Source organism: Electrona antarctica, assembly GCF_951216825.1.
Source record: "Electrona antarctica genome assembly, chromosome: 13".
Taxonomy (NCBI): domain Eukaryota; kingdom Metazoa; phylum Chordata; class Actinopteri; order Myctophiformes; family Myctophidae; genus Electrona; species Electrona antarctica.
This window is the reverse complement of record NC_136794.1, coordinates 49521285-49593373: the sequence shown is the minus strand read 5'-3', so window position 1 is coordinate 49593373 and position 72089 is coordinate 49521285.

Genomic DNA, 72089 nt, shown 5'->3' with positions numbered 1-72089 from the left:
AGTTTCTATAGTAGGCCGGTGGCCGACGGGCACGTACAGGTCTAGTTTCTATAGTAGGCCGGTGGCCGACGGGCACGTACAGGTCTAGTTTCTATAGTAGGCCGGTGGCCGACGGGCACGTACAGGTCTAGTTTCTATAGTAGGCCGGTGGCCGACGGGCACGTACAGGTCTAGTTTCTATAGGAGGCCGGTGGCCGACGGGCACGTACAGGTCTAGTTTCTATAGTAGGCCGGTGGCCGACGGGCACGTACAGGTCTAGTTTCTATAGTAGGCCGGTGGCCGACGGGCACGTACAGGTCTAGTTTCTATAGTAGACCGGTGGCTGACAGGCACGTACAGGTCTAGTTTCTATAGTAGGCCCGGTGGCCGACGGGCACGTACAGGTCTAGTTTCTATAGTAGGCCGGTGGCCGACGGGCACGTACAGGTCTAGTTTCTATAGTAGGCCGGTGGCCGACGGGCACGTACAGGTCTAGTTTCTATAGTAGGCCGGTGGCCGACGGGCACGTACAGGTCTAGTTTCTATAGTAGGCCGGTGGCCGACGGGCACGTACAGGTCTAGTTTCTATAGTAGGCCGGTGGCCGACGGGCACGTACAGGTCTAGTTTCTATAGTAGGCCGGTGGCCGACGGGCACGTACAGGTCTAGTTTCTATAGTAGGCCGACGGGCACGTACAGGTCTAGTTTCTATAGTAGGCCGGTGGCCGACGGGCACGTACAGGTCTAGTTTCTATAGTAGGCCGGTGGCCGACGGGCACGTACAGGTCTAGTTTCTATAGTAGGCCGGTGGCCGACGGGCACGTACAGGTCTAGTTTCTATAGTAGGCCGGTGGCCGACGGGCACGTACAGGTCTAGTTTCTATAGTAGGCCCGGTGGCCGACGGGCACGTACAGGTCTAGTTTCTATAGTAGGCCGGTGGCCGACGGGCACGTACAGGTCTAGTTTCTATAGTAGGCCGGTGGCCGACGGGCACGTACAGGTCTAGTTTCTATAGTAGGCCGGTGGCCGACGGGCACGTACAGGTCTAGTTTCTATAGTAGGCCGGTGGCCGACGGGCACGTACAGGTCTAGTTTCTATAGTAGGCCGACGGGCACATACAGGTCTAGTACTTTCTGAAAGGACAAAGCACAGCAGTGACATCCAGATAAAGGTGACCCACGGTCAGAGGTTCGAGGAGGTCAGAGGTTAGAGGAGGTCAGAGGTAAATGGTAAATGGTAAATGGTGCATTTATATAGCGCCTTTATCCAAGGCGCTTTACATAGATTGTGCATTACATTCACCCATTCACACACACATTCATACACCGATTGCGGCGGAAGCCATGCAAGGTACCAACCAGCACATCGGGAGCAATTTGGGGTTCAGTGTCTTGCCCAAGGACACTTCGACATGTAGACAGGAGGAGCCGGGATTCGAACCGCCGACCCATGGATCATTGGACGACCTGCTCTACCTCCTGAGCCACAGTCGCCCCTAACCGCTGATGCACCCCCCCCCCCCCCCCCCCAACGCTCAGTCTCGTTATATTTGGCCGAATCTTTTTGAATATGATTATGCCAAATAATCACGGAATGTCACTGCACTGAGAGACACATGACAACTGCTGCATACTCCCTCCTAACTGTGTTTACAGTTTGTGTCAACCCATTTTGACCTGAGATCAGATTCTATAAATGTCTTCTACATCCTGACAGTTTTCTGAAAAAGCTATGTTTCTATGTCAGTGGTTCTTCGATTTTTCAATAGCTAAAGCATAACATAATGCTAACACCAAAAGGGGTTCCTTAAATAACGCCATAAAACCGACATTACCCTTTTCATGTCATGCACTCCCTAGAGGGCGTCCGCGCTGCACCACAAGGGGTGCAACGCACCACGGTTTGGGAACCACTGCCCGCCTAGCGTACCTGCACCGGGACAGAGAAGACAGAGCTGCACCGGGACAGAGAAGACAGAGCTGCACCGGGACAGAGAAGACAGAGCTGCACCTGCACCGGGACAGAGAAGACAGAGCTGCACCTGCACCGGGACAGAGAAGACAGAGCTGTTCCACATCAGCAACATCCGTGCTGCACTTTCTTCAATCAAGTCAAGGCGGCGAGGAGTTTGAGTAATACAGAAAGAGGCATTTCATCTGAATGAGCGACGACATCTTCTGCACATCGATGTGTTCTGCATGATTAAACCCATTTTGGGCGGGAACCCCTTTTGGTGTTTTAAGCATTATGTTATAATTTAGCTATTGAAAAATAGCAGATCTACAAGTTCATAGCGCGGCACTCTGCTATTTTTGAAAAATCGTGAAAATGTGCCTCAAATCTTTGAATATATATTCTTTCATGCAGAGTTTCAGTTTTCAACTCAAATCTTTGCTTCTGGGTTGGGGTCCCTGGAACAACATATTTTCAGATGGGGGTCGGCGGCCAAATACAGATCATTTTTGGGGTCCTTGACATGAAATATTGAGAACCACTGATATGGAAACATGAGGTTTTTCTGGAAAAAAAAATACATTTTAAAAAGGCATTTTTAAAATTTCGACGTCAGGCCTAAATGGGTTAATAATGTCCCCCGCGAGACCAAATCTCCTCCTATATCCTTCTTCATTATAGCTATAATGGTTGGTGACAAAGACAAAAACGGTGGGGTGTCGTCTCGACCTCCTTGGTGTTAAGAGTGAATCCAAGATCCTGCTCTCGTCCACTGATGGCCTTCCTGAGTACATAGTCCAGGACTATGATGATGACGAGGAAGAGGGCTAGGGTAGGAGTTGTTTGACATCCGGGCTGCGGGGTACATTACCCCAGCCCGGATGTCAAACTCCTCGCTGTTGCCATCTTGGGTCACCAGCTTTGTCAGGTATCCATATACGTTGTAACCTTAAAATGAAGTGCTTCTGGGAGCTACAGAAATCAATGTGAGAACTGCCTTCCTTTCTTCACTAAGACGACATTATCTCACCGCTTACCAAGGTGGAAACTGGGTGTCGCTAATGATCACAATCTATTTGCTTTACAGGTTGGCGTGCGAGTGTGACTGGGCTGTGATCGCCCATGGTACGACTAATAATGGGCTGGGCACAGAACACATTCATCCTACTCTCCCGGGAGACAGGCGAGGTGCATGCACCCTCTGACGCCTGGCTGAGCACAACAGATTAAGGGCCGAGGTGTGCCGTGTGTCGTGTGTGTGTGTGTGTGTGTGTGTGTGTCGTGTGTGTGTGTGTCTTGGGTGATTATATTCCAGAATTGAATTGAATTGAAACGTGCCTTCGCTGTTGCAGCACACCCACTCTCTGGAATAGCCTCCCTTTTTATATTAAAAGTGCTCATATCAGTCCATTGAACTTTTTAAGTCTCTTCTTAAGACTCATCTCTTTTCTATGGCCTTTGATCCTTCCTGATTTTTTTATTTGATGATGAAAAACTAAATTATATATATATTCTTTCCTCGAAAGACTTTATGATTAAAACTAAATCAAAATGTTCTGTCAAAATCAACACTGGTGCTGAATGACAAAAGGAGGGGGCCAAGTAATAATAATAATAATGAATTGCATTTTTATAGCGCTTTTCTATGCACTACGTGCCTACTCAAAGCGCTTTACAATGATTCATTCATTCATACATTGGGAGGTGAAGCGGCGAACAGTCGACGCCAGCGTCCTCACTTCCCACATCCACACACCAACGGTGGCGAGCTCACACCGACCGACTCATTGGAGGCAGTGTAGGGTTCAGTGTCTTGCCCAAGGACACTTCGACATGTGGAAAGGAGGAGCCGGGATTCGAACCGCCGACCCAGGGATCATTGGACGACCTGCTCTACCTCCTGAGCCACAGCAAGTAGACCTAATCTCTGCAGGTGGGCTTTGTTCAGGTTGTTTATCACGATGGCCTTACACCCATCCTGCCTCATGGTGTTCATAATGCATTCCTCTCCAAACACCCTGAGATGCTCAACAGACTAATGACACGTCAGTCGCCTGGAGTCGTCGCTCTTCCTTGTTGCCTATTTACTTATTCAAGCACATTAGTTTTGTGACAAAGTGAATCAATCTTTTTTTGGACGGGGGGCCATGAAGGGGGCCATGACGGGGGCCATGAAGCTAGTGGACGGGGGCCATGACGAGGGCCATGAAGCTAGTGGACGGGGGCCATGAAGGGGGCCATGACGGGGGCCATGAAGCTAGTGATCCGTGAAGCCTTTTTGTCCTTCAACAATTCATCACAATTAGTGACAAGTACGGTAGATACAGTAGGCTACTCTAAAGGCCTATTCATATAGTCCAGTTTTTGGTGAAAAGGTTTTGGTAAAACCAGAGAGATGAGTTTGTGTGAGCGGTGACCACGGTGACCACCGCGGCATGTTGTATAGTTTTCGGTGGTCACCTCTTCACCGAAATCTGGACTATGACTAGGCCTTTAACCCATTTTTACCTATGTTTCTATGTCAGTCGTTCTTCGATTTTTCAAAAATAGCAGACCTACAAGCTCGTAGCGCGCCACTCCACTGGGGTTGAACCGGTTCTGTTCTTTTTTCCACGCCTAATGTTGAACCAGTTCAGTTTCCACTGAAAATGAATCGATTGATTGATTGATTGAAATATGTATTAACAGTTTGCAGAATTACATTAGTACATTAGCACAAACTCAATACAAAGACTGTTAACTGTGAGTGGATGACCCAATAAAGCATTACACTTGTTTACAAGATGGTCCACCTTGTTCAATTCATCAAAAGTCAAATTGCTTCAGAACCCCAAAAAGTTAGTTCGGAACAGGAACAAAAAATGTCCGCCAGGTTCCGTGAAAGCACCAAGGTTCTAAGAATCTAGAACGGAGCCGGTTCTAGAACCCAAACGTTATTTTGGTGTTAAAGTTTTTAAGCTTTAACACCGTTATTTTGGTGTTAAAGGGCCTTAAAGTGAGTGCCCGGAGGAGCAGTTAGTCTCGCTCAGGGACCTGGAGGAGCCATATGGATCAATCAATCAAGCTGCCCACGGCTTTTGACCTCTGGATTACCTCTGGTTTACGACCCTGTTCCATGTTGACGTGAAGTATATTTTGGAATGAACCACATTGATTTGCTGCAATTTCACATCACATTAATATAGCATAATAATGTAAAGGAAAGTGTAAACCAATATGACCAGAATCTGGAGGAGTAATATAAAAAAATGTTTTTCAAAAGTCGGCCTCCATGGTGGTGCTATAACAGGCCATTCTGGAATATCTTTGCAGAGGTTCATCGTTCATCACAAAATTTGGCATCGACCGGGTTAACGGTAACGGAGATTAGTTGTTCATAGACGGACGGACGGACACACGGACGGAGTGCAAAACATACTCTCTTCCTATGCCTTCGGCCTGGTGGAGACAACTAAACATACTCTCTTCCTATGCCTTCGGCCTGGTGGAGACAACTAAACATACTCTCTTCCTATGCCTTCGGCCTGGTGGAGACAACTAAACATACTCTCTTCCTATGCCTTCGGCCTGGTGGAGACAACTAAACATACTCTCTTCCTATGCCTTCGGCCTGGTGGAGACAACTAAACATACTCTCTTCCTATGCCTTCGGCCTGGTGGAGACAACTAAACATACTCTCTTCCTATGCCTTCGGCCTGGTGGAGACAACTAAACATACTCTCTTCCTATGCCTTCGGCCTGGTGGAGACAATAAAACATACTCTCTTCCTATGCCTTCGGCCTGGTGGAGACAACTAAACATACTCTCTTCCTATGCCTTCGGCCTGGTGGAGACAACTAAACATACTCTCTTCCTATGCCTTCGGCCTGGTGGAGACAATAAAACATACTCTCTTCCTATGCCTTCGGCCTGGTGGAGACAACTAAACATACTCTCTTCCTATGCCTTCGGCCTGGTGGAGACCAAAACATACTCTCTTCCTATGCCTTCGGCCTGGTGGAGACCAAAACATACTCTCTTCCTATGCCTTCGGCCTGGTGGAGACCAAAACATACTCTCTTCCTATGCCTTCGGCCTGGTGGAGACCAAAACATACTCTCTTCCTATGCCTTCGGCCTGGTGGAGACCAAAACATACTCTCTTCCTATGCCTTCGGCCTGGTGGAGACAACTAAACATACTCTCTTCCTATGCCTTCGGCCTGGTGGAGACCAAAACATACTCTCTTCCTATGCCTTCGGCCTGGTGGAGACCACTAAACATACTCTCTTCCTATGCCTTCGGCCTGGTGGAGACAACTAAACATACTCTCTTCCTATATGCCTTCGGCCTGGTGGAGACAACTAAACATACTCTCTTCCTATGCCTTCGGCCTGGTGGAGACAACTAAACATACTCTCTTCCTATATGCCTTCGGCCTGGTGGAGACAACTAAACATACTCTCTTCCTATATGCCTTCGGCCTGGTGGAGACAACTAAACATACTCTCTTCCTATGCCTTCGGCCTGGTGGAGACCAAACATACTCTCTTCCTATGCCTTCGGCCTGGTGGAGACTAAACATACTCTCTTCCTATGCCTTCGGCCTGGTGGAGACTAAACATACTCTCTTCCTATGCCTTCGGCCTGGTGGAGACTAAACATACTCTCTTCCTATGCCTTCGTCCTGGTGGAGACCAAAATGCAGGGGGACAAACCTGCACAATATGGTAGGATGATCATGATGATCATTATTATAAAAGGAGTAGGCTATAGTTCACCCAAACACTGACTTATTTTCTATCATTTACAAAAAAAACTAAAGAATCTCCATGAATTCAAAGCTTCATGGGGTGAGTAATTAATAGAAAATAAGTCATTTGTGATGTGGTGTATGACTCCTTGGGTTAGCTAGCTGTTTCTATATATAGCCAGGGCCAAAGGTTTGTGTACTTGCTTGTTTGCTTACTGAAAATCGCTCTGAATTAAGCACCTACATTCTAAATGGATACACACAGGTCCATAATCCAACATTGATTGTAAAGAGCTTCTGGCAATAGACCTGCTACCGGGAGGCATACTATGGTCCGACGGAGCATTGGTTCGACATGCGTCCGCACCTCGGACTAGCGCCTGCTCCCGTGCTTGCGGTTATGGTTAGGTTAGGGTTTGAGGTGGGTTGTCGTGTTTCGGACCAATGACTAGTCGGACCAAACACATGCACTCCCTGCTACTGTCAGTCCTAAGAAAGACTGTGATGTTTATGTCCTTCCTTTATGTGTTAGGCCTCATTCACACGTACCAAACACCAATCAAGCAATGTTTGGTATGGGAGTCACATGGTTTGACCAAACATTTGTGTTTGATCGCTGATTGCTGATTGCCCCCCCCCCCCCTCATCAAACACAAATGTTTGGTCAAACCATGTGACTCCCATTGAAAATGAATTGGAGCAGCAATCAAACAGCAATCAGACATCACACACGGACCGAACCTTTGTTGTGTAGGTGTGTAGTACGAAGCCTAAAAGTTGGAAACAGGAGGAAAGTAATTAGTACCGCATTGATTGCTCTGCATTGATCGTATACTGGCTCAGCAGGCAGAGCCATCTGTGATACGAAAGGATCACAGTTTGATCCCTGGCTCCTACTGAGCCAATGTGTACGGTGTGTACGGTGTGTACGGTGTGTACAGTGTGTACGGTGTGTACAGTGTGTACGGTGTGTACGGTGTGTACAGTGTGTACGGTGTGTACAGTGTGTACGGTGTGTACAGTGTGTACGGTGTGTACGGTGTGTACGGTGTGTACAGTGTGTACAGTGTGTACGGTGTGTACAGTGTGTACGGTGTGTACAGTGTGTACGGTGTGTACGGTGTGTACAGTGTGTACGGTGTGTACGGTGTGTACAGTGTGTACGGTGTGTACAGTGTGTACGGTGTGTGCGGTGTGTACAGTGTGTACGGTGTGTACGGTGTGTACAGTGTGTGCGGTGTGTACGGTGTGTACGGTGTGTACGGTGTGTACGGTGTGTGCGGTGTGTACGGTGTGTACGGTGTGTACGGTGTGTACGGTGTGTACGGTGTGTACGGTGTGTGCGGTGTGTGCGGTGTGTACGGTGTGTACGGTGTGTACGGTGTGTACGGTGTGTACGGTGTGTACGGTGTGTGCGGTGTGTGCGGTGTGTACGGTGTGTACGGTGTGTACGGTGTGTGCGGTGTGTACAGTGTGTACGGTGTGTACAGTGTGTACGGTGTGTACAGTGTGTACGGTGTGTACGGTGTGTGCGGTGTGTACAGTGTGTACAGTGTGTACAGTGTGTACGGTGTGTACAGTGTGTACAGTGTGTACGGTGTGTACAGTGTGTACGGTGTGTACGGTGTGTACGGTGTGTACAGTGTGTACGGTGTGTACAGTGTGTACAGTGTGTACGGTGTGTACGGTGTGTGCGGTGTGTACAGTGTGTACAGTGTGTACAGTGTGTACGGTGTGTACGGTGTGTACGGTGTGTACGGTGTGTACAGTGTGTACAGTGTGTACGGTGTGTACGGTGTGTGCGGTGTGTACAGTGTGTACGGTGTGTACAGTGTGTACGGTGTGTACGGTGTGTACGGTGTGTACAGTGTGTACGGTGTGTACGGTGTGTACAGTGTGTACAGTGTGTACGGTGTGTACGGTGTGTACAGTGTGTACAGTGTGTACGGTGTGTACGGTGTGTGCGGTGTGTGCAGTGTGTACGGTGTGTACAGTGTGTACAGTGTGTACAGTGTGTACAGTGTGTACAGTGTGTACAGTGTGTACGGTGTGTACGGTGTGTACGGTGTGTACAGTGTGTACAGTGTGTACAGTGTGTACGGTGTGTACGGTGTGTGCGGTGTGTATCCAATCCAATCCAATCCACTTTATTTATAAAGCACATTTTTATACAACAAAGTTGAAACAAAGTGCTGTACACAAAGAAATACTAAAAATTTCAGGGAAAAAAGCAACAACAACAACAACAGTACATAAACAGGGCAACATAAGGGCGGACAATGCAGTGGAAGCAGCAACTCTTAATCGGTATGTTCAAAAGCCAAGGAGTACAAGTGAGTTTTCAGACGTGATTTAAACACAGATAAGGATTGCGACGCTCTGACATGAGGTGGAAGTTCATTCCACAGTGTGGGTGCTACAACGGAAAATGACCTATCCCCCCGGGATTTCAGCTTTGATTTTGGGATCTTGAGAAGTGACTGGTCAGTCGACCTCAGGGCCCTTGTCGATGCTTTGGGAGCTACAAGTTCCGATATGTAGAGTGGTTCCAACCCATTTACAGACTTAAAAGCAAATATTAAAATCTTAAACTGGATCCTGTAACGCACAGGAAGCCAGTGTAGGGAGGCAAGGATCGGGGAGATGTGGTCATACTTCCGTGCCCCTGTTAAGAGGCGAGCGGCCGCGTTTTGGACTAACTGTAGTCGTGACAGACAGGCTTGGGTAACACCAACATACAGTGCATTACAGTAGTCAAGTCGGGTAGAAATAAAAGCATGAATAAGACGTTCGAAATCATTAAAAGTTACAGCAGACATGACTTTCGCTAAAAGCCTCAACTGATAAAAACTGGATTTTTCCACCGAATTGATTTGTTTGTCCAACTTAAAATCACTGTCCAATTTGACACCAAGGTTTGTGACCACCGGTTTTAAAAACGGTTGCAGGGGGCCCAAATCCAGAGAGGAGGTGTCACAGGCAGTGCTGGGTCTGAACACCATGACCTCTGTTTTACTTTCATTAAAATTAAGAAAGTTCAGGGCCATCCAAGCTTTTATGTCCTTAAGACATTCCAGCAGAGTGTTCAGGGAGGTGGTGGGATCTTTTTTTATTCAGGGGCAAGTATATTTGCGAGTCGTCCGCGTAAAAATGGTAGGGGATGCCATGCTTTTTAAAAATCAAACCCAGAGGGAGTAGGTAAAGAGAAAAAAGGATGGGTCCCAAAATTGAGCCCTGTGGAACTCCACATGGGAGAGGGGCAGAGGATGATGTGGAGACACCTAGGGCCACGGAGAAGGATCTGTTTGACAGATAGGATCGGAACCAATTTAACGCTGTGCCTCCTATACCCACACAACACTCTAGTCGGGAGAGAAGAATGTTGTGTTGTAAGGTGTCGAATGCAGCTGTGAGGTCTAAAAGCACAAGGATGGCAGGGTCACCAGAGTCAGTGGTTCTTAAAAGGTCATTAAAAACTCTTAAAAGCGCAGACTCTGTGCTGTGAAATGCTTTAAAACCAGATTGGAAGACCTCAAGGAGATTATGTGCAATTAAAAACGACTGGAGTTGCAAAAGTACAGCTTTTTCTAAAATTTTGGAGATAAACGGAAGTTTAGAAATGGGCCTAAAATTTGACAAAACAGAGGAGTCAAGGTTTGTTTTTTTAATCAGGGGTTCCACCACCGCCTGTTTAAAATAAGTCGGAACCACACCTGAAGTAAAACTGTGATTTATTATCAGTTGGACATTACGTCCAATAGTCTGCCAAACTTCCTTGAATAGGCGTGGTGGGACAATGTCAGTAGGACAAGATGCAGGTTTTAATTGAGAAACAATTTTTTCAAGGCAGGTAAGTGACACAGGCGCGAACTCATTGAAGGTAGCAGGGCAGGTGACAGTTATGGAAGGATCATAGCAGGGCATAACAATCTGGGCTCTAATAGAGGCAACCTTGTCAACAAAGAAGTGAAGAAATTTCTCACACATTTCTGGTGAGGCATCCAGGCTGGTGGACTGTGGAGTTACCAGGATGGAGTTGATAGTTTTAAACAGAACACGGGGTTTGTGGCAGTTGTTTGAAATTATATCAGAAAAATGTTTCATCCTTTCGGCTTTTACAGTATTCTGATAAGCTTTCCAGGCTTCCCTCAAAATCTCAAATGAGACCTGCAATCTATCTTTCCTCCACTTGCGCTCTGCTCTCCTGCATTCTCGCCTGGCAGCACGAGTAATGTCATTTAGCCATGGTTCACAGTGTTGTTTAGGACGCATGACTTTGAGTGGAGCTACGGTGTTAAGAGCGCTGGTGCAAGTGGACAGAAATGATGAGGTTAAATCCTCTGTGGTCAAAGAAAGTGTCAGAGTTACAACTCTGAAACGCAGTCGAGAACCGCGCAGCAGTGGAGGGGTTAATCATACGGCGCAGTCGGGCGGGGGCGAGAGGTTTAGCGCTCTGATAGGGGAGCGAGATGTCAAAAAATAATGGCATGTGGTCAGAACAGTGTATCGTATCACCAACTCGCACATTAAAATCAGGTAGACCGAAGGATAACACCAGATCTAGTGTGTGCCCACGCTCGTGGGTGGGGCCCGTAACATGCAGTACAAGATTAAAAGCATCAACAATGTTCAGAAAGTCTCTGGGCAGGGGATTAGAAGGGCAGTCCACGGTGTGTACGGTGTGTACGCTTTAGCTGTGGATAGTGGAAAGGAACTGGTCTCTAAACTGCCTCCCCCTGGCCAGCCGGGGCGCCTGATGGAGGGGAAAGGAACTGGTCTCTAAACTGCCTCCCCCTGGCCAGCCGGGGCGCCTGATGGAGAGGAAAGGAACTGGTCTCTAAACTGCCTCCCCCTGGCCAGCCGGGGCGCCTGATGGAGGGGAAAGGAACTGGTCTCTAAACTGCCTCCCCCTGGCCAGCCGGGGCGCCTGATGGAGGGGAAAGGAACTGGTCTCTAAACTGTCTCCCCCTGGCCAGCCGGGGCGCCTGATGGAGAGGAAAGGAACTGGTCTCTAAACTGCCTCCCCCTGGCCAGCCGGGGCGCCTGATGGAGAGGAAAGGAACTGGTCTCTAAACTGCCTCCCCCTGGCCAGCCGGGGCGCCTGATGGAGGGGAAAGGAACTGGTCTCTAAACTGCCTCCCCCTGGCCAGCCGGGGCGCCTGATGGAGAGGAAAGGAACTGGTCTCTAAACTGCCTCCCCCTGGCCAGCCGGGGCGCCTGATGGAGGGGAAAGGAACTGGTCTCTATACTGCCTCCCCTGGCCAGCCGGGGCGCCTGATGGAGAGGAAAGGAACTGGTCTCTAAACTGCCTCCCCCTGGCCAGCCGGGGCGCCTGATGGAGAGGAAAGGAACTGGTCTCTAAACTGCCTCCCCCTGGCCAGCCGGGGCGCCTGATGGAGGGGAAAGGAACTGGTCTCTAAACTGCCTCCCCCTGGCCAGCCGGGGCGCCTGATGGAGAGGAAAGGAACTGGTCTCTAAACTGCCTCCCCCTGGCCAGCCGGGGCGCCTGATGGAGGGGAAAGGAACTGGTCTCTAAACTGCCTCCCCCTGGCCAGCCGGGGCGCCTGATGGAGGGGAAAGGAACTGGTCTCTAAACTGCCTCCCCCTGGCCAGCCGGGGCGCCTGATGGAGAGGAAAGGAACTGGTCTCTAAACTGCCTCCCCCTGGCCAGCCGGGGCGCCTGATGGAGGGGAAAGGAACTGGTCTCTAAACTGCCTCCCCCTGGCCAGCCGGGGCGCCTGATGGAGAGGAAAGGAACTGGTCTCTATACTGCCTCCCCCTGGCCAGCCGGGGCGCCTGATGGAGGGGAAAGGAACTGGTCTCTAAACTGCCTCCCCCTGGCCAGCCGGGGCGCCTGATGGAGGGGAAAGGAACTGGTCTCTAAACTGCCTCCCCCTGGCCAGCCGGGGCTTCTGATGGAGGGGAAAGGAACTGGTCTCTAAACTGCCTCCCCCTGGCCAGCCGGGGCTTCTGATGGAGGGGAAAGGAACTGGTCTCTATACTGCCTCCCCCTGGCCAGCCGGGGCGCCTGATGGAGAGGAAAGGAACTGGTCTCTAAACTGCCTCCCCCTGGCCAGCCGGGGCGCCTGATGGAGAGGAAAGGAACTGGTCTCTATACTGCCTCCCCCTGGCCAGCCGGGGCGCCTGATGGAGGGGAAAGGAACTGGTCTCTAAACTGCCTCCCCCTGGCCAGCCGGGGCGCCTGATGGAGGGGAAAGGAACTGGTCTCTAAACTGCCTCCCCCTGGCCAGCCGGGGCGCCTGATGGAGGGGAAAGGAACTGGTCTCTATACTGCCTCCCCCTGGCCAGCCGGGGCGCCTGATGGAGAGGAAAGGAACTGGTCTCTAAACTGCCTCCCCCTGGCCAGCCGGGGCGCCTGATGGAGGGGAAAGGAACTGGTCTCTATACTGCCTCCCCCTGGCCAGCCGGGGCGCCTGATGGAGAGGAAAGGAACTGGTCTCTAAACTGCCTCCCCCTGGCCAGCCGGGGCGCCTGATGGAGGGGAAAGGAACTGGTCTCTAAACTGCCTCCCCCTGGCCAGCCGGGGCGCCTGATGGAGGGGAAAGGAACTGGTCTCTATACTGCCTCCCCCTGGCCAGCCGGCGCGCCTGATGGAGAGGAAAGGAACTGGTCTCTAAACTGCCTCCCCCTGGCCAGCCGGGGCGCCTGATGGAGAGGAAAGGAACTGGTCTCTAAACTGCCTCCCCCTGGCCAGCCGGGGTGCCTGATGGAGGGGAAAGGAACTGGTCTCTATACTGCCTCCCCTTGGCCAGCCAGGGCGCCTGATGGAGAGGAAAGGAACTGGTCTCTAAACTGCCTCCCCCTGGCCAGCCGGGGCGCCGTATGGAGGGGAAAGGAACTGGTCTCTAAACTGCCTCCCCCTGGCCAGCCGGGGCGCCTGATGGAGGGGAAAGGAACTGGTCTCTATACTGCCTCCCCCTGGCCAGCCGGGGCACCTGATGGAGAGGAAAGGAACTGGTCTCTAAACTGCCTCCCCCTGGCCAGCCGGGGAGCCGGATGGAGGGGAAAGGAACTGGTCTCTAAACTGCCTCCCCCTGGCCAGCCGGGGCGCCTGATGGAGGGGAAAGGAACTGGTCTCTAAACTGCCTCCCCCTGGCCAGCCGGGGCGCCTGATGGAGGGGAAAGGAACTGGTCTCTAAACTGCCTCCCCCTGGCCAGCCGGGGCGCCTGATGGAGGGGAAAGGAACTGGTCTCTATACTGCCTCCCCCTGGCCAGCCGGGGCGCCTGATGGAGGGGAAGGAACTGGTCTCTATACTGCCTCCCCCTGGCCAGCCGGGGCGCCTGATGGAAAGGAAAGGAACTGGTCTCTAAACTGCCTCCCCCTGGCCAGCCGGGGCGCCTGATGGAGGGGAAAGGAACAGGTTGGAACTAGAAAAAGTGCCCTTCTGGGCACAGGTCTCCACCAGGAGGATAGGAGTGTGTGTGATGTTTGGCAAAATGTTTAGGAGTAATATAATCATGTTTTGTGTGTGTGTGTGTGTGTGTGTGTGTGTGTGTGTGTGTGTGTGTGTGTGTGTGTGTGTGTGTGTGTGTGTGTGTGTGTGTGTGTGAGAGAGAGAGACACGGCTGTTGTAGCGCCACCATGAGGCTGATTTGAAAACTGTCAAGTGGCATTTCTTCCTCAGCCTAGTGGGAATATGCATGCACAGTTTCACCGCAATCGGACGCTGCGTTGAGTAGTTGTGGCGATTTGTACAAAACGGGTACAAAGCGGGCTACTCCTGAAAAGTTTAGAAGACAATCGTAGGCAATGAAGGTGGATTATGAGAAATCAAACAAACCCGTCTTGATCACATGACTATGGAGAGCATGTGTACCGATTTGGATAACATCTGAAGGAGTAATATTAGAAAATGTGTTTTACATATGTCGGCCTCCTGGTGGCGCTATAAAGAGCAGATGTGAAAAATTCCAGGCAAAGGTTTTTCCTTGGCCTCTAGGGAGTTGGCATACAAAGTTATCCACAAAACCGTGCAGTTGGAGGTAAAAACACTTTTCGGCCAGTTATAGCGCCACCATGAGGCTGAGTTGAAAATGTTCAAGTGGCATTTCTTCCTCGGCCTAGTGGGAATGTGCGTGCGCAATTTCACGGAAATCAGACGATGTGTTCATGATTTGCAGCATTTTGTTTGAAACTGAGCACTCCTGCGAACTTTGGAAGCCAATCTTAGCCAATCAGGATGGAGTCTGAGAAATCTGAACGACCCATTTCGTTGAATGGCTCTAGAGAGACTGTGTACCAATTTGCGCGATGTTTGGACAACATCTGTAGGTGTACTGTCCAAAAACTTGTTTTGCACAAAGCGGCCTCCTGGTGGCACTATAACAGGCCGTTCTGGAAATTGTGGGGCAGAGGTTCATTGTTGGCATCCAGGGAGTGTGTGTGCAAAATTTGGCATCGACCGGGTTAGCGGTGCCGTAGATTAGCTGTTCACAGACGGACGGACACACGGGCGGACGGACGGACGGACACACGGACACACGTACGGACGGACGGAGTGCAAAACATATTCTCTCCCCATGCCTTCGGCCTGGTGGAGACAATAACGTGTTCCTTCCACGCTCTACGTCCAACCAGGAGCAACTTAGACACTCAGGCATGAAGGAAGCATGAGTTCAAGTCCGTTGCTCTCCCCATGTCCCCCATATATGGGGACTAGGTTGGCGGAGGGTGTGTAGAGCCCAGGATCACATTAGATAATTGACACAGGGGTGAAAAATGGGTTACAAAATCGTAATTATAGAAAAAAAGAAAAGAAAAACCCATTAAAAATACGTTTTTCACACTTTTAGACCATATCCGCGATCATCATGGGCATACATAAAATGGATGGCAAAACAATGCATTGCAACCGACATGACGGTTTGCAAACAATGATCAAGTGAATACCAAACTGACACTCCAGATCCTTACGAGGCAGATTACATAATATACAACATAAAATAAAATACCATAAAATAAAATACACCAATATTTGTTTAATCAACACAACTTTCGTTTTTTTCAATCACGGTTCATGTTTTAGGTTGTTATCTATAGAAAGTAAAAAGATGAACGTTAAAAGAAAATCATTTGTTGCTTTCATTCGTTTTAACGATTTTAGCTATTTTTGACAGGGGGGCGGGGACATTCGAACAAGTGGCTAAATATGTTATTTTTAAGTTTTACAGTGATTTCCTTATTATTACTTACTATAGACGCCTTAAAGGGTAAGACCACTTTTTTAGAGGTTTGGGTTGTTTTCTTACCTTATTATGGTCAAACTAGTCCAGTCCAGGAGTTATTTCGCTCCATAGTGCAGTTTTACAGAAAATAACGTTATAAAAATACCAGCCCATTGACTTCCATTGTAACGGGGAAACAGCTCTCAAAATCACTCTTTTAGTTCGTAAACAAACACAAACAAAGTTGTTTCAGACAATATAGAGCAACACCAAAACTCATGTGGTTTTATTTTTTCATAAAAATGTTAACTTCCTGTTGATTTGTCCATTTTTATTCAGAAGAAAACCCGGACTGGATCCATGGATCCGGATCCAGATCTTCATATAGTAAAATCAACAGGAAGTTACCATTTTTATGAAGAAATAAAACCACATGAGTTTTGGTGTTGCTCTATATTGTATGAAACAACTTTGTTTGTGTTTGTTTACGTACTAAAATAGTGACTTTGAGAGCTGTTTCCCCGTTACAATGGAAGTCAATGGGCTGGTATTTTTATAACGTTATTTTCTGTAAAACTGCACTATGGAGCGAAATAACTCCTGGACTGGACTAGTTTGACCATAATAAGGTAAGAAAACAACCCAAACCTCTAAAAAAGTGGTCTTACCCTTTAACAGACGGCGTCACACTGATCAGCACCAGCATGCGCGCGCATACCGGCAGCACAAGAACCCTTCCTCTCATAAGATGCGATGGAAAAGTTCTAACTGCACTCACGTGTGAAAATGTCTTAATGTCTTTATATCTTCGCCAAATTCACCTCTCTGCTACTCCTGAATACAGTTCCGCAGAGGGTGTCTTATTGCACAGTCTCCCCCTGGGAGGGGACTGGGGGTCTCCCCCTGGGAGGGGACTGGGCGTCTCCCCCTGGGAGGGGACTGGGCCCCCCCCCTGGGAGGGGACTGGGGGTCTCCCCCTGGGAGGGGACTGGGGGTCTCCCCCTGGGAGGGGACTGGGGGTCTCCCCCTGGGAGGGGACTGGGGGTCTCCCCCTGGGAGGTGACTGGGGGTCTCCCCCTGGGAGGGGACTGGGCCCCCCCCCTGGGAGGGGACTGGGGGTCTCCCCCTGGGGGGGGACTGGGGGTCTCCCCCTGGGTGGTGACTGGGGGTCTCCCCCTGGGAGGGGACTGGGCCCCCCCCCTGGGAGGGGACTGGGGGTCTCCCCCTGGGGGGGGACTGGGGGTCTCCCCCTGGGTGGTGACTGGGGGTCTCCCCCTGGGGGGGGACTGGGGGTCTCCCCCTGGGTGGTGACTGGGGGTCTCCCCCTGGGAGGGGACTGGGCCCCCCCCCTGGGAGGGGACTGGGGGTCTCCCCCTGGGAGGGGACTGGGCGTCTCCCCCTGGGAGGGGACTGGGGGTCGACTTCACCTTTGCTAAGCCAAATAAATGTCGTATAATACTAAACATTGTTACTTTCTCCATTATCTATCCATGTATTATTAATTCACAAAACGTGTCTGTCTGTTTCCCGGGAATACAGTAACAGTAACTTGGGCGCTGTATGACATACTGAATGACCTCAGCCATGGTGTGTGTGTGTGTGTGTGTGTGTGTGTGTGTGTGTGTGTGTATGCCATTGCATTTCAAATTTTTCATGGGTCTGAGCAAACGCTCAAATCCCCTGATCATTAGCCTGGCTAATAAGCCAGACGGAATCAGCCGTTGGCTAAAAATAATTGCCTTCCGGCGGTGTTGTGTGATATTAGTCTGTCTTGTTAGCCAGGCTACCTGAGCATAACCCGAGTAACTGCTGAAAAACATCGGACATAATATGCACTGCATGGGTACACTAGTGGTCTGTTCACCTTGACACCGAGTCACTTCACTGGTTGCCTGTTAATGTTAGAATTGATTTTAAAGGTCCTTCTGCTGGTTTTTTAAATCAATACATGGAAATGCACCTGGCTATTTATCTGCAATGCTCCCTGGGTGTGTGCCTGGAAGAGCTCTCAGATTCTCTGGTCTCTTATAAGTTCCAAAGGTTATACCTAAAACTAAAAGGCACGGAGAAGCAGCCTTCAGTTATTATGGTCCTAAAAATGTATTGCCGGGTATCGGCCGGTAAGATGCACTATAGACGCCTGGGAGCAGGCCCGGCCCTTAGTACAGGCCCTTAGTACGACCCTGGGAGCAGGCCCGGCCCTTAGTACAGGCCCTTAGTACGGCCCTGGGAGCAGGCCCGGCCCTTAGTACAGGCCCTTAGTACGGCCCTGGGAGCAGGCCCGGCCCTTAGTACAGGCCCTTAGTACGGCCCTGGGAGCAGGCCCGGCCCTTAGTACGGCCCTGGGAGCAGGCCCGGCCCTTAGTATGGCCCTGGGAGCAGGCCCGGCCCTTAGTATGGCCCTGGGAGCAGGCCCGGCCCTTAGTACAGGCCGACGAAGCGGCCGCTTCGAGCGCCACCTCTTAGGGGCGCCACTTAAGCCCTCCAAAAATATTTTTTTTCTGCACTGGTTTCTGTTTTTAAGTGGGGGAATATCGGTCGGGCAACTGGCAACCCACACATTCACATTGGGTGAGGTGACAAATGTTAGACGCTAGTCGCCACCGTCTAAAAATGAATCCTCTACGTCTACGAGTCTACGTGCTGCGCCTAGGAGACAGCCTTAACAGCCGACCCTTCCGGCCCAGGTTGAACTGGCGGCCAGTCATGGCCGCCAGTTCCCACCTGATGTTGTGTGGGAGTTCAGACTGATACAGACCGTACTGAATAACTGCTAGCTTGCATAATGTCTTGAGGCTAGGACTGAAGTCTAAGACATACAGGTCACCTGGTCTGTTGTCTGCTCCAAAGAGGATGATACGATCTCCCATCATGCAACAGCACGCATTACACCTCCCTGAACGCGGGCCTTCCCCTTTGGGCTCAACCTTCTTCCAGGAGAAGGTTTCTGGACTGAATCTCCACAGATCATTGATGGAATGGTAACCGTTGCGGCCATCAAATATGTACAGCTCTCCATTGTAGGTAAAGGCTGAATGACTCCAGCGTCTTTCTGGAAGCAGCTGTGTAGAAGGTGTGTTCATGCAATGGTTGGTCTCTGTGTCAAACACTCTGATGGTGTTGTAGACCCCTGGTCGCCCCAGCCCCCAAATACAAACATCTTTGTCCCGATGATGGTAGCAGAGTGATATGATGAAGTAGGAAGTGGAGTTCCTCTGGTGTTGATTAAAGACCAGACCATTGTGGTGGTGTCCAACTTGTAGATGTCATTAGTGGATCCAGTCTGGGTCCGTCCTCCATGGATAAACACGACCTTCTCCAACACACAGACTGAGTGGTTAACCCTCCCCTCTGGAACGGTCCCAGAAACCTGTGGTTTGAACCATGTGTGGGCGTCGACATCAAATGCATAAAGCTTGTTGTCGTAACCTTGGCTACTCCATCCTCCCCAGAGGTAGACGGTATATTCTATCAGCACAGCTGTGTGGCTGTGGCGCCTGGATGGAACCTCCAGGTGGCGTTCTCCTCTTCCAGGGGTCACTGGGGTCAACTTCCTCCAGATCAAAGACACTGTGTTGAAGACGTGCACATCAATGTGATCCCTGGCACCTCCAAAGGAGTACACACTCAGACAGTGTCTCACTGTCACAGTTCTCTGATAGGAACAGCCAAACAGAGCGCTGTGATCAGACCTATAGCCTGGTCCTCTCAGACGCACCGCCCAGCGTAACATTACTCACAGCAGTACCACAGTGGATAAATCATATTGGTCAATGGTATCCTATTGGTCAATGGTATCCTATTGGACAATGGTATGCTATTGGTCAAGTCCTGATGTGTAAATGCATGGGATATTCTGCATCTTCACTAATATTCGTTCAGAGGCACAAACGCCACGCAAGGTTTGTCCAATCCGTGAAGCCGATGGTTTGGGTTGACCAATCAAGGAAGACGATGCCCGTTGATCTCCCTATTGGTCACCAGTAGTGATTCATTGACCACATTAGGGAGATCAACATTTTTCAAAATAGTAAAAAAAAAAAGGCAATGAAGTTTAGGGATTTAGCGGTTTAGCGGTGACGGAAATGGAGCCCTTGATGTTAACCAATTAAGTCACCTTAACTCCCTCTGCGCCATTGCCAAAGACCTTTGTCAATTGCGCTTTTATAGTGCATTAATTCGGTCGAGCTATAATGCTACTTACGTTAGCATCGGGTAGCTAGCTGTTGTTGTCACAAGACTCCGTCGCCCATCTTAGATCATCGGCACCATAAGAATCCATTCTATCCCTTTCTTTCAATTGCCTGTATCTCCTATTCCTTGTCCCAGATGGCATTTTTGGTCAAAACAACGTTTCTTTGACGGCACAGAGCTTACGATCTGTAGCTCACCAGAGCTCCGGTCTGGATTCACAATGAAAACAAGGACTGCCCAGCTCCGTGTAAATTCCTAACTTATGACTACTGCTAGTGGAGCGGAAATGGCGGCTTTTCAAAATAAGAGCTCAAATAAAAAAAATGCTGGCGTGAATTAGATCCTAATTTTGCAAACAGTCACACACGTTACCGCAGTGAAATTTGTTCTCCGCATTTGACCCATCTCTTGGAGCGGTGAGCCGCAGCGTGCGCCGCGCTCGGGAATCATTAGTTGATTTGACCCCCAATCCAACCCATTGATGCTGAGTGCCAAGCAGGGAGGCATTGGGTCCCATTTTTACAGTTTGGTATGACCCGGCCGGGGATCGAACCCCCGACCTCCCAGTTTCAGGGCGGACACTCTAACCACAAGTCTGGTTAATACCACTGTCAATGGCCACTGTCTGGTTAATACATCAAATACAATCAAATAGTCATCATGCATCATACGTAAGCTAAGAACCTAACAGTGGAACATGTATATAAGTGCTACGGGCTAAGATGGAGTCTGAAGAGGCGCGTTTTCAGACTACAGCGGAACATTGGGAATGAGTCTGACTGCAATGGGACGTGCATTCCATCGTTTAGATTGGGAGTGAGTGAGTCTGTGGGAGAAGATGGAGTTCCAGGCGTTTTTAGTGACGGTACTTCCAGCCTCGCTGCGTCGGCTGATCTGAGCACGCAGGAGGGTTGGTTTTTGTTGTATGACGAAAAAAACCAATGTAACCATGTGTAACGTTCCCTAGAATGTAATTCTAACGGTAAGCTGCGTCTCAAAGGACAGGCTATTCATGTACTTTAGTTATAATAATTCCAGCGGTAAGCTGCGTCTCAAAGGAGAGGCTATTCATGTACTTTAGTTATAATAATTCCAGCGGTAAGCTGCGTCTCAAAGGAGAGGCTATTCATGTACTTTAGTTATAATAATTCTAACGGTAAGCTGCGTCTCAAAGGACAGGCTATTCATGTACTTTAGTTATAATAATTCTAACGGTAAGCTGCGTCTCAAAGGACAGGCTATTCATGTACTTTAGTTATAATAATTCTAACGGTAAGCTGCGTCTCAAAGGACAGGCTATTCATGTACTTTAGTTATAATAATTCCAACGGTAAGCTGCGTCTCAAAGGACAGGCTATTCATGTACTTTAGTTATAATAATTCTAACGGTAAGCTGCGTCTCAAAGGAGAGGCTATTCATGTACTTTAGTTATAATAATTCTAACGGTAAGCTGCGTCTCAAAGGAGAGGCTATTCATGTACTTTAGTTATAATAATTCTAACGGTAAGCTGCGTCTCAAAGGACAGGCTATTCATGTACTTTAGTTATAATAATTCTAACGGTAAGCTGCGTCTCAAAGGAGAGGCTATTCATGTACTTTAGTTATAATAATTCTAACGGTAAGCTGCGTCTCAAAGGAGAGGCTATTCATGTACTTTAGTTATAATAATTCTAACGGTAAGCTGCGTCTCAAAGGAGAGGCTATTCATGTACTTTAGTTATAATAATTCTAACGGTAAGCTGCGTCTCAAAGGAGAGGCTATTCATGTACTTTAGTTATAATAATTCTAACGGTAAGCTGCGTCTCAAAGGAGAGGCTATTCATGTACTTTAGTTATAGTCCGGCAGCCGACAGGCTTCTTTTGCACGCATTCCGCATCGCATTTCCAAGCTGATGTGTTTTTAAACTGGTCATATGCACTGTTTTATTGTTTTTTTTTCTTTTAATTGTTTTTTTTCTTCTAATAAAGTTGTCCCTTTCTTGTTCCCCCCCCTGGCCCCAACACATGTAAAGCGTCTTTGAGTGTTAGAAAAGCGCTATATAAATCCCAGATATTATTATTATTATTATTATTATTTTGTTTAAAGTGGGAAATTTGGTATATAGTCTTTTTTATTAGCCTAAAATATTGTCTATATACATACATTCATGAATCCACTTGCTGACCGGCTGTTAGTATTGGGCAATCTTTTTTATAGGGGTTTCTTGTGACCCTACCATTAACATCCTAGGGCTAATAGCCACTTGCCCAAATGTGCCCAAAATGTGCCGACCTCATCACATTTGTCATGATGTCTATTGCCGTTTTTAGCCCAAGGAGTGTTTTTTGTGCAAAACGAATGCTTGGAATGGATTCAGAATCATGAAAACCCCCTAGTTTGAAATGTCACATGCTACTTAAAGCAAAAGGAAAGTTTGACATTTTTGCCTGCCATAGGATGTTAATGGTAGGGTCACAAGAAACCCCAATAAAAAAAATTGCCCAATACTTTCAGCCGGTCAGCAAGTGGATTCATGAATGTATGTATGTAGACAATATTTTAGGCCAATAAAAAAAGACTATGGGCTCCATTTGTCACCGCTAAAGCCCTTATCCCTAAACTTATTTGCCTTTTTTTACTATTTTGCAAAACATTTTTGAATAGTTCAAATGGCCAGTCTACAAGCTCACAACGTGTCAATGTAGATTGGTTAGTTGAACTATTCAAAAATGTTTTTCAAAATAGTAAAAAAAAAGGCAAAGAAGTTTAGGGATAAGGGGTTTAGCGGTGACGAAAATGGAGCCCCATATACCAAATTTCCCACCCGTCCACCTCGGCTGCCGGACGATTAAGGACAAAACTAGAAATAATTGCATGAATTTATTGAGAACGGATTGACAATATCAAGGTATTTTTGGAGGGATGTGGAATAACATAATTTAAAGTAACAAATAAATACTACGTTGACATGACGGGGTCAGATCCTCCTTCTGGTAGTTGCTCACTTGAGGGTTAACTGATGAGAGTAACATGACGTGAGCTGAGATCCAGTCGCTGCCCCCCCCCCCCCCCCCCCCAGACACCTCATTATCTGCCTGGAAATGGTGTCCTCTTCCACAAGTAGCTTCAGGAAGGAAGGGACAACTTGAACTCCTTCACTTTATTTCCTCTAATGATGTCCAATCTAGCTGTCGGTTCGATGGACACCTGCTACCAATAATGACACTATACCACAACATCATCAGCAGTGGCGTGCACAGACATTTAGAGGGGCAGGTGCTCAAGTTAAAAAAGGGCACCTTGTGCGAAACTTGGTGTTAGCATTATGTTATGCTTTAGCTATTGAAAAATAGCAGATCTACAAGCTCATAGCGCGCCACCGAGTGGCGCGCTATGAACTTGTAGGTCTGCTATTTATTTTTATTTTTATTGTTTTCAAAAGGGCACATTGCCAAAAGGGCAGGGGGTGCTCTAGCACCCCCTAGTGTCTATCTGTGCACGCCACTGATCATCAGCTGCAGTGGTGGAAAGTAACTAAGTACTCAAGTACTGCACCTAAGTACAATTTGAAGGTATCTGTAAAGGCAACTTTACTTGATCTCAGAGGCGCAATTGTTGTACTTTTACTCACTCAAATAATTTGAAAACTTGAGTTACTATAGTTACTTTGTAGATATTGATTATTATTACAAAACACACATTACCCACTTCAGACCTATATACATTTTTTTTTTTTTTTTTAAGATATTTTTTCGCGGCTTACGCCTTTTATTGGTTTTTGAAGGGACAGACAGTAGGCTGACAGGAAACGGGAGAGAGATGGGGGAAGACATGCAGTAAAGGCCGTGTCGGGCTCGGGAGTCGAACCCGCGGCACACTGCGACTGGATTACCAGTCGGGTGCCCAGACGGTTACGCCACCGCCTGGGCACCTATATACATTTTGGCCACCTGAATATCTGCTATTAAAGATTTATAAATTTGAATTTCTATTTTTCTGTATTGCATTTGAGTACTTTTTCACACTGTGTGTGTGTGTGTGTGTGTGTGTGTGTGTGTGTGTGTGTGTGTGTGTGTGTGTGTGTGTGAATCATAATTGACTTGAAAGCATTCCTCAAAGGACTTCTGAACCGTCATGGTTCTCAAATGCCAGCATAAATTGGTCTCCATGTTGGAACACTCCAGAGGTTGTCATAATGGTCTCCATGTTGGAACACTCCAGAGGTTGTCATAATGGTCTCCATGTTGGAACACTCCAGAGGTTGTCATAATGGTCTCCATGTTGGAACACTCCAGAGGTTGTCATAATGGTCTCCATGTTGGAACACTCCAGAGGTTGTCATAATGGTCTCCATGTTGGAACACTCCAGAGGTTGTCATAATGATATGGTCTCCATGTTGGAACGCTCCAGAGGTTGTCATAATGATATGGTCTCCATGTTGGAACACTCCAGAGGTTGTCATAATGGTCTCCATGTTGGAACACTCCAGAGGTTGTCATAATGATATGGTCTCCATGTTGGAACACTCCAGAGGTTGTCATAATGATATGGTCTCCATGTTGGAACACTCCAGAGGTTGTCATAATGGTCTCCATGTTGGAACACTCCAGAGGTTGTCATAATGATATGGTCTCCATGTTGGAACACTCCAGAGGTTGTCATAATGGTCTCCATGTTGGAACACTCCAGAGGTTGTCATAATGATATGGTCTCCATGTTGGAACACTCCAGAGGTTGTCATAATGATATGGTCTCCATGTTGGAACACTCCAGAGGTTGTCATAATGGTCTCCATGTTGGAACACTCCAGAGGTTGTCATAATGATATGGTCTCCATGTTGGAACACTCCAGAGGTTGTCATAATGATATGGTCTCCATGTTGGAACACTCCAGAGGTTGTCATAATGGTCTCCATGTTGGAACACTCCAGAGGTTGTCATAATGATATGGTCTCCATGTTGGAACACTCCAGAGGTTGTCATAATGATATGGTCTCCATGTTGGAACACTCCAGAGGTTGTCATAATGGTCTCCATGTTGGAACACTCCAGAGGTTGTCATAATGATATGGTCTCCATGTTGGAACACTCCAGAGGTTGTCATAATGGTCTCCATGTTGGAACACTCCAGAGGTTGTCATAATGATATGGTCTCCATGTTGGAACACTCCAGAGGTTGTCATAATGGTCTCCATGTTGGAACACTCCAGAGGTTGTCATAATGATATGGTCTCCATGTTGGAACACTCCAGAGGTTGTCATAATGGTCTCCATGTTGGAACACTCCAGAGGTTGTCATAATGATATGGTCTCCATGTTGGAACACTCCAGAGGTTGTCATAATGATATGGTCTCCATGTTGGAACACTCCAGAGGTTGTCATAATGATATGGTCTCCATGTTGGAACGCTCCAGAGGTTGTCATAATGGTCTCCATGTTGGAACACTCCAGAGGTTGTCATAATGATATGGTCTCCATGTTGGAACACTCCAGAGGTTGTCATAATGATATGGTCTCCATGTTGGAACACTCCAGAGGTTGTCATAATGGTCTCCATGTTGGAACACTCCAGAGGTTGTCATAATGATATGGTCTCCATGTTGGAACACTCCAGAGGTTGTCATAATGATATGGTCTCCATGTTGGAACACTCCAGAGGTTGTCATAATGATATGGTCTCCATGTTGGAACACTCCAGAGGTTGTCATAATGGTCTCCATGTTGGAACACTCCAGAGGTTGTCATAATGATATGAGGAACATATTATTAGTGGTTGGAATCACATTCCACATCTACACAGGTTGTTGTTATTCTCATAAAAGAAAAGATTGTCCTTGAAGTGACTATGGCAACAGAGCGTTCATACGGAAATAAATTTGACCTGAGATCAGATTCTAAAAATGTCTGTTTGAAAATGACAGTTTTCGGAAAAAGCTATGTTTCTATGTCAGTCGTTCTTCGATTTTTCAAAAATAGCAGACCTACAAGCTCGTAGTGCGCCACTCGGTGGCGCGCTATGAGCTTGTAGATCTGCTATTTTTCAATAGCTAAAGCATAACATAATGCTAACACCAAAAGGGGTTCCCGCCCAAAATGGGTTAATGGCCTTGTCTTTGTCGCATTCAAGAATAACACAATCTAAAAAATAAATAAATGGTATATGTTCATGCACAATAACATGGCCAAAGCTGCATGTGGATAAACATTGAACATGTATCGACGAGGGCAGGTCTTTTCTTCCGAGCCGAACTATGGTTTTCGGAGTATTGCCCGAACTTTGTCTGTGTAATATGTCATGTCGGACTAGTGATATTTCGGACAATAGTCCGACAAAATTCGGACTATTGGTTGTCAGACTATTGGAGGGGTCGGAAAAGCGTACAGACCCCGTATCGACTCCTTTATGAATAGCAAAAAATAACTGATCTACATATAAGCTCACAAGCGTGAGCATTTTCTCTACTTTTTGAAACTTAATAATAATAAATACAAATAAAATATTTTAAATATTATGAAAGATCTTCAGGTTGAAGGTGGTTAAGAAGAGACAGTTATTGCGACTGTAGGTCGCAGATTAAATGGTAAATAGTGCATTTATATAGCGCCTTTATCCAAGGCGCATTACATTCACCCATTCATACACCAATTACAGCGGAAACCATGCAAGGCACCAACTAGCACATCGGGAGCAATTAGGGGTTCAGTGTCTTGCTCAAGGACACTTCGACAGTAACTCTGGGGGAGCCCACAGGGTTCGAACTGGCAACCTTAGGGTTACCATCCAGACACTCTACCCCTGAGCCACCGCCGCCCCTCGCCGTGTGTGATTACTATGACAACCTGCAAAACCTGTCAGTCCGTCACGCCTCATGACACGCTCCATATGGCCGTCAGCCCGTCACGTGTGTGTGTGTGTGTGTGTGTGTGTGTGTGACTCCTACTTAATTAGACTCGGGGGGGAATGTACCGTCCAAATCCCATTTAGGGACAATGAAGAGCGGCTCGATATTTATTGGGCCCCATTTCCTGCCGTGAACTATTTAGTCAGGACGAGTGGTGGAACCGCGTACAAGGTGACCTTTTACCGTGACAATGCTAATCTGGAAACGTGCCTGTACTATATTTGGCAACCCCTCTAAATGGCGCTCGGACCATGTCCTATTAGGCTAATAACAGTCAGCGGGTGAACCCTTCCGCTGGAAATACCATGCTGCGGTTTGTCTAAAAATATGTCTCTTATTGATGCATGTCAGGACTCCGGACATGTATTTTGAGCATGTCATTATAGGTAACATTTTTACAAACATTGAAAAAAAAATCGAAATACTTTCAAAATAGCAAAAATAGCAGATGTACAACTTCTCGTTGCGCTGACATGTTGTGAGCTTGTGTAGAAATTTGCAATTTTTTTGTCATTTTAGAAAATAGGGCTTAAGAGAATCATACATAGAGGGCGCTGTCCCCTGGGTCACGGAGTTATTTTTTAGGGGCGCTAGCCCCCCCTACAGGTTCAATGTTTGTTTTTAATTCAATGTTTGTTTTAAAAACGCCATTGACAATGAAGAGAACATTTACGTCATCTTGTCCCTAACACAAACATTAAATGCCATTAACAATAAAGATAATTCAACGTTTGTTTTAAAAACGCCATTGACACTGAAGAGAACATTTACGTCATCTTGTCCCTAACAAACATTAAATCCCATTAACAATAAAGAGAATTTAATCTTTGTTTTACATCATCATTACATCACCTAATCATAGCAACATGAGTTAGACTTTAATATATTAGCGCCCCTCACTTCACATCACACGGGTGTGATTTTTTGTATGGGAATTCCCATGGGGGAATCTTAGATCACGTCATATACGAATAGTGTTCCAAAAATAAACCAATGACCCCAGAGATATTCCTCATGGAGAATGAATGGTACGGTCTCTTATTGGTCTCTTATTGGTGACGTAACTAATTCAAGGTTGGTATAAGGTCAATAACGGATTAAAGGATTTAGAGCAGCAGTTGTAATAGACATTAGTTAGTGGCAGTACTTTCTTGCACGCTCTGCACAAGTATAGGCCATGTATGACACCAATTAACCCACGGACCCCCATTTGAAAAAGATATTCCAGGGACCCCCATAAGAGAAGATTTTGACGGCTCTAGCGGTGATTCTCATTAATTTCAAGGACCCCCAGTTTCTCATGCATTAGTCTACGGATCCCCATTTAATGTCATTTATATCTCTGGGACCCCCAATTTATATTGTAAAATCAATGCTAATTTAACTCTGAGTGTACAAATGGAACCAAATGGACCCATAAGGGTCCATTTGGTTCCAAATGATCATTTAGCTGGGTCCCCCCCGGAACTCCCTCAAGTACCCCTGGGGGTCCCCGGACCCCACTTTGGGAACCCATGGTCTGTTGCACCGATGAGAAAGGACACAAATTACAAAGAAGATTTATTTTATTCTCTCCATTTTACAAAACATTTCAAAGTCAACCTCAACAAGTTCAATCTAGTACAGACCTGCAAGCAGCAAGGGCTCAAACTGCAACATAATCTGACTCCAAACATCCTCTCAAACATCATCATTTACATCAGTCCAAAAGAGACCTTTCATATTGTTTTCCCCTGCTCTAGCACACACACACACACACACACACACACACACACACACACACACACACACACACACACACACACACACACACACACACACACACACACACACACACACACACACACACACGAAAAAAGGGATTATGTAAAACAAAATAATGCATGAATAAAATCACAAATGCGATGCAAGTTTTGCCATGCTTTGAGACCTCATGAAGTGTCTCCAAGCAACGTGTGACATTGAACACGTGCATGCGCACCCCGCACGTGGGTTATAACTACGCTGTGATTTGGAAGGACAACACAGTGAACAGAATTGAAAAGGGGTGGTGGGGAAAAAAAGAATAAGATGGTTTAAAGGCACCTTAGCATGCCTAAAGTCTTTGTTGTTCTTGCACAGTGAGGCGAGGCAGTCGATGCATAATCGTACGCCACACCTTTGAAGATGAGACTGCACGCTGGGATCTGTCCAGCACTGGCACTGCAGTCAGTCGGCTGCAGCTCATTGCTCATGCAATTACCAGCTGTTTAACCCATTTAGACTCTAGGACGATTCTACAAATGCCTTCTAAATCCTGACATTTTCCTGAAAAAAACCTATTTACATCACTGTCTCTCCATTTTATTTTGGAGGGAAACCATACCATTGTAAGTTGCACTGTTCCACTCAAATATATACAACCTATTTATAATATCGTCTACTACTTATCCTCTATTATAAATTATTGCCAATATACTTGAAAGTCGATTAACTTCCATCATGTAATTATTGAGCCATTTGTATTCAAGAACAAACCTTTGTAACTTTACGGTTACAGTACAAGTAAAGACTTTTTCAACTTTGGAGTGAGATTTCCTGTCCGTTTTATGTGTTATGCATCCCCATTACCCCCAGACATATTGGGCCGTAACACTATATATATACCCATTACCCCCAGACATATTGGGCCGTAACACTATATATATACCCATTACCCCCAGACATATTGGGCCGTAACACTATATATATACCCATTACCTACTTAATCCTCTTCGTGCTGGGTAGCACATAAGGTCTTCACCAACGAACGCCAATGCTGTCTGTGTTCTCCCCAATGTTGCAGTTGGCCCCATCAGGTCCATCCCAACTCCTTCATTTCTCTCTCCACTGATCTTCTCCAGGTCTCTTTGGGTCTGCCTCTCAGACATATTGGGCCGTAACACTAATATATATATATATATATATATATATATATATATATATATATATATATAGTTTTTTGTATATTCTCCAATCCGATGCAGGTGCTTGTTTTCTCCAATTCCCATCCAATGCAGGTGCTTGTTTTCTACATACCCATTGCCAGTGGCCTTTCTCCCCACAACGAAGACAATATGAGTTCAATGCTGGGCAACGGTGATCTCTACCGCACCGGTAACATGTCCCCTGCATGTCCTCCATCTCAGTCCTCCTAAAAGTTGGTCTCGCATTACTTTCTTCATGTCTCCTCCATCTCTCCTCCTCCTGGATGCCGAGCGCCTCTCTAAGGTTGAAAAGCTCCCTCCGATCGTTTTTAAATATCATCTCTAATGCTTTGTTTAGGGTGAGTTGGGAGTCTTGTTGCATTTGTGCGGAGAGCCTTTGTTCACACATGCCGACAAGCAGTCTGTCTCTGATAAAATTAATCTTTAGAAGATGTAGGGCCCAGGCGGTGGCGTAACCGTCTGGGCACCCGACTGGTAATCCAGTCGCAGTGTGCCGCGGGTTCGACTCCCGAGCCCGACACGGCCTTTACTGCATGTCTTCCCCCATCTCTCTCCCGTTTCCTGTCAGCCTACTGTCTGTCCCTTCAAAAACCAATAAAAGGCGCAAGCCGCAAAAAAAATATCTTAAAAAAAAAAAAAAAAAAAAAAAGATGATGTAGGAAAACCACAGTCCTCGCTCAGGTCCTTGAGCGCTCTGATGTATGCTGCTGCCGATTCTTGGTCTCCCTGTACTCGTACGTTGAAGCACGATCTGCTGGATATAACGTTGTTTGGCGGTCCGCTTCGATGGCTGCTGGAGATGCTGTCGTCTTCCTGTTCTCTTCCGCTGAGATGATCCGGGGTGTTCGATTCATAGGGGGTATAGCTGGAGGTAGAGGGGGAGATGCTTTCGCCTTGCTGTCGTCCATAGCTGGAGGTAGAGGGGGAGATGCTTTCGCCTTGCTGTCGTCCATAGCTGGAGGTAGAGGGGGAGATGCTTTCGCCTTGCTGTCGTCCATAGCTGGAGGTAGAGGGGGAGATGCTTTCGCCTTGCTGTCGTCCATAGCTGGAGGTAGAGGGGTAGATGCTTTCGCCTTGCTGTCGTCCATAGCTGGAGGTAGAGGGGGAGATGCTTTCGCCTTGCTGTCGTCCATAGCTGGAGGTAGAGGGGGAGATGCTTTCGCCTTGCTGTCGTCCATAGCTGGAGGTAGAGGGGGAGATGCTTTCGCCTTGCTGTCGTCCATAGCTGGAGGTAGAGGGGGAGATGCTTTCACCTTGCTGTCGTCCATAGCTGGAGGTAGAGGGGTAGATGCTTTCGACTTGCTGTCGTCCATAGCTGGAGGTAGAGATGCTTTCGCCAGGCTGTCCTCCATAGATGGAAGTAACGTCGGAGAAAGTGCTGTGGCGTTCTGTCATGAGGGTACAACCCTTGTCTCCTCTTTCCATCGTTATTTTCTTCAGCTTGTAGAACAAAACCACGTTTTCAGGAAGAGGCTGTACATAGTTTTCTTCAGTTATTTGTTTGGATTTAGCAAACGGTAATGTGTTGCCACGGTTCATTAAACTCTTTACGCCCAACTCCTTTCTTGAACTAGTGGAAATGATCTCACTGACAATGAAACATGTATGTTTGGACAACCGTGCTGCCGCCTCTTTTGTCAAGGCCATTTCTTTCTGTTTTTGGATAAAACCATCTATGTCATCGAATATTTCTTTTTCGCAGTCAATTAAAAGTCCAGAGATCGTGATCTGTTCTGTGCTGCCAATTCCGACAGTGGGTTTCCCACGTATAGACAGTGGGTTTCCCACGTATAGACAGCACTTCACTACCTACCTTAATATTAGCTTGAGCTTTTATGGCTGTCTCTTTACCTTTGGACAAATCCACACGTTTGGGCAGATCCTTTAGGACTTCACGCTTAATAGTTGGACGGCCAATTTTAGTCACGTCTTGGAACATAGAAATGAGAGTTAGATCATCTATCTGTGAATACTTGGGTTTGCCTGCAGTAACCCACGGAAATGGTAAGGGCCAGGTGGTCAGAGATGGTGGAACCAAGGTCTGTGCTGATGAGGTTTTTGGTGGTTATTCCAGTGGTGCAAATCAGATCCAAAGTGTTTCCTTTTCTGTGGGTGGGAAAATGTACATGTTGGGTGAAGTTGAAAACATTTAAAATGTCAATCATGTCACCATTCCCAGGGGAACCACAGTAGCAGCACTCTTATTAAAGATCCACTCTTCGTCCAACCTTTTCCCAATAAACTCTTGTATTAGCTTAAATATTTTGTCTTCCATTTCTCCTCAAGGGGCGCTGAGGTTCTGCAACTGAAGAGAGTTGAACGGTAGCCCTGGTTGTCCCCGAGTTCACGCCTTACACTGCCACAACGTCTGGAGGCACAGAAGACAACGTAGCTATTAAGACATGCTTCACAATACTTATTTTCAGATGAAAAACTACTTTGTTTGACATTTCTAGACTGCATATACAGTACATGCTGTACCATGACTAAATTGTATGAGGCTTGAATTGACCTTATGCACACATCTATATGCAATTTCCCATTGACTGCAGCAGTCCCGTTTGAAATTAAAATGTTTACTTAATACATGGCTGTAAACACCAATCAAAGCGAACACGGTGTGACAGAGATCGAAATGCGGATGCTGTGTGAAAACACAGCATCCCACAGGATAGAGCCCCAGACCCACAGGATAGAGCCCAGGGTGCCGGGCCGGTTCCTGCGAGCCGTCCCGCGTCCGAAACGGTAGAGAAATGACAGAGTTACCATGTGGGGGGCCCACTACTGTACTGTACTGTACTGTACTGTACTGTACTGTACTGTCACACCCGAAATCATCATATATACAGTTAATATGTGCATGTGTGTTTGTGTTTGGTTGCGCACAGGTGGTGAAAAACAACCACGCTGTTTTCGTGCTCAGACCCAGCCAGCCAGCCAGCCAGCAAGCCACACACATAGTGCTCAGACCCAGCCAGCCAGCCAGCAAGCCACACACATAGTGCTCAGACCCAGCCAGCCAGCCAGCAAGCCACACACATAGTGCTCAGACCCAGCCAGCCAGCAATCCACACACATAGTGCTCAGACCCAGCCAGCCACACACATAGCTCCGTAAGGGAGTGGTTGCACCACTCAAAAAATCTTCAAAAAACTGAAGAGGCTACTGGGGATTGGAGAACCTGATTTGGACATGATCTGATGCAGGACAATGTCACTATGACAGAAAGAGAAGATGGGTCTGGCCACATTCATTCACCCCATAATCTCAGTGGAAATTGGGGAATATGTTGTGAAATAAAAAGTCAGAAAACTGGAATTTGTGAAAATGCCTTATTTTTAATTTCCCCATGCCCACACATCTGTGGTCTCTCTCTCTCTCTCCCTCTCTGAACAGAACTATAACGACAAGTTGCGATGCGGCCCCTCCCACTTCACACACACACCCACACACACACACACACACACACACACACAGTACACGACTTTGTCCCTATAATGTGCGTAGGCTACTGGCACCGTTCCTCATATCACGCAAGAGACGCCACACACCAGTATAGAAGAGAGATAGTCACTTGTGACTTACTCACTTAATGTTGTAACTTGTGGAGGCTATTGTCTTCCATGAAAAATATTTCGAAGCGATGTTAAACTCTGCATGGCTCATTTCCATGCGTCACAGTCAGGGACCCTGCTGACGATTTGGTGGTCCACTGCCTGGTTACCCTTCTACTGCATATAACAGCGCTGCATGATCTCCTGCAGATCGGCTATTTTTGCCGTTTGTGAGGACGCACACATGGGTGCGCGTTATTACGCGGCGGAGCCGCGGAGAAAATTGTTATTATGCGAGCCGCTCAGCCGGCTTGGCTTTTTTGGCACATTTTATGCCCCCCTCGGGGTGCGTATTGTGCGTGCGTGAGAAATGAGGTGTGGCGTGGTGCGTGGTAAAAGGTCAAATTGCGTGACTCTCACTCTCAAAGCGTGAGACTTGGCAGCCCTATGCTCTCAAGAGTAATATTATTGTTGTTAAACATCTGCAATACTTAATTTACAAGTCTACACAATTAAAGAATGTAGAAGTTATTTTGATCAACGTTTGTGGAAACAATGCCAATACAGCATGGCATTGTGGACAAAATATTCTATGTTTTGGGTCAGAGAGGCTAGATCTCATCAAATGGTGGTCCGTCAGGCGCGCCTGAGCCATGGAGCAAACGTCGCAGCTGCGACACCAGATTAAATAGTGGTGTCGCAACGCGACACCACTATTTAATCTGGCACAATATCGAATATCGAATACCGGATCACCCCCCCCCCCGGCCGCCGCCACGCTCGAAGCGCACGGTGCGCGACAGCGAGAGAGAGAGAGAGAGAGAGAGAGAGAGAGAGAGAGAGAGAGGAGGAGAGGGTGTTTGTCTATGTGTGTGTGAGCGCGGCACGCGCGGAGAGAGAGGGGGGGAGAGAGAGGGATGCTGCGTGTTAAAAAATAAATAGGCTACTAATTTGCGCATTGCATCCAATAATGCCCGGCTTGCCCACCTGTGTGAATCACTTACTTTGTGCTTGCTGCTAGTTTTCAGAAGAATTAATCCAAGGTTTGTCATATTATGTTTTAAAGTAGGCATACATTTTAGCTGGTCAGTCAGTGTGTGCAGACTCAGAGAGAGAAGCAGCACTGCTCTGCTGATTAAATTGATATGACCTAGATATGTCATATGCGCATCCGCATCTGATAATTAGTTATTTGGCAACACCTGTGTGAAATAACAGAATAAGCTTTTTCTTTTTTTTGGTGGCCATCTACAGGCCGGCCATGACTGTACTACAGCTGGAAGTTTTTTCCACAGCTGTGGAATTGAGATCCTTTTTTTTTTAACTCATATAATCTGCTATGATTTCTTAAATTATTATTCATGACATGAATGTGCAGTAGCCTACCAAACAAAAGGAAATTTAAAAAAATATATAATGTCACGTTATTATTTATATAAATAAAAAGTGGACTTGTTGGAGGATACAATAAATAGTATTCTTAGACTACATTTGTGTGACTTTTTTGGGGGTTTTTTTTATCATCGTCTCTGCTCTGCTTTTTCTCCCTGGAAATAAAAACGTCTGGGTTTCCGAGGCTACTGCTCTGCTGCTGACGCTATTTCCGGTTACCTATACGCACGGGGCGCACGGATTTGAATTTCTCCGGTCAGCCTGAATGTGTGTGTTGTTGTTGTCAACATGGCTCAGAAGAGAATGAGTGATTTATTTGGTGGGTCCAAGCCCAAATCAAGTCTAGTTCATGAACCCTTGGCCTTCATGAGCACCAACAGCAGTGTTCAGCAGGGAACGAGTGCTAACGTTGAGTTGAGTCCGTTGTCGTCGGAGAAGGAGGACAATAATAAAAACAACAACAGCAGCAGCAACAGCAGCACAAGCAGCAGTGTCCATCTCACGTAGCCTACATAATGACATTCTGGACACGTAACTCACGTTGGATATACAGTAAATGCCATGATGAGGGAATTAACCACCCCGGAGCGCAAGAGCACATTTGGGGTTTAAGGTAAAGCATTTACAATTTAACTATATTATTTCTCTAATAGTCACTTAGAAAATTGTTATTATGCGAGCCGCTCAGCCGGCTTGGCTGTTTTGGCACATTTTATGCCCCCCTCGGGGTGTGTATTGTGCGTGCGTGAGAAATGAGGTGTGGCGTGGTGCGTGGTAAAAGGTCAAATTGCGTGACTCTCACTCTCAAAGCGTGAGACTTGGCAGCCCTATGCTCTCAAGAGTAATATTATTGTTGTTAAACATCTGCAATACTTAATTTACAAGTCTACACAATTAAAGAATGTAGAAGTTATTTTGATCAACGTTTGTGGAAACAATGCCAATACAGCATGGCATTGTGGACAAAATATTCTATGTTTTGGGTCAGAGAGGCTAGATCTCATCAAATGGTGGTCCGTCAGGCGCGCCTGAGCCATGGAGCAAACGTCGCAGCTGCGACACCAGATTAAATAGTGGTGTCGCAACGCGACACCACTATTTAATCTGGCACAATATCGAATATCGAATACCGGATCACCCCCCCCCCGGCCGCCGCCACGCTCGAAGCGCACGGTGCGCGACAGCGAGAGAGAGAGAGAGAGAGAGAGAGAGAGAGAGAGAGAGAGAGGAGGAGAGGGTGTTTGTCTATGTGTGTGTGAGCGCGGCACGCGCGGAGAGAGAGGGGGGGAGAGAGAGGGATGCTGCGTGTTAAAAAATAAATAGGCTACTAATTTGCGCATTGCATCCAATAATGCCCGGCTTGCCCACCTGTGTGAATCACTTACTTTGTGCTTGCTGCTAGTTTTCAGAAGAATTAATCCAAGGTTTGTCATATTATGTTTTAAAGTAGGCATACATTTTAGCTGGTCAGTCAGTGTGTGCAGACTCAGAGAGAGAAGCAGCACTGCTCTGCTGATTAAATTGATATGACCTAGATATGTCATATGCGCATCCGCATCTGATAATTAGTTATTTGGCAACACCTGTGTGAAATAACAGAATAAGCTTTTTCTTTTTTTTGGTGGCCATCTACAGGCCGGCCATGACTGTACTACAGCTGGAAGTTTTTTCCACAGCTGTGGAATTGAGATCCTTTTTTTTTTTAAACTCATATAATCTGCTATGATTTCTTAAATTATTATTCATGACATGAATGTGCAGTAGCCTACCAAACAAAAGGAAATTTAAAAAAATATATAATGTCACGTTATTATTTATATAAATAAAAAGTGGACTTGTTGGAGGATACAATAAATAGTATTCTTAGACTACATTTGTGTGACTTTTTTGGGGGGTTTTTTTATCATCGTCTCTGCTCTGCTTTTTCTCCCTGGAAATAAAAACGTCTGGGTTTCCGAGGCTACTGCTCTGCTGCTGACGCTATTTCCGGTTACCTATACGCACGGGGCGCACGGATTTGAATTTCTCCGGTCAGCCTGAATGTGTGTGTTGTTGTTGTCAACATGGCTCAGAAGAGAATGAGTGATTTATTTGGTGGGTCCAAGCCCAAATCAAGTCAAGTTCATGAACCCTTGGCCTTCATGAGCACCAACAGCAGTGTTCAGCAGGGAACGAGTGCTAACGTTGAGTTGAGTCCGTTGTCGTCGGAGAAGGAGGACAATAATAAAAACAACAACAGCAGCAGCAACAGCAGCACAAGCAGCAGTGTCCATCTCACGTAGCCTACATAATGACATTCTGGACACGTAACTCACGTTGGATATACAGTAAATGCCATGATGAGGGAATTAACCACCCCGGAGCGCAAGAGCACATTTGGGGTTTAAGGTAAAGCATTTACAATTTAACTATATTATTTCTCTAATAGTCACTATTGCAGTGAGAAATAATATAGTATTTACTAATTACTATGGCCGCTGTGCCAACTGAACTGCTGAATGCTGCTGCAATTTAATGTTAGATATTAGATTCTGACGGGGAGGGATCTATGTTGAATGATGACGATACAACACCGGGGTCGCCGAGCCCAACTGCGCTGTCAGCTCGTCTGTTGTATAATAGGGCTATAATTTATATGTTTTGTTTTGATATCGGCGCCTTGCCAATGTCATGTATAGCCTAAATAGGCCTATGCCTTTTTATGATGCATTTTGTCAGTTTGTTCATATAACTTGCGTGTGGAGAGGGAAAGTAAAAGCCACTTTTCCGTGTGAAAATGCGCGAAAACGCGCGTGCACGAGGCACATGCACACGCATTTTTGCGTGTGCACGCGTAACGAAGTTAGGCGCCCCTGTGGTCCGTGGCTTAAATGAAAAGGGTTGAAAACCACACGCATGTCAAACTGGGCGGGGGGGGGGGGGGGGGTGTGGGTCCTTGAAATTAAACGGGTTGAGAATCTGCTAGAGCCGTAAATATCTTGTCTTGTGCTTGTAAGCCCATGTTGTAAGCTAGCAGAGCGTTAGCATGATGCTCGCACCATAAATAACCATTTTTACCATAAATAATTTCACAGACTCAAATCTAGCAGCGGTGGCCGAACGGATTGAGGAGCGGGCTTGATACCGGAAGGTCGCCAGTTCGAATCAGCGGTCCGACACGTTAAAATTACCACCGCTGAAGTGCCCTTGAGCAAGGCATTGAACCACTACGATGAAATGTTCTATGAGCAGGGCCTGGCTGGAAACAAGTTCTTGAGCTTAGCCCAGATACCCTGGGTAAATATAGTAATCATTTCATTTCATTAGCAACGTTACACACTGACTTTACATGGGTTAACTTCACATGTAATGTACACCAACAACAAGTTAACAGTTGAAGCAGTGAACAAAAAGAAAAGCCTGGTTACCGAGGCTAGCATGAGCCAAATAAAGCCTTTTGGGTAGACTTTGTTAATCGACTTTATGTACAAAGAAAAGCGCCCTATATATTCGACACATTAGTATTATCATCATTATATTTGGCACAGTTAGATTCACGTTAACTTCATGTTTCTTGAGCCCGCGCAAAAAGAAAGAAAAAACAACAAGTTTGGCCGGCCACAACACAATTTCCCCCCATCGAAATGCAGCTCTAAAATCTAACAATGTTATTAACCCACTGATTTGTTTTAATTTGTTTTAACTTAAACAGTACTGTTCTTTGTCTATATAGAAGTGTCTATTTGTACGTCTCTAAATGTTTTGATGAATTGAACATGGTGGACCCTGTTGTAAACAAGTGTAATGCTTAATTGGGTCGTCCACTCACAGTTAACAGCCTTTGTATTGAGTTTGTGCTTGAAATGTACTGTAATTCTGCAAACTGTTAATAAAAATTTCAATCAATCAATCAATCAAACAGACATTTCTCTAAAAGAGAAAACCAGCACTCACGGAACTCATGTTTTAAGGCACTCTTACATTTATTTAATTGTTGACATGATATGCTGCAGAGCAGCAGCAACGAACGCGTTTCGGCATTCAAGCCTTCATTCGGCTGCTGGAGACACGGGAAGTGTCACATTATATAGTCTCCCTAGGTGAGACAACTTCCTCTGTCCCGTGCAGACACATGAACACACAGCCAACTTGTACCCACATTTTTTCTATATTTTCCTAAATGTTTATATATTTTATTTTTCTAAATGTTTATATATTCATTGCTTGATCTAGCAGAGTCCCCTAAACCCCTTTAAACCCCCCCTCTCTCCTCAAGGACTGTCAGATGTACCTCATTGTATTTTGTAAATACTGTGTTTCAATGTGTATACCCATGAAATGAAATGAAATGATTACTATATTTACCCAGGGTATCTGGGCTAAGCTCAAGAACTTGTTTCCAGCCAGGCCCTGCTCATAGAACACATTTCATCGTAGTGGATCAATGCCTCGTTCAAGGGCACTTCAGCGGTGGTAATTTTTTAACGTGTCGGACCGCTGATTCGAACTGGCAACCTTCCGGTATCAAGACCGCTCCGCAATCCGTTCGGCCACCGCTGCCATAACCTCTGGGACTTTTATATGTGACAAGACAACAGGAAACTCCAATATTTTGCCTTAATTCCTATATATGCATTTATGGACTTTGATGTCTATGATTTAATGACTGTCTGAACTGCTGAATATTTGCACTTGTGGTACAAGTTGGCTGTGTGTTCATTTGTCTGCACGGGACAGAGGAAGTTGTCTCACCTAGGGAGACTATATAATGTGACAGCAGACAACGCTGATGAAGGCTTGAACGCCGAAACGCGTTCGTTGCTGCTGCTCTGCAGCATATCATGTCAACAATTAAATACATTAAGAGTGACTTAAAACATGAGTTCCGTGAGTGCTGGTTTTCTCTTTTAGAGAAATGTCTGTTTAAGTTATTTACCCAAACGGCGCACCCGGTAAGAATGCTCAAGAAGTTTGAGACCGTTTGGAGTTGTGCGGGCTATACCTTGATAACATGTTTTAACTTCACATTTACAACAAAAAAGAAGAAAGGGCAGAGCACAATACCTTTTATAATGTCTCGCAAAGTTCGCAAACCACTGCTGAACCAGCCTTCCGCACTGCTGCATCCAAGACGAGAGAAAGTGTGGGAAAAATACCGGGCTTTTGCAGGAAGTGAGCATCAGGGAATTCTGGGATTCAGAGTTCTCTTGCGCAATTCTAAAAACGACTTAATTCATTCATATTGAATTCATGCAATTTTCTCAGAACGATTTCACCCATTAGGGTCCATTTGTACACTCTGAGTTACAGACCCATAAGGGTCCATTTGGTTCCAAATGATCATTTAGCTGGGTCCCCCCCGGAACTCCCTCAAGTACCCCTGGGGGTCCCCGGACCCCACTTTGGGAACCCATGGTCTGTTGCACCGATGAGAAAGGACACAAATTACAAAGAAGATTTATTTTATTCTCTCCATTTTACAAAACATTTCAAAGTCAACCTCAACAAGTTAAATCTAGTACAGACCTGCAAGCAGCAAGGGCTCAAACTGCAACATAATCTGACTCCAAACATCCTCTCAAACATCATCATTTACATCAGTCCAAAAGAGACCTTTCATATTGTTTCCCCTGCTCTAGCGCGCACACACACACACACACACACACACACACACACACACACACACACACACACACACACACACACACACACACACACACACACACACACACACACACACACACACACACACGAAAAAAGGGATTATGTAAAACAAAATAATGCATGAATAAAATCACAAATGCGATGCAAGTTTTGCCATGCTTTGAGACCTCATGAAGTGTCTCCAAGCAACGTGTGACATTGAACACGTGCATGCGCACCCCGCACGTGTGCGTGCGTTATAACTACGCAGTGACTTGGAAGGACAACACAGTGAACAGAATTGAAAAGGGGTGGTGGGGAAAAAAGAATAAGATGGTTTAAAGGCACCTTAGCATGTCTAAAGTCTTTGTTGTTCTTGCACAGTGAGGCGAGGCAGTCGATGCATAATCGTACGCCACACCTTTGAAGATGAGACTGCACGCTGGGATCTGTCCAGCACTGGCACTGCAGTCAGTCGGCTGCAGCTCATTGCTCATGCAATTACCAGCTGTTTAACCCATTTAGACTCGAGGACGATTCTACAAATGCCTTCTAAATCCTGACAGTTTTCTGAAAAAAACCTATTTACATCACTGTCTCTCCATTTTATTTTGGAGGGAAACCATACCATTGTAAGTTGCACTGTTCCACTCAAATATATACAACCTATTTATAATATCGTCTACTACTTATCCTCTATTATAAATTATTGCCAATATACTTGAAAGTCGATTAACTTCCATCATGTAATTATTTTACAGTTACAGTACAAGTAAAGACTTTTTCAACTTTGGAGTGAGGTTTCCTGTCCGTTTTATGTGTTATGCATACCCATTACCCCCAGACATATTGGGCCGTAACACTATATATATATATTATTTTTTGTATATTCTCCAATCCGATGCAGGTGCTGGTTTTCTCCAATTCTCATCCAATGCAGTTGCTCGTTGTCTACATACCCTTCGCCAGTGGCCTCTCTCCCCACAACGAAGACAATATGATGGCGCAGCCAGAAACGCGATTCTAGATGGGCCTCGCTATGGCCAGGTGGGCCGGCACGCACGCGCTGCAAAAATAGGGTTATTTATTTATTTGCCGTATTTCGGTTATATTGCCCCTGGAGTGACAGCCGGGCAGTTGTCATGACACATGAGCATTATCATCTGATCAAATATCAATAGCTGCTGCCTAGCAATCATTCATAAGCATACTGTATAATACAAATAGAAAGAAATCCACTTGAATTAGATGAGGCTCTTGTAAATGATTCACAGCACACTGCAGTGCACGTGCGTCAGTCAGGGTAACTTGCAGACAGTTAATTATTTTCCAATTTTTACTAGCAAATCTTTTACACAAATAAAATGAAATAAATTCAATTCAAGGCACGTATCATTATTCCAAATGTTTTCCAAGTTTTATTAAATGAATGACATGTACAGCATTGTCCCAACTTTCAAATCTTTTTTTTTTCTTATTATTCTTCCAACCTGTACCCTTACAAAATACAAATTACAATATCAATCGGAGACGACGGGGCTTTTTGTTGAACACTGTAATGATTTCGTCATAATTCAGTTTGTCAGTTTCTTCCCGTTCAAATGATAACAGGGACAAATTATTGAGACGAGAAGTTGACGTTGAAGTCCGTAGACACGTTTTGATGCGGTTTGTGGTGGAAAATAGCCTTTCAACCGTGCAGGATGTCATTGGTAGTGTGACGAGTGCCCTTACCATGTTGTGTACGCCAGTGAAGACGTCGCATGGGGTATTATCCAGCACATTAATTAGTTTTGGGAACTCCTCTCCCGCATCAGACTTACGTTTCATATACTGCATGTAGACTGTCCAGTCAGCTTCACTGACAGCTAAATCATAATGGTCACATGCGAAATTCACAAATTATTTTTCTCCAAATGTATTGGATTGTGTCTGGCATGCAGCAGCGGCACGCCCAAAACCGTAAGTGTCTTCTTGAAAACGGTTGTCCATCTCTGTGATTTGACGGTCCAGCATCTCATTCCACAGCTGCCTCAAATTGTCATTGTTTTTAATTGGGGCAGATTTACCGAGTGAACATGTAACCACAGACACAGAGGGATCTAAACCTTGCAGGCAATCCCCTTGTTCGGACACTACCGACATCCCAATTTGCAATATCGTGTTGTGTCATCAAGTCATCAGTTAATTTGATTACTTTATTGAAGTCATCTGGATTGTTCCTGAACTTTCTAGTGGACGACTGCAGTCCCAGACACCTCAAACAACAATCCAAATGTCACTAATAGAAAGAGAAACTTTTTGGTCTGAATCTGTTGCAGAAGAGCTCCTGCCTGCAGTTTAGTTGCTGCGCAATTGCTTTCAGAATATTCTGCAAGTGTTTCCAAGATCGCATCAAGCAAAGTTAACACCTTTCTAACTGACCCCGACTTGGAGCTCCACCTTGTGTCCACGTACTGACCGTTCCAGCTCCATGGGCTGCCTGCCTGGGTGCAACTCCCTCTGAACGTCTACAAACCGTGCATGACGGCTGCTACCAGTCATAAATGCGTGTAAACTGTTCAGTGTCTCCAAAAACATAGCCACATGTCCACACGCTTTTGCAACACTGCAGAGAACTAGATTAAGGCGATGGGCATTGCAGTGCACATACACTGCCTTTGGGAAAGTGCGTTTAAGTATAGCTTGCACTCCTGCATGGCTCCCCGACATCACAGAGGCACCATCAAAACAGAATGCGACACACAATAATGGATCTAAATCGAAAGGTGCAAATTCCAATCGCACTCATGTCGGCTGTATCCAAAAACCCTACTGCTCGTTCCTTGACCATTCCAGCTTTCACATACCGAAGGCACACCGCAAGCAACAAGTTCTTTTTTTTGACATATCTTTACACTCATCTGCCAATATGGCATAATAGTTGTTTGAAACAGAGCCGTCTTTGTTTTGTTTTGCATGCAAATCATCTTTTATCTTTTGGAGAAGGAGGGAAGCAGCCGATTCGAGTAGCTCATTTTGTATGTCTGAGCTCAACATATTGAGCATTTTTATTTATCTGACCAAGGCGAGTTTGAATCTCTGCATCATATTTTTTTAGCACATCAAAAAGTGTCAGAAAATTGCCTTTGTTTCCTTCTGTGGTGCTGTGACCCCGCAGTGGGAGGTCCTGCTTTGCACAAAACATAACTATGTCTAGTACTACTTTAATGTGCCCGATTTCTCTCTACATAAGATGCGTTGACTCCGTCTCTGTTCTGTCTCTCTCCGTATGCAAGCAGTTTGCTTTGTGCATTGTTATGGCTATTACTGACCTGGTGCTTGTCACAGGCTGTACCGAGATGCTTCCAGTCTCTGTATCCAATAGTAGTAAATGTTTTCTCACTACTCATCTCTTGGAAGTGTCTGCATGGTTTGCAGAACTCAGCATCTCTTTCTTTACAGTACTCCAGCCAGGGATATTTTCCATAGTAGTCTCGATTAAAGCAGCGCATTTTCCCAGAGAAGTTAGTCACAGGAAACTTTTGCATTTTGGGCTGTACTGGTGGCTCTTCCACAGCTGAGAGTAGGACTTTTCCTCCTCCTGCTGCTGTTGTGTCCAAAGTTGAATCAGAAGAGGCTAGAAAATAATAATAATAATAGAGTAAACAATCAAGCAATAATTAACATTTAAACGAGTCACTCAAATTACAAAAAAGCTCCCATTAATCTATACCTGCTGCTGCTGCTGGTGGCGGCTGTGGACGACGGGCTGTGATACAACCTGACGCTGTTGCTGTTGTATCCAAACTATCCATGGTTGCATCCGGTGCGGAGGCTAGAAAATAGAATGCTTTTATTAACAGACATTCAAAAGAAATAATGAACGTCAAATAAATATATAAAAACTCCCAGCCTCCCACCTCTTGCTGACGGCGGCGGTGGCTGTGGACGGGCTGGGACTACGGCGGCTATAGTATCCTCCACGGCTGCTGAGGCTAGAGAAGTATAACATATAGTTTGGTTATTAAAACATTCAAAAGCAAGACGTCAAAATTCAAATCACAATAAAGCTGGTAAGTCCATTACCTGCTGACGGTGGCGGTGGGGCCCGTGGGGGGGCTGCTTCTGTTGCACTGTACTTTATTGCCAGGCTGTCCTCCATAGATGGAGGTAACGTCGGAGACAGTGCTGTGGCGTTCTGTCATGAGGGTACAACCCTTGTCTCCTCTTTCCATCGTTATTTTCTTCAGCTTGTAGAACAAAACCACGTTTTCAGGAAGAGGCTGTAGATAGTTTTCTTCAGTCATTTGTTTGGTTTTTACCAAACAGTAATTGTATGCCACGGTTCATTAAACTCTTTACGCCCAACTCCTTTCTTGAACTAGTGGAAATGATCTCACTGACAATGAAACATGTATGTTTGGACAACCGTTCTGCCGCCTCTTTTGTCAAGGCCATTTCTTTCTGTTTTTGGATAAAACCATCTATGTCCTCGAACATTACTTTTTGGCAGTCATTTAAAAGTCCAGAGATCTTGATCTGTTCCGAGAGTGGGTTTCCCACGTATAGACACCGCTTCACTACCTACCTTAATATTAGCTTGAGCTTTTATGGCTGTCTCTTTACCTTTGAACAAATCCACATGTTTGGGCAGATCCTTTAGGACTTCACGCTTAACAGTTGGACGGACAATTTTAGTCACGTCTTGGAACATAGAAATGAGAGATAGATCATCTATCTGTGAATACTTGGGTTTGCCTGCAGTAACCCACGCAAATGGTAAGGGCCAGGTGGTCAGAGATGGTGGAACCAAGGTCTGTGCTGATGAGGTTTTTGGTGGTTATTCCAGTGGTGCAAATCAGATCCAAAGTGTGTCCTTTTATGTGGGTGAACATGTTGGGTGAAGTTGAATTTTTTTTTAAATGTCAATCATGTCACCATTCCCAGGGGAACCACAGTAGTAGCACTCTTATTAAAGATCCACTCTTCGTCCAACCTTTTCCCAATAAACTCTTGTATTAGCTTAAATATTTTGTCTTCCATTTCTCCTCAAGGGGCGCTGAGGTTCTGCAACTGAAGAGAGCTGGAGGTGGTGTTCTGCGTAGGGCTGCACGATTTTGCCTAAAAATAAAACCTCGTTTTTTTTCTCTCAAACCTCGATTTCGGTTTAGATTTTTGGGTAAAATTGCAAAAAAGACAATAATTTATTTCAAATATGTTTTTATTTGAATTCTTTTCCCCAACTAGGAATAAAGTGCTTCTTCTTGAACAAAGAATGATTGAATTCCCCAATTTGGGATGAATAAAGTGCAAACTTCATTTTTTTCCTCTTATTGAACAGTCAACTTTCTCAGATTGTAAACAGTAGAACACAAAGTGCAAAACTTTCACATTTTGAAAAATAAATATAGCAGGAAAACATTTACCAAAAAACACAAACACTGAGTGTTTAAAAAAATAACAGTTTTGCAAACAAAATGGAATTTGGATTTGCACTGAGGCAGAGGTGCTTTGTCAGTCCGTCTCATTTTGTCAGTCAGTCACATTTTGTCAGTCAGATTCTTTCAACTGTCAAGTCAGTCAGTCAGTCAAATTAATTGTCAGTTTACTTTCAGGTTTTTTGAAAGGAACACAAGCTTGTCTACACTATCTGGCTTGAGGGATGCCCTGTGGCATGTAACAACGTTCCCTCCAGCACTAAAGAGCCTCTCTGACGGGGCACTCGTTGCAGGGATTGAGAGGTACTTCTTGGCTAGCTTGCCGAGCCGGGGTGTTCGATTCATAGGGGGTATAGCTGGAGGTAGAGGGGTAGATGCTTTCGACTTGCTGTCGTCCATAGCTGGAGGTAGAGATGCTTTCGCCAGGCTGTCCTCCATAGATGGAGGTAACGTCGGAGAAAGTGCTGTGGCGTTCTGTCATGAGGGTACAACCCTTGTCTCCTCTTTCCATCGTTATTTTCTTCAGCTTGTAGAACAAAACCACGTTTTCAGGAAGAGGCTGTACATAGTTTTCTTCAGTCATTTGTTTGGATTTACCAATCAGTAATGTTTATCCACGGTTCATTACATTCTTTACTTCCAACAACTCTCTTGAACTAGTGGAAATTATCTCACTGACAATGAAACATGTATGTTTGGACAACCGTTCTGCCGCCTCTTGTCAAGGCCATTTCTTTCTGTTTTTGGATAAAACCATCTATGTCCTCGAACATTACTTTTTGGCAGTCATTTAAAAGTCCAGAGATCTTGATCTGTTCTGTGCTGCCAATTCCGAGAGTGGGTTTCCCACGTATAGACACCGCTTCACTACCTACCTTAATATTAGCTTGAGCTTTTATGGCTGTCTCTTTACCTTTGAACAAATCCACATGTTTGGGCAGATCCTTTAGGACTTCACGCTTAACAGTTGGACGGACAATTTTAGTCACGTCTTGGAACATAGAAATGAGAGATAGATCATCTATCTGTGAATACTTGGGTTTGCCTGCAGTAACCCACGCAAATGGTAAGGGCCAGGTGGTCAGAGATGGTGGAACCAAGGTCTGTGCTGATGAGGTTTTTGGTGGTTATTCCAGTGGTGCAAATCAGATCCAAAGTGTGTCCTTTTATGTGGGTGAACATGTTGGGTGAAGTTGAATTTTTTTTTAAATGTCAATCATGTCACCATTCCCAGGGGAACCACAGTAGTAGCACTCTTATTAAAGATCCACTCTTCGTCCAACCTTTTCCCAATAAACTCTTGTATTAGCTTAAATATTTTGTCTTCCATTTCTCCTCAAGGGGCGCTGAGGTTCTGCAACTGAAGAGAGCTGGAGGTGGTGTTCTGCGTAGGGCTGCACGATTTTGCCTAAAAATAAAACCTCGTTTTTTTTCTCTCAAACCTCGATTTCGGTTTCGATTTTTGGGTAAAATTGCAAAAAAAGACAATAATTTATTTCAAATATGTTTTTATTTGAATTCTTTTCCCCAACTAGGAATAAAGTGCTTCTTCTTGAACAAAGAATGATTGAATTCCCCAATTTGGGATGAATAAAGTGCAAACTTCATTTTTTTTCTCTTATTGAACAGTCAACTTTCTCAGATTGTAAACAGTAGAACACAAAGTGCAAAACTTTCACATTTTGAAAAATAAATATAGCAGGAAAACATTTACCAAAAAACACAAACACTGAGTGTTTAAAAAAATAACAGTTTTGCAAACAAAATGGAATTTGGATTTGCACTGAGGCAGAGGTGCTTTGTCAGTCCGTCTCATTTTGTCAGTCAGTCACATTTTGTCAGTCAGATTCTTTCAACTGTCAAGTCAGTCAGTCAGTCAAATTAATTGTCAGTTTACTTTCAGGTTTTTTGAAAGGAACACAAGCTTGTCTACACTATCTGGCTTGAGGGATGCCCTGTGGCATGTAACAACGTTCCCTCCAGCACTAAAGAGCCTCTCTGACGGGGCACTCGTTGCAGGGATTGAGAGGTACTTCTTGGCTAGCTTGCCGAGCCGGGGTGTTCGATTCATAGGGGGTATAGCTGGAGGTAGAGGGGTAGATGCTTTCGACTTGCTGTCGTCCATAGCTGGAGGTAGAGATGCTTTCGCCAGGCTGTCCTCCATAGATGGAGGTAACGTCGGAGAAAGTGCTGTGGCGTTCTGTCATGAGGGTACAACCCTTGTCTCCTCTTTCCATCGTTATTTTCTTCAGCTTGTAGAACAAAACCACGTTTTCAGGAAGAGGCTGTACATAGTTTTCTTCAGTCATTTGTTTGGATTTACCAATCAGTAATGTTTATCCACGGTTCATTACATTCTTTACTTCCAACAACTCTCTTGAACTAGTGGAAATTATCTCACTGACAATGAAACATGTATGTTTGGACAACCGTGCTGCCGCCTCTTGTCAAGGCCATTTCTTTCTGTTTTTGGATAAAACCATCTATGTCCTCGAACATTACTTTTTGGCAGTCATTTAAAAGTCCAGAGATCGTGATCTGTTCTATGCTGCCAATTCCGAGAGTGGGTTTCCCACGTATAGACACCGCTTCACTACCTACCTTAATATTAGCTTGAGCTTTTATGGCTGTCTCTTTACCTTTGAACAAATCCACATGTTTGGGCAGATCCTTTAGGACTTCACGCTTAACAGTTGGACGGACAATTTTAGTCACGTCTTGGAACATAGAAATGAGAGATAGATCATCTATCTGTGAATACTTGGGTTTGCCTGCAGTAACCCACGCAAATGGTAAGGGCCAGGTGGTCAGAGATGGTGGAACCAAGGTCTGTGCTGATGAGGTTTTTGGTGGTTATTCCAGTGGTGCAAATCAGATCCAAAGTGTGTCCTTTTATGTGGGTGAACATGTTGGGTGAAGTTGAATTTTTTTTTAAATGTCAATCATGTCACCATTCCCAGGGGAACCACAGTAGTAGCACTCTTATTAAAGATCCACTCTTCGTCCAACCTTTTCCCAATAAACTCTTGTATTATCTTAAATATTTTGTCTTCCATTTCTCCTCAAGGGGCGCTGAGGTTCTGCAACTGAAGAGAGCTGGAGGTGGTGTTCTGCGTAGGGCTGCACGATTTTGCCTAAAAATAAAACCTCGTTTTTTTTCTCTCAAACCTCGATTTCGGTTTCGATTTTTGGGTAAAATTGCAAAAAAAGACAATAATTTATTTCAAATATGTTTTTATTTGAATTCTTTTCCCCAACTAGGAATAAAGTGCTTCTTCTTGAACAAAGAATGATTGAATTCCCCAATTTGGGATGAATAAAGTGCAAACTTCATTTTTTTTCTCTTATTGAACAGTCAACTTTCTCAGATTGTAAACAGTAGAACACAAAGTGCAAAACTTTCACATTTTGAAAAATAAATATAGCAGGAAAACATTTACCAAAAAACACAAACACTGAGTGTTTAAAAAAATAACAGTTTTGCAAACAAAATGGAATTTGGATTTGCACTGAGGCAGAGGTGCTTTGTCAGTCCGTCTCATTTTGTCAGTCAGTCACATTTTGTCAGTCAGATTCTTTCAACTGTCAAGTCAGTCAGTCAGTCAAATTAATTGTCAGTTTACTTTCAGGTTTTTTGAAAGGAACACAAGCTTGTCTACACTATCTGGCTTGAGGGATGCCCTGTGGCATGTAACAACGTTCCCTCCAGCACTAAAGAGCCTCTCTGACGGGGCACTCGTTGCAGGGATTGAGAGGTACTTCTTGGCTAGCTTGCCGAGCCGGGGTGTTCGATTCATAGGGGGTATAGCTGGAGGTAGAGGGGTAGATGCTTTCGACTTGCTGTCGTCCATAGCTGGAGGTAGAGATGCTTTCGCCAGGCTGTCCTCCATAGATGGAGGTAACGTCGGAGAAAGTGCTGTGGCGTTCTGTCATGAGGGTACAACCCTTGTCTCCTCTTTCCATCGTTATTTTCTTCAGCTTGTAGAACAAAACCACGTTTTCAGGAAGAGGCTGTACATAGTTTTCTTCAGTCATTTGTTTGGATTTACCAATCAGTAATGTTTATCCACGGTTCATTACATTCTTTACTTCCAACAACTCTCTTGAACTAGTGGAAATTATCTCACTGACAATGAAACATGTATGTTTGGACAACCGTGCTGCCGCCTCTTGTCAAGGCCATTTCTTTCTGTTTTTGGATAAAACCATCTATGTCCTCGAACATTACTTTTTGGCAGTCATTTAAAAGTCCAGAGATCGTGATCTGTTCTATGCTGCCAATTCCGAGAGTGGGTTTCCCACGTATAGACACCGCTTCACTACCTACCTTAATATTAGCTTGAGCTTTTATGGCTGTCTCTTTACCTTTGAACAAATCCACATGTTTGGGCAGATCCTTTAGGACTTCACGCTTAACAGTTGGACGGACAATTTTAGTCACGTCTTGGAACATAGAAATGAGAGATAGATCATCTATCTGTGAATACTTGGGTTTGCCTGCAGTAACCCACGCAAATGGTAAGGGCCAGGTGGTCAGAGATGGTGGAACCAAGGTCTGTGCTGATGAGGTTTTTGGTGGTTATTCCAGTGGTGCAAATCAGATCCAAAGTGTGTCCTTTTATGTGGGTGAACATGTTGGGTGAAGTTGAATTTTTTTTTAAATGTCAATCATGTCACCATTCCCAGGGGAACCACAGTAGTAGCACTCTTATTAAAGATCCACTCTTCGTCCAACCTTTTCCCAATAAACTCTTGTATTAGCTTAAATATTTTGTCTTCCATTTCTCCTCAAGGGGCGCTGAGGTTCTGCAACTGAAGAGAGCTGGAGGTGGTGTTCTGCGTAGGGCTGCACGATTTTGCCTAAAAATAAAACCTCGTTTTTTTTCTCTCAAACCTCGATTTCGGTTTCGATTTTTGGGTAAAATTGCAAAAAAGACAATAATTTATTTCAAATATGTTTTTATTTGAATTCTTTTCCCCAACTAGGAATAAAGTGCTTCTTCTTGAACAAAGAATGATTGAATTCCCCGATTTGGGATGAATAAAGTGCAAACTTCATTTTTTTTCTCTTATTGAACAGTCAACTTTCTCAGATTGTAAACAGTAGAACACAAAGTGCAAAACTTTCACATTTTGAAAAATAAATATAGCAGGAAAACATTTACCAAAAAACACAAACACTGAGTGTTTAAAAAAATAACAGTTTTGCAAACAAAATGGAATTTGGATTTGCACTGAGGCAGAGGTGCTTTGTCAGTCCGTCTCATTTTGTCAGTCAGTCACATTTTGTCAGTCAGATTCTTTCAACTGTCAAGTCAGTCAGTCAGTCAAATTAATTGTCAGTTTACTTTCAGGTTTTTTGAAAGGAACACAAGCTTGTCTACACTATCTGGCTTGAGGGATGCCCTGTGGCATGTAACAACGTTCCCTCCAGCACTAAAGAGCCTCTCTGACGGGGCACTCGTTGCAGGGATTGAGAGGTACTTCTTGGCTAGCTTGCCGAGCCGGGGTGTTCGATTCATAGGGGGTATAGCTGGAGGTAGAGGGGTAGATGCTTTCGACTTGCTGTCGTCCATAGCTGGAGGTAGAGATGCTTTCGCCAGGCTGTCCTCCATAGATGGAGGTAACGTCGGAGAAAGTGCTGTGGCGTTCTGTCATGAGGGTACAACCCTTGTCTCCTCTTTCCATCGTTATTTTCTTCAGCTTGTAGAACAAAACCACGTTTTCAGGAAGAGGCTGTACATAGTTTTCTTCAGTCATTTGTTTGGATTTACCAATCAGTAATGTTTTTCCACGGTTCATTACATTCTTTACTTCCAACAACTCTCTTGAACTAGTGGAAATGATCTCACTGACAATGAAACATGTATGTTTGGACAACCGTGCTGCCGCCTCTTGTCAAGGCCATTTCTTTCTGTTTTTGGATAAAACCATCTATGTCCTCGAACATTACTTTTTGGCAGTCATTTAAAAGTCCAGAGATCGTGATCTGTTCTATGCTGCCAATTCCGAGAGTGGGTTTCCCACGTATAGACACCGCTTCACTACCTACCTTAATATTAGCTTGAGCTTTTATGGCTGTCTCTTTACCTTTGAACAAATCCACATGTTTGGGCAGATCCTTTAGGACTTCACGCTTAACAGTTGGACGGACAATTTTAGTCACGTCTTGGAACATAGAAATGAGAGATAGATCATCTATCTGTGAATACTTGGGTTTGCCTGCAGTAACCCACGCAAATGGTAAGGGCCAGGTGGTCAGAGATGGTGGAACCAAGGTCTGTACTGATGAGGTTTTTGGTGGTTATTCCAGTGGTGCAAATCAGATCCAAAGTGTGTCCTTTTATGTGGGTGGGAAAATTTACATGTTGGGTGAAGTTGAAAACATTTAAAATGTCAATCATGTCACCGTTCCCAGGGGAACCACAGTAGCAGCACTCTTATTAAAGATCAACTCTTTGTCCAACCTTTTCCCAATAAACTCTTGTATTAGCTTAAATATTTTGTCTTCCATTTCTCCTCAAGGGGCGCTGAGGTTCTGCAACTGAAGAGAGTTGAACGGTAGCCCTGGTTGTCCCCGAGTTCACGCCTTACACTGCCACAACGTCTGGCGGCACAGAAGACAACGTAGCTATTAAGACATGCTTCACAATACTTATTTTCAGATGAAAAACTACTTTGTTTGACATTTCTAGACTGCATATACAGTAAATGCTGTACCATGACTAAATTGTATGATGCTTGAATTGACCTTATGCACACATCTATATGCAATTTCCCATTGAATGCAGCAGTCCCGTTTGAAATTAAAATGTTTACTTAATACATGGCTGTAAACACCAATCAAAGCGAACACGGTGTGTTGTGAGCTTGTAGATCAGCAGTTTGCAATGCATGACAGAGATCGAAATGCGGATGCTGTGTGAAAACACTACTGTGACATAAATATATATTTTTTAAAGCTGTAACTGAATAGCAAACACTACAGAGAAGTGTAATGCTAATCCAACCTCAGTCACCACAAAATGTCCAGTTGGCCACTGGAAAGTAGGAACAGCAGGACTACGTTGGTCACCTGAAGGGGAGACAAAAAGACAAGCTGTTCTCAGTTGAGCACAAGCCTCTATTGGACAAATGGAACGAAATGGACCCGTTAGGGTCCATTTGGTACAGAGTTAAAATAACATTTTACAATATAAATTGGGGGTCCCAGAGAGAAATGCCATTAAATGGGGCACTGTAGACCAGTGGTTTTCAACCAATGGTGCTTGAGGGTTCCAGGTGGTCCCCAGCTAAATGGTGAAAGTTGGCAACCAAATGGACCCTTAATAGATCTTGTTGAGTGTAAAATGAAAGCATAGGTTTCATGTTATGCTCTCAAGAGTAATATTATTGTTGTTAAACATCTGCAATACTTAATTTACAAGTCTACACAATTAAAGAATGTAGAAGTTATTTTGATCAACGTTTGTGGAAACAATGCCAATACAGCATGGCATTGTGGACAAAATATTCTATGTTTTGGGTCAGAGAGGCTAGATCTCATCAAATGGTGGTCCGTGGCTTAAATGCCCAATACATATGGGCCTTGATATGAAAAGAGTTGAAAACCACACGCATGTCAAACTGGGCGGGGGGGGGGGGGGGGGTCCTTGAAATTAAACGGGTTGAGAATCTGCTAGAGCCGTAAATATCTTGTCTTGTGCTTGTAAGCCCATGTTGTAAGCTAGCAGAGCGTTAGCATGATGCTCGCACCATAAATAATTTCACAGACTCAAATCTAGCAACGTTACACACTGACTTTACATGGGTTGGGTTAACTTCACATGTAATGTACACCAACAACAAGTTAACAGTTGAAGCAGTGAACAAAAAGAAAAGCCTGGTTACCGAGGCTAGCATGAGCCAAATAAAGCCTTTTGGGTAGACTTTGTTAATCGACTTTATGTACAAAGAAAAGCGCCCTATATATTCGACATATTAGTATTATTATCATTATATTTGGCAATAATTCTTTTTTTGGTTAGATTCACGTTAACTTCATGTTTCTTGAGCCCGCGCAAAAAGAAAAAAAAAACAACAAGTTTTGCCGGCCACAACACAATTTCCCCCCATCGAAATGCAGCTCTAAAATCTAACAATGTTATTAACCCACTGATTTTACATGTTTTAACTTAAACAGACATTTCTCTAAAAGAGAAAACCAGCACTCACGGAACTCATGTTTTAAGGCACTCTTACATTTATTTAATTGTTGACATGATATGCTGCAGAGCAGCAGCAACGAACGCGTTTCGGCATTCAAGCATTCATTCGGCTGCTGGAGACACGGGAAGTGTCACATAGTGAGACAACTTCCTCTGTCCCGTGCAGACACATGAACACACAGCCAACTTGTACCCAAATGTTTTTCTATATTTTCCTAAATGTTTATATATTTTTCTAAATGTTTATATATTCATTGCTTGATCTAGCCGAGTCCCCTAAACCCCTTTAAACCCCCCCTCTCTCCTCAAGGACTGTCAGATGTACCTCATTGTATTTTGTAAATACTGTGTTTCAATGTGTATACCCATGAAATGAAATGAAATGAAATGATTACTATATTTACCCAGGGTATCTGGGCTAAGCTCAAGAACTTGTTTCCAGCCAGGCCCTGCTCATAGAAAACATTTCATCGTAGTGGTTCAATGCCTTGTTCAAGGGCACTTCAGCGGTGGTAATTTTTTAACGTGTCGGACCGCTGATTCGAACTGGCGACCTTCCGGTATCAAGACCGCTCCGCAATCCGTTCGGCCACCGCTGCCATAACCTCTGGGACTTTTATATGTGACAAGACAACAGGAAACTCCGATATTTTGCCTTTAGTCCTATATATGCATTTATGGACTTTGATGTCTATGATTTAATGACTGTCTGAACTGCTGAATATTTGCACTTGTGGTACAAGTTGGCTGTGTGTTCATTTGTCTGCACGGGACAGAGGAAGTTGTCTCACCTAGGGAGACTATATAATGTGACAGCAGACAACGCTGATGAAGGCTTGAACGCCGAAACGCGTTCGTTGCTGCTGCTCTGCAGCATATCATGTCAACAATTCAATAAATTAAGAGTGCCTTAAAACATGAGTTCCGTGAGTGCTGGTTTTCTCTTTTAGAGAAATGTCTGTTTAAGTTATTTACCCGACCGCGCACCCGGTAAGAATGCTCAATTAGTTTGAGACCGTTTGGAGTTGTGCAGGCTATACCTTCATAACATGTTTTAACTTCACATTTACAACAAAAAAGAATAAAGGGCAGAGCACAATACCTTTTATAATGTCTCGCAAAGTTCGCAAACCACTGCTGAACCAGCCTTCCGCACTGCTGCATCCAAGACGAGAGAAAGTGTGGGAAAAATACCGGGCTTTTGCAGGAAGTGAGCATCAGGGAATTCTGGGATTCAGAGTTCTCTTGCGCAATTCTAAAAACGACTTAATTCATTCATATTGAATTCATGCAATTTTCTCAGAACGATTTCACCCATTAGGGTCCATTTGTACACTCTGAGTTACAGACCCATAAGGGTCCATTTGGTTCCAAATGATCATTTAGCTGGGTCCCCCCCGGAACTCCCTCAAGTACCCCTGGGGGTCCCCGGACCCCACTTTGGGAACCCATGGTCTGTTGCACCGATGAGAAAGGACACAAATTACAAAGAAGATTTTTTTTATTCTCTCCATTTTACAAAACATTTCAAAGTCAACCTCAACAAGTTAAATCTAGTACAGACCTGCAAGCAGCAAGGGCTCAAACTGCAACATAATCTGACTCCAAACATCCTCTCAAACATCATCATTTACATCAGTCCAAAAGAGACCTTTCATATTGTTTTCCCCTGCTCTAGCGCGCACACACACACACACACACACACACACACACACACACACACACACACACACACACACACACACACACACACACACACACACACACACACACACACACACACACACACGAAAAAAGGGATTATGTAAAACAAAATAATGCATGAATAAAATCACAAATGCGATGCAAGTTTTGCCATGCTTTGAGACCTCATGAAGTGTCTCCAAGCAACGTGTGACATTGAACACGTGCATGCGCACCCCGCACGTGTGCGTGCGTTATAACTACGCAGTGACTTGGAAGGACAACACAGTGAACAGAATTGAAAAGGGGTGGTGGGGAAAAAAGAATAAGATGGTTTAAAGGCACCTTAGCATGTCTAAAGTCTTTGTTGTTCTTGCACAGTGAGGCGAGGCAGTCGATGCATAATCGTACGCCGCACCTTTGAAGATGAGACTGCACGCTGGGATCTGTCCAGCACTGGCACTGCAGTCAGTCGGCTGCAGCTCATTGCTCATGCAATTACCAGCAGTTTAACCCATTTAGACTCGAGGACGATTCTACAAATGCCTTCTAAATCCTGACAGTTTTCTGAAAATTTACATCACTGTCTCTCCATTTTATTTTGGAGGGAAACCATACCATTGTAAGTTGCACTGTTCAACTCAAATATATACAACCTATTTATAATATCGTCTACTACTTATCCTCTATTATAAATTATTGCCAATATACTTGAAAGTCGATTAACTTCCATCATGTAATTATTTTACAGTTACAGTACAAGTAAAGACTTTTTCAACTTTGGAGTGAGGTTTCCTGTCCGTTTTATGTGTTATGCATACCCATTACCCCCAGACATATTGGGCCATAACACTATATATATACCCATTACCCCCAGACATATTGGGCCATAACACTATATATATACCCATTACCCCCAGACATATTGGGCCGTAACACTATATATATATATTATTTTTTGTATATTCTCCAATCCGATGCAGGTGCTGGTTTTCTCCAATTCTCATCCAATGCAGTTGCTCGTTGTCTACATACCCTTCGCCAGTGGCCTCTCTCCCCACAACGAAGACAATATGATGGCGCAGCCAGAAACGCGATTCTAGATGGGCCTCGCTATGGCCAGGTGGGCCGGCACGCACGCGCTGCAAAAATAGGGTTATTTATTTATTTGCCGTATTTCGGTTATATTGCCCCTGGAGTGACAGCCGGGCAGTTGTCATGACACATGAGCATTATCATCTGATCAAATATCAATAGCTGCTGCCTAGCAATCATTCATAAGCATACTGTATAATACAAATAGAAAGAAATCCACTTGAATTAGATGAGGCTCTTGTAAATGATTCACAGCACACTGCAGTGCACGTGCGTCAGTCAGGGTAACTTGCAGACAGTTAATTATTTTCCAATTTTTACTAGCAAATCTTTTACACAAATAAAATGAAATAAATTCAATTCAAGGCACGTATCATTATTCCAAATGTTTTCCAAGTTTTATTAAATGAATGACATGTACAGCATTGTCCCAACTTTCAAATCTTTTTTTTTTCTTATTATTCTTCCAACCTGTACCCTTACAAAATACAAATTACAATATCAATCGGAGACGACGGGGCTTTTTGTTGAACACTGTAATGATGAGACGAGAAGTTGACATGGAAGTCCGTAGACACGTTTTGATGCGGTTTGTGGTGGAAAATAGCCTTTCAACCGTGCAGGATGTCATTGGTAGTGTGACGAGTGCCCTTACCATGTTGTGTATGCCAGTGAAGACATCACATGGGGTATTATCCAGCACATTAATTAGTTTTGGGAACTCCTCTCCCGCATCAGACTTACGTTTAATATACTGCATGTAGACTGTCCAGTCAGCTTCACTGACAGCTAAATCATAATGGTCACATGCGAAATTCACAAATTATTTTTCTCCAAATGTATTGGATTGTGTCTGGCATGCAGCAGCGGCACGCCCAAAACCGTAAGTGTCTTCTTGAAAACGGTTGTCCATCTCTGTGATTTGACGGTCCAGCATCTCATTCCACAGCTGCCTCAAATTGTCATTGTTTTTAATTGGGGCAGATTTACCGAGTGAACATGTAACCACAGACACAGAGGGATCTAACCTTGCAGGCAATCTCCTCGTTCGGACACTACCGACATCCCAATTTGCAATATCGTGTTGTGTCATCAAGTCATCAGTTAATTTGATTACTTTATTGAAGTCATCTGGATTGTTCCTGAACTTTCTAAAATTTGATTTAAGGCTCTCAATCAAATGCGTGCAGTCTGTGACAGACAAAGTGGACGACTGCAGTCCCTTTGTTGCAGACACCTCAAACAACAATCCAAATGTCACTAATAGAAAGAGAAACTTTTTGGTCTGAATCTGTTGCAGAAGAGCTCCTGCCTGCAGTTTAGTTGCTGCGCAATTGCTTTCAGAATATTCTGCAAGTGTTTCCAAGATCGCATCAAGCAAAGTTAACACCTTTCTAACTGACCCCGACTTGGAGCTCCACCTTGTGTCCACGTACTGACCGTTCCAGCTCCATGGGCTGCCTGCCTGGGTGCAACTCCCTCTGAACGTCTACAAACCGTGCATGACGGCTGCTACCAGTCATAAATGCGTGTAAACTGTTCAGTGTCTCCAAAAACATAGCCACATGTCCACACGCTTTTGCAACACTGCAGAGAACTAGATTAAGGCGATGGGCATTGTAGTGCACATACACTGCCTTTGGGAAAGTGCGTTTAAGTATAGCTTGCACTCCTGCATGGCTCCCCGACATCACAGAGGCACCATCAAAACAGAATGCGACACACAATAATGGATCTAAATCGAAAGGTGCCAACACCTGTAGGATTTTGTCTGAAATTCCAATCGCACTCATGTCGGCTGTATCCAAAAACCCTACTGCTCGTTGGCACACCGCAACAAGTTCTTTTTTTGACATATCTTTACACTCATCTGCCAATATGGCATAATAGTTGTTTGAAACAGAGCCGTCTTTGTTTTGTTTTGCATGCAAATCATCTTTTATCTTTTGGAGAAGGAGGGAAGCAGCCGATTCGAGTAGCTCATTTTGTATGTCTGAGCTCAACATTTGAGCATTTTTATTTAGCTGACCAAGGCGAGTTTGAATCTCTGCATCATATTTTTTTAGCACATCAAAAAGTGTCAGAAAATTGCCTTTGTTTCCGTCTGTGGTGCTGTGACCCCGCAGTGGGAGGTCCTGCTTTGCACAAAACATAACTACGTCTAGTACTACTTTAATGTGCTCCCGATTTCTCTCTACATAAGATGTGTTGACTCTGTCTCTGTTTAACTGGTTTACAATTGTCCCTCTGCCATCCGAGTTGTGGCTCTCTCTGTATGCAAGCAGTTTGCTTTGTGCATTGCTATGGCCATTACTGACCTGGTGCTTGTCACAGGCTGTACCGAGATGCTTCCAGTCTCTGTATCCAATAGTAGTAAATGTTTTCTCACTACTCATCTCTTGGAAGTGTCTGTATGGTTTGCAGAACACAGCATCTCTTTCTTTACAGTACTCCAGCCAGGGATATTTTCCGTAGTAGTCTCGATTAAAGCAGCGCATTTTCCCAGAGAAGTTAGTCACAGGAAACTTTTGCATTTTGGGCTGTACCGGTGGCTCCTCCACAGCTGATACTTTTCCTCCTCCTGCTGCTGTTGTGTCCAAAGTTGAATCAGATGAGGCTAGAAAATAATAATAATAACAGAGTAAACACTCAAGCAATAATTAACATTTAAACGAGTCACTCAAATTACAAAAAAGCTCCCATTAATCTATACCTGCTGCTGCTGCTGGTGGCGGCTGTGGACGACGGGCTGTGATACAACCTGACGCTGTTGCTGTAGTATCTAAACTATCCATGGTTGCATCCGGTGCGGAGGCTAGAAAATAGAATAGAATAGCTTTTATTAACAGACATTCAAAAGAAATAATGAACGTCAAATAAATATATAAAAACATCCAGCCTCCCACCTCTTGCTGACGGCGGCGGTGGCTGTGGACGGGCTGGGACTACGGCGGCTATAGTATCCTCCACGGCTGCTGAGGCTAGAGAAGTATAACATATAGTTTGGTTATTAAAACATTCAAAAGCAAGACGTCAAAATTCAAATCACAATAAAGCTGGTAAGTCCATTACCTGCTGACGGCGGCGGTGGGGCCCGCTTCTGTTGCACTGTACTTTATTGCCAGGATGTCCTCCATAGATGGAGGTAACGTCGGAGACAGTGCTGTGGCGTTCTGTCATGAGGGTACAACCCTTGTCTCCTCTTTCCATCGTTATTTTCTTCAGCTTGTAGAACAAAACCACGTTTTCAGGAAGAGGCTGTAGATAGTTTTCTTCAGTCATTTGTAATTGTATGCCACGGTTCATTAAACTCTTTACGCCCAACTCCTTTCTTGAACTAGTGGAAATGATCTCACTGACAATGAAACATGTATGTTTGGACAACCGTGCTGCCGCCTCTTTTGTCAAGGCCATTTCTTTCTGTTTTTGGATAAAACCATCTATGTCCTCGAACATTACTTTTTCGCAGTCATTTAAAAGTCCAGAGATCGTGATCTGTTCTGTGCTGCCAATTCCGACAGTGGGTTTCCCATGTATAGACACCGCTTCACTACCTACCTTAATATTAGCTTGAGCTTTTATGGCTGTCTCGTTACCTTTGAACAAATCCACATGTTTGGGCAGATCCTTTAGGACTTCATGCTTAACAGTTGGCTGGTCAATAGTCGCGTCTTGGAACATAGAAATGAGAGTTAGATCATCTATCTGTGAATACTTTAACCCACGCAAATGGTTGTTTCTGTTTATCCATCACCGTTCCCAGGTGAACCACAGTAGCAGCACTCTTATTAAAGATCCACTCTTCGTCCAACCTTTTCCCAATAAAATCTTGTATTAGCTTAAATATTTTGTCTTCCATTTCTCCTCAAGGGGCGCTGAGGTTCTGCAACTGAAGAGAGCTGGAGGTGGTGTTCTGCGTAGGGCTGCACGATTTTGCCTAAAAATAAAACCTTGTTTTTTTTCTCTCAAACCTCGATTTCGGTTTCGATTTTTGGGTAAAATTGCAAAAAAGACAATAATTTATTTCAAATATGTTTTTATTTGAATTATTTTCCCCAACTAGGAATAAAGTGCTTCTTCTTGAACAAAGAATGATTGAATTCCCCAATTTGGGATTAATAAAGTGCAAAACTTTCACATTTTGAAAAATAAATATAGCAGGAAAACATTTACCAAAAAACACAAACACTGAGTGTTTAAAAAAATAACAGTTTTGCAAACAAAATGGAATTTGGATTTGCACTGAGGCAGAGGTGCTTTGTCAGTCCGTCTCATTTTGTCAGTCAGATTCTTTCAACTGTCAAGTCAGTCAGTCAGTCAAATTAATTGTCAGTTTACTTTCAGGTTTTTTGAAAGGAACACAAGCTTGTCTACACTATCTGGCTTGAGGGATGCCCTGTGGCATGTAACAACGTTCCCTCCAGCACTAAAGAGCCTCTCTGACGAGGCACTCGTTGCAGGGTACTTCTTGGCTAGCTTGCCGAACCGGGGTGTTCGATTCATAGGGGGTATAGCTGGAGGTAGAGGGGTAGATGCTTTCGACTTGCTGTCGTCCATAGCTGGAGGTAGAGATGCTTTCGCCAGGCTGTCCTCCATAGATGGAGGTAACGTCGGAGAAAGTGCTGTGGCGTTCTGTCATGAGGGTACAACCCTTGTCTCCTCTTTCCATCGTTATTTTCTTCAGCTTGTAGAACAAAACCACGTTTTCAGGAAGAGGCTGTAGATAGTTTTCTTCAGTCATTTGTTTGGTTTTTACCAAACAGTAATTGTATGCCACGGTTCATTAAACTCTTTACGCCCAACTCCTTTCTTGAACTAGTGGAAATGATCTCACTGACAATGAAACATGTATGTTTGGACAACCGTGCTGCCGCCTCTTTTGTCAAGGCCATTTCTTTCTGTTTTTGGATAAAACCATCCATGTCCTCGAACATTACTTTTTCGCAGTCAATTAAAAGTCCAGAGATCGTGATCTGTTCTGTGCTGCCAATTCCGACAGTGGGTTTCCCACGTATAGACACCGCTTCACTACCTACCTTAATATTAGCTTGAGCTTTTATGGCTGTCTCGTTACCTTTGAACAAATCCACATGTTTGGGCAGATCCTTTAGGACTTCACGCTTAACAGTTGGCTGGTCAATAGTCGTGTCTTGGAACATAGAAATGAGAGTTAGATCATCTATCTGTGAATACTTGGGTTTTCCTGCAGCAGCCCACGCAAATGGTTGTTTCTGTTTATCCATCACCGTTCCCAGGTGAACCACAGTAGTAGCACTCTTATTAAAGATCCACTCTTCGTCCAACCTTTTCCCAATAAAATCTTGTATTAGCTTAAATATTTTGTCTTCCATTTCTCCTCAAGGGGCGCTGAGGTTCTGCAACTGAAGAGAGCTGGAGGTGGTGTTCTGCGTAGGGCTGCACGATTTTGCCTAAAAATAAAACCTTGTTTTTTTTCTCTCAAACCTCGATTTCGGTTTCGATTTTTGGGTAAAATTGCAAAAAAGACAATAATTTATTTCAAATATGTTTTTATTTGAATTCTTTTCCCCAACTAGGAATAAAGTGCTTCTTCTTGAACAAAGAATGATTGAATTCCCCAATTTGGGATGAATAAAGTGCAAACTTCATTTTTTTTCTCTTATTGAACAGTCAACTTTCTCAGATTGTAAACAGTAGAACACAAAGTGCAAAACTTTCACATTTTGAAAAATAAATATAGCAGGAAAACATTTACCAAAAAACACAAACACTGAGTGTTTAAAAAAATAACAGTTTTGCAAACAAAATGGAATTTGGATTTGCACTGAGGCAGAGGTGCTTTGTCAGTCCGTCTCATTTTGTCAGTCAGTCACATTTTGTCAGTCAGATTCTTTCAACTGTCAAGTCAGTCAGTCAGTCAAATTAATTGTCAGTTTACTTTCAGGTTTTTTGAAAGGAACACAAGCTTGTCTACACTATCTGGCTTGAGGGATGCCCTGTGGCATGTAACAACGTTCCCTCCAGCACTAAAGAGCCTCTCTGACGGGGCACTCGTTGCAGGGATTGAGAGGTACTTCTTGGCTAGCTTGCCGAGCCGGGGTGTTCGATTCATAGGGGGTATAGCTGGAGGTAGAGGGGTAGATGCTTTCGACTTGCTGTCGTCCATAGCTGGAGGTAGAGATGCTTTCGCCAGGCTGTCCTCCATAGATGGAGGTAACGTCGGAGAAAGTGCTGTGGCGTGCTGTCATGAGGGTACAACCCTTGTCTCCTCTTTCCATCGTTATTTTCTTCAGCTTGTAGAACAAAACCACGTTTTCAGGAAGAGGCTGTACATAGTTTTCTTCAGTCATTTGTTTGGATTTACCAATCAGTAATGTTTTTCCACGGTTCATTACATTCTTTACTTCCAACAACTCTCTTGAACTAGTGGAAATTATCTCACTGACAATGAAACATGTATGTTTGGACAACTGTTCTGCCGCCTCTTTTGTCAAGGTCATTTCTTTCTGTTTTTGGATAAAACCATCTATGTCCTCGAACATTACTTTTTGGCAGTCATTTAAAAGTCCAGAGATCGTGATCTGTTCTGTGCTGCCAATTCCGAGAGTGGGTTTCCCACGTATAGACACCGCTTCACTACCTACCTTAATATTAGCTTGAGCTTTTATGGCTGTCTCGTTACCTTTGAACAAATCCACATGTTTGGGCAGATCCTTTAGGACTTCACGCTTAACAGTTGGACGGACAATTTTAGTCACGTCTTGGAACATAGAAATGAGAGATAGATCATCTATCTGTGAATACTTGGGTTTGCCTGCAGTAACCCACGCAAATGGTAAGGGCCAGGTGGTCAGAGATGGTGGAACCAAGGTCTGTGCTGATGAGGTTTTTGGTGGTTATTCCAGTGGTGCAAATCAGATCCAAAGTGTGTCCTTTTCTGTGGGTGAACATGTTGGGTGAAGTTGATTTTTTTTTTAAATGTCAATCATGTCACCGTTCCCAGGGGAACCACAGTAGTAGCACTCTTATTAAAGATCAACTCTTTGTCCAACCTTTTCCCAATAAACTCTTGTATTAGCTTAAATATTTTGTCTTCCATTTCTCCTCAAGGGGCTGAGGTTCTGCAACTGAAGAGAGTTGAACGGTAGCCCTGGTTGTCCCCGAGTTCACGCCTTACACTGCCACAACGTCTGGAGGCACAGAAGACAACGTAGCTATTAAGACATGCTTCACAATACTTATTTTCAGATGAAAAACTACTTTGTTTGACATTTCTAGACTGCATATACAGTACATGCTGTACCATGACTAAATTGTATGAGGCTTTAATTGACCTTATGCACACATCTATATGCAATTTCCCATTGACTGCAGCAGTCCCGTTTGAAATTAAAATGTTTACTTAATACATGGCTGTAAACACCAATCAAAGCGAACACGGTGTGTTGTGAGCTTGTAGATCAGCAGTTTGCAAAGCATGACAGAGATCGAAATGCGGATGCTGTGTGAAAACACTACTGTGACATAAATATATTTTTTAAAGCTGTAACTGAATAGCAAACACTACAGAGAAGTGTAATGCTAATCCAACCTCAGTCACCACAAAATGTCCAGTTGGCCACTGGAAAGTAGGAACAGCAGGACTTCTACGTTGGTCACCTGAAGGGGAGACAAAAAGACAAGCTGTTCTCAGTTGAGCACAAGCCTCTATTGGACAAATGGAACGAAATGGACCCGTTAGGGTCCATTTGGTACAGAGTTAAAATAACATTTTACAATATAAATTGGGGGTCCCAGAGAGAAATGCCATTAAATGGGGCACTGTAGACCAGTGGTTTTCAACCAATGGTGCTTGAGGGTTCCAGGTGGTCCCCAGCTAAATGGTGAAAGTTGGCAACCAAATGGACCCTTAATAGATCTTGTTGAGTGTAAAATGAAAGCATAGGTTTCATGTTATGCTCTCAAGAGTAATATTATTGTTGTTAAACATCTGCATTACTTAATTTACACGTCTACACAATTAAAGAATGTAGAAGTTATTTTGATCAACGTTTGTGGAAACAATGCCAATACAGCATGGCATTGTGGACAAAATATTCTATGTTTTGGGTCAGAGAGGCTAGATCTCATCAAATGGTGGTCCGTGGCTTAAATGGGTCAGAGAGGCTAGATCTCATCAAATGGTGGTCCGTGGCTTAAATGGGTCAGAGAGGCTAGATCTCATCAAATGGTGGTCCGTGGCTCAAATGGGTCTGAGAGGCTAAATGTCATCAAACGGTGGTTCCGTGGCTCAAATGGGTCTGAGAGGCTAAATGTCATCAAATGGAGAGGCTAAATGTCATCAAATGGTGGTCCGTGGCTTAAATGGGTCAGAGAGGCTAGATCTCATCAAATGGTGGTCCGTGGCTTAAATGCCCAATACATATGGGCCTTGATATGAAAAGGGTTGAAAACCACACGCATGTCAAACTGGGCGGGGGGGGGGGGGGGGGGTCCTTGAAATTAAACGGGTTGAGAATCTGCTAGAGCCGTAAATATCTTGTCTTGTGCTTGTAAGCCCATGTTGTAAGCTAGCAGAGCGTTAGCATGATGCTCGCACCATAAATAATTTCACAGACTCAAATCTAGCAACGTTACACACTGACTTTACATGGGTTAACTTCACATGTAATGTACACCAACAACAAGTTAACAGTTGAAGCAGTGAACAAAAAGAAAAGCCTGGTTACCGAGGCTAGCATGAGCCAAATAAAGCCTTTTGGGTAGACTTTGTTAATCGACTTTATGTACAAAGAAAAGCGCCCTATATATTCGACATATTAGTATTATTATCATTATATTTGGCACAGTTAAATTCACGTTAACTTCATGTTTCTTGAGCCCGCGCAAAAAGAAAGAAAAAACAACAAGTTTGGCCGGCCACAACACAATTTCCCCCCATCGAAATGCAGCTCTAAAATCTAACAATGTTATTAACCCACTGATTTTACATGTTTTAACTTAAACAGACATTTCTCTAAAAGAGAAAACCAGCACTCACGGAACTCATGTTTTAAGGCACTCTTACATTTATTTAATTGTTGACATGATATGCTGCAGAGCAGCAGCAACGAACGCGTTTCGGCGTTCAAGCATTCATTCGGCTGCTGGAGACACGGGAAGTGTCACATAGTGAGACAACTTCCTCTGTCCCGTGCAGACACATGAACACACAGCCAACTTGTACCCAAATGTTTTTCTATATTTTCCTAAATGTTTATATATTTTTCTAAATGTTTATATATTCATTGCTTGATCTAGCCGAGTCCCCTAAACCACTTTAAACCCCCCCTCTCTCCTCAAGGACTGTCAGATGTACCTCATTGTATTTTGTAAATACTGTGTTTCAATGTGTATACCCATGAAATGAAATGATTACTATATTTACCCAGGGTATCTGGGCTAAGCTCAAGAACTTGTTTCCAGCCAGGCCCTGCTCATAGAAAACATTTCATCGTAGTGGTTCAATGCCTTGTTCAAGGGCACTTCAGCGGTGGTAATTTTTTAACGTGTCGGACCGCTGATTCGAACTGGCGACCTTCCGGTATCAAGACCGCTCCGCAATCCGTTCGGCCACCGCTGCCATAACCTCTGGGACTTTTATATGTGACAAGACAACAGGAAACTCCGATATTTTGCCTTTAGTCCTATATATGCATTTATGGACTTTGATGTCTATGATTTAATGACTGTCTGAACTGCTGAATATTTGCACTTGTGGTACAAGTTGGCTGTGTGTTCATTTGTCTGCACGGGACAGAGGAAGTTGTCTCACCTAGGGAGACTATATAATGTGACAGCAGACAACGCTGATGAAGGCTTGAACGCCGAAACGCGTTCGTTGCTGCTGCTCTGCAGCATATCATGTCAACAATTCAATAAATTAAGAGTGCCTTAAAACATGAGTTCCGTGAGTGCTGGTTTTCTCTTTTAGAGAAATGTCTGTTTAAGTTATTTACCCGACCGCGCACCCGGTAAGAATGCTCAATTAGTTTGAGACCGTTTGGAGTTGTGCAGGCTATACCTTCATAACATGTTTTAACTTCACATTTACAACAAAAAAGAATAAAGGGCAGAGCACAATACCTTTTATAATGTCTCGCAAAGTTCGCAAACCACTGCTGAACCAGCCTTCCGCACTGCTGCATCCAAGACGAGAGAAAGTGTGGGAAAAATACCGGGCTTTTGCAGGAAGTGAGCATCAGGGAATTCTGGGATTCAGAGTTCTCTTGCGCAATTCTAAAAACGACTTAATTCATTCATATTGAATTCATGCAATTTTCTCAGAACGATTTCACCCATTAGGGTCCATTTGTACACTCTGAGTTACAGACCCATAAGGGTCCATTTGGTTCCAAATGATCATTTAGCTGGGTCCCCCCCGGAACTCCCTCAAGTACCCCTGGGGGTCCCCGGACCCCACTTTGGGAACCCATGGTCTGTTGCACCGATGAGAAAGGACACAAATTACAAAGAAGATTTATTTTATTCTCTCCATTTTACAAAACATTTCAAAGTCAACCTCAACAAGTTAAATCTAGTACAGACCTGCAAGCAGCAAGGGCTCAAACTGCAACATAATCTGACTCCAAACATCCTCTCAAACATCATCATTTACATCAGTCCAAAAGACACCTTTCATATTGTTTCCCCTGCTCTAGCGCGCGCACACACACACACACACACACACACACACACACACACACACACACACACACACACACACACACACACACACACACACACACACACACACACACAAAGGGATTATGTAAAACAAAAACAAAATAATGCATGAATAAAATCACAAATGCGATGCAAGTTTTGCCATGCTTTGAGACCTCATGAAGTGTCTCCAAGCAACGCGTGACATTGAACACGTGCATGCGCACCCCGCACGTGGGTTATAACTACGCTGTGATTTGGAAGGACAACACAGTGAACAGAATTGAAAAGGGGTGGTGGGGAAAAAAGAATAAGATGGTTTAAAGGCACCTTAGCATGCCTAAAGTCTTTGTTGTTCTTTGCACAGTGAGGCGAGGCAGTCGATGCATAATCGTACGCCGCACCTTTGAAGATGAGACTGCACGCTGGGGTCTGTCCAGCACTGGCACTGCAGTCAGTCGGCTGCAGCTCCTTGCTCATGCAATTACCAGCTGTTTAACCCATTTAGACTCGAGGACGATTCTACAAATGCCTTCTAAATCCTGACATTTTCCTGAAAAAAACCTATTTACATCACTGTCTCTCCATTTTATTTTGGAGGGAAACCATACCATTGTAAGTTGCACTGTTCCACTCAAATATATACAACCTATTTATAATATCGTCTACTACTTATCCTCTATTATAAATTATTGCCAATATACTTGAAAGTCGATTAACTTCCATCATGTAATTATTTTACAGTTACAGTACAAGTAAAGACTTTTTCAACTTTGGAGTGAGGTTTCCTGTCCGTTTTATGTGTTATGCATACCCATTACCCCCAGACATATTGGGCCGTAACACTATATATATATATTATTTTTTGTATATTCTCCAATCCGATGCAGGTGCTGGTTTTCTCCAATTCTCATCCAATGCAGTTGCTCGTTGTCTACATACCCTTCGCCAGTGGCCTCTCTCCCCACAACGAAGACAATATGATGGCGCAGCCAGAAACGCGATTCTAGATGGGCCTCGCTATGGCCAGGTGGGCCGGCACGCACGCGCTGCAAAAATAGGGTTATTTATTTATTTGCCGTATTTCGGTTATATTGCCCCTGGAGTGACAGCCGGGCAGTTGTCATGACACATGAGCATTATCATCTGATCAAATATCAATAGCTGCTGCCTAGCAATCATTCATAAGCATACTGTATAATACAAATAGAAAGAAATCCACTTGAATTAGATGAGGCTCTTGTAAATGATTCACAGCACACTGCAGTGCACGTGCGTCAGTCAGGGTAACTTGCAGACAGTTAATTATTTTCCAATTTTTACTAGCAAATCTTTTACACAAATAAAATGAAATAAATTCAATTCAAGGCACGTATCATTATTCCAAATGTTTTCCAAGTTTTATTAAATGAATGACATGTACAGCATTGTCCCAACTTTCAAATCTTTTTTTTTCTTATTATTCTTCCAACCTGTACCCTTACAAAATACAAATTACAATATCAATCGGAGACGACGGGGCTTTTTGTTGAACACTGTAATGATTTCGTCATAATTCAGTTTGTCAGTTTCTTCCCGTTCAAATGATAACAGGGACAAATTATTGAGACGAGAAGTTGTCATGGAAGTCCGTAGACACGTTTTGATGCGGTTTGTGGTGGAAAATAGCCTTTCAACCGTGCAGGATGTCATTGGTAGTGTGACGAGTGCCCTTACCATGTTGTGTATGCCAGTGAAGACGTCGCATGGGGTATTATCCAGCACATTAATTAGTTTTGGGAACTCCTCTCCCGCATCAGACTTACGTTTCATATACTGCATGTAGACTGTCCAGTCAGCTTCACTGACAGCTAAATCATAATGGTCACATGCGAAATTCACAAATTATTTTTCTCCAAATGTATTGGATTGTGGCTGGCATGCAGCAGCGGCACGCCCAAAACCGTAAGTGTCTTCTTGAAAACGGTTGTCCATCTCCGTGATTTGACGGTCCAGCATCTCATTCCACAGCTGCCTCAAATTGTCATTGTTTTTAATTGGGGCAGATTTACCGAGTGAACATGTAACCACAGACACAGAGGGATCTAAACCTTGCAGGCAATCCCCTTGTTCGGACACTACCGACATCCCAATTTGCAATATCGTGTTGTGTCATCAAGTCATCAGTTAATTTGATTACTTTATTGAAGTCATCTGGATTGTTCCTGAACTTTCTAGTGGACGACTGCAGTCCCAGACACCTCAAACAACAATCCAAATTTCACTAATAGAAAGAGAAACTTTTTGGTCTGAATCTGTTGCAGAAGAGCTCCTGCCTGCAGTTTAGTTGCTGCGCAATTGCTTTCAGAATATTCTGCAAGTGTTTCCAAGATCGCATCAAGCAAAGTTAACACCTTTCTAACTGACCCCGACTTGGAGTTCCACCTTGTGTCCACGTACTGACCGTTCCAGCTCCATGGGCTGCCTGCCTGGGTGCAACTCCCTCTGAACATCTACAAACCGTGCATGACGGCTGCTACCAGTCATAAATGCGTGTAAACTGTTCAGTGTCTCCAAAAACATAGCCACATGTCCACACGCTTTTGCAACACTGCAGAGAACTAGATTAAGGCGATGGGCATTGCAGTGCACATACACTGCCTTTGGGAAAGTGCGTTTAAGTATAGCTTGCACTCCTGCATGGCTCCCCGACATCACAGAGGCACCATCAAAACAGAATGCGACACACAATAATGGATCTAAATCGAAAGGTGCAAATTCCACTCATGTCGGCTGTATCCAAAAACCCTACTGCTCGTTCCTTGACCATTCCAGCTTTCACATACCGAAGGCACACCGCAAGCAACAAGTTCTTTTTTTTGACATATCTTTACACTCATCTGCCAATATGGCATAATAGTTGTTTGAAACAGAGCCGTCTTTGTTTTGTTTTGCATGCAAATCATCTTTTATCTTTTGGAGAAGGAGGGAAGCAGCCGATTCGAGTAGCTCATTTTGTATGTCTGAGCTCAACATATTGAGCATTTTTATTTATCTGACCAAGGCGAGTTTGAATCTCTGCATCATATTTTTTTAGCACATCAAAAAGTGTCAGAAAATTGCCTTTGTTTCCTTCTGTGGTGCTGTGAGTGACCCCGCAGTGGGAGGTCCTGCTTTGCACAAAACAGAACTATGTCTAGTACTACTTTAATGTGCTCCCGATTTCTCTCTACATAAGATGCGTTGACTCTGTCTCTGTTCTGTCTCTCTCCGTATGCAAGCAGTTTGCTTTGTGCATTGTTAGGCTATTACTGACCTGGTGCTTGTCACAGGCTGTACCGAGATGCTTCCAGTCTCTGTATCCAATAGTAGTAAATGTTTTCTCACTACTCATCTCTTGGAAGTGTCTGCATGGTTTGCAGAACACAGCATCTTTCTTTACAGTACTCCAGCCAGGGATATTTTCCATAGTAGTCTCGATTAAAGCAGCGCATTTTCCCAGAGAAGTTAGTCACAGGAAACTTTTGCATTTTGGGCTGTACTGGTGGCTCCTCCACAGCTGAGAGTAGGACTTTTCCTCCTCCTCCTGCTGCTGCTGTGTCCAAAGTTGAATCAGATGAGGCTAGAAAATAATAATAATAATAGAGTAAACACTCAAGCAATAATTAACATTTAAACGAGTCACTCAAATTACAAAAAAGCTCCCATTAATCTATACCTGCTGCTGCTGCTGGTGGCGGCTGTGGACGACGGGCTGTGATATAACCTGACGCTGTTAATGTTGTATCCAAACTATCCATGGTTGCATCCGGTGCGGAGGCTAGAAAATAGAATAGAATAGCTTTTATTAACAGACATTCAAAATAAATAATGAACGTCAAATAAATATATAAAAACTCCCAGCCTCCCACCTCTTGCTGACGGCGGCGGTGGCTGTGGACGGGCTGGGACTACGGCGGCTATAGTATCCTCCACGGCTGCTGAGGCTAGAAGTATAACATATAGTTTGGTTATTAAAACATTCAAAAACAAGACGTCAAAATTCAAATCACAATAAATCTACTATAGTAATTAAGTCCATTACCTGCTGACGGCGGCGGTGGCTGTACAACCCTTGTCTCCTCTTTCCATCGTTATTTTCTTCAGCTTGTAGAACAAAACCACGTTTTCAGGAAGAGGCTGTACATAGTTTTCTTCAGTTATTTGTTTGGATTTACCAATCAGTAATGTGTTGCCACGGTTCATTACATTCTTTACTTCCAACAACTCTCTTGAACGAGTGGAAATTATCTCACTGACAATGAAACATGTATGTTTGGACAACCGTGCTGCCGCTTCTTTTGTCAAGGCCATTTCTGTCCTCGAACATTTCTTTTTCGCAGTCAATTAAAAGTCCAGAGATCTTGATCTGTTCTGTGCTGCCAATTCCGAGAGTGGGTTTCCCACGTATAGACAGCGCTTCACTACCTACCTTAATATTAGCTTGAGCTTTTATGGCTGTCTCTTTACCTTTGAACAAATCCACATTTGTGGGCAGATCCTTTAGGACTTCA